Source organism: Camarhynchus parvulus, chromosome 3 (assembly GCF_901933205.1).
Source record: "Camarhynchus parvulus chromosome 3, STF_HiC, whole genome shotgun sequence".
Taxonomy (NCBI): Eukaryota; Metazoa; Chordata; class Aves; order Passeriformes; family Thraupidae; genus Camarhynchus; species Camarhynchus parvulus.
In genome coordinates, this window is record NC_044573.1 from 35,114,262 (window position 1) to 35,186,350 (window position 72,089).

Consider the following 72,089-nt stretch of genomic DNA (forward strand, 5'->3'; position numbering starts at 1 on the left):
AGTGCTAGATGGTGACTGACTTTACAGACAAAAACTTTAATTTCAAAGTTTGCATTTTAAATATCCAACAGTTTTTCAGATAAAAATGACCCCTTATTACTTGTTGGTCAGTGTGTGTGGAAGGATGGGCTCTGTGAGGCCTGAGAGCACCCCCAAACACTCTGGAAGCCTTGTGGGGGGTAGATCCACACTCTGACAGGCTGCACATCACAACACAGGTCTTTGACAGAATTACTTTAGAAGGATTTGTCAGCACTTGTTCTGTTTCACAGCTTGGAAGTGTAGTTCCACGCAGAGAGGGCATTACTACTCAGCACGCAATTTCTGCAGGATGTCATGAATCACAGGTTGCAGGACATCCTCCTGAAAGGCTCCATAAATTCTGACTCATTTTTAAAATAAACACAAGACAATAGCAAGCAAGACCAAACAAAGGTAAATATGAAAGCACTGAAATGCAGAAATAGTATCCCACTATGTCTCCTCCCAGCCAATACCTTCCTCCCTTCTCCCAGCCACTGAGTCGCTGAGAGCTCCACACCCCTTCAGGAAGGATTGTCTCTGCATCTCCATGTGCACATCCAACCAAATTGGAGCCTGAGTAAATCTTTGCTCAGGACTTCAGGGTTGGCTGTGAGCAAACGCTGAGTAAGACCACTTCCTTTCTTGATGGAATTCACTAAGGAATTTATTGTAATTAGCTCTGGCATTTTTCTTCAATGATGCATTTTTTAAGCTGGACGTGTCATGAGAGAGTCATCACATGACATTTTTCCCTGGTTCCAAGGTCTTGTTTTCCAAAACTGTATAAAATACACAACTGAGATTTGTACATCAGTTAGTAGTCCAGATAAAAATGGAATAGACTGAGTAGAAAAGTCACCTCTTCAAGGACAGAAATACAAGACAACCACGCATGGCTGGAAATCCAATGCTGAGCACTAATACCCTAGCTTTAAGCTGATGTAGCTCAACCATTAAACCGAAGATTAATGAATCTACTTGAAATATTTGTAAGGAACTCAAAAATGATGGGAAATAAAGACACTCCCACTTCTTAAAAATCAGATCAAACTTGAAGAGAATTACATACTGGAAGTTATTTCATTTTTTTGCTGATTTGTAGCCTTAAACAGACACACAGAAGTCAAATACAATGATTAATGCAATAAATTTTATAAGTATTCAGAGAGACTAAATAAATAAATGGTTGCAGAGCAGTGTGGTTTTCTGTTCTCTATGGAGTGCCAGCTCAGATCTGGGAAGGTTCATTATATTTCATATTGGCTGCATTTACAGGAGGGCTTGTAACAATCTTCTGCACTTTTAAAAAATTCATCAGACGTTATCAATTCAAACCTATAATCTAGTTTGGGTTAATGCATACCTCTGTGTAGCAATCTGAGAGCTGTTTTTGGAGGTTTCAGAGCACTGGCCACTGCAAGTAATGAAAATTTTGTAACAAAAATATTCTGTGTATTTCTAGTAAACTGGCAGATGTTACTAACTGACTATTTGTTCCATTCCCTAAGTTCTGACAGACAGAATTAAGTTTAATACACCTACAGTAAATGACATATAGAAAAAAAAAAGGTCAACATTTAGCATACCAGGTCCCAAATAAAAACCTCTAAGTGTTGTGGTTACTTAAGAAAAACAAACTACGTCATTCAGCAGAAAGACTGTTAATTAAGGTTTGGTACACATCCTCTTCAGTAAAATATGTATTCCAATCATATCAGTTTTCTTAAGAGGTTACTCTTAAGAGCCCAATAATTTAGCTAAAACAGAATGGGATTTAAAATATTAGCTAAGTGACAAAATTCCATTGAAACATAAGCACCTGATTCTGGACTAAGCTAGTGCAGACAAAATTCCTACCTGAATTAAGAGGGTGTTTTCTTATTACACTAACAATGCACCATAGGCATGTAGTTAGTGGCCAGTTTGTAGGCTGTTTCCACATTTAAAAAGATTAGTCCCTTTTCTTCCCAAATGATATTCCAGGATGGCAACATATTTATGTACGTGTGGGATGGCAAGGAAAGGAGAGAAAGAGTTAATGATAGTTAAATTCTTCAGATGAAAGGATTTTTGTCTGAGGATCAAAACCCAACACTATTTATTACCAGCAAATGAATTTTTCCACCACTGTCATATTTTTATTTGATTCAATTTGATTGGTGTTTTAATCACATACAGTGCACTGTTCATTTAGCTAGATGTCAGACCATCTAATTATATAACAGAAGCATTGCAAGAAACATTACCATAATTGATGTGAAGATAAAACACACATACCAGTTGTATTTATTATTAGGTTTCCAGATATTTTTCTGCAAATGCACTAGGTATCTTATGAAGTGGAGGTACCTTTAAAAAAGATATTTCAGATTTTGCCATGATAACCATTTTGAAGCTTTTTTTTTTGTATTTTGATTCTACTAACACTTTTCAATCTAAAATAAATAATGAATCTTTACTGTGTGTAAGAAAAAGGCATGTCCTGGGTTAGCTACTTCCATCTTTCTCCAATTGCAAACTCCTAAAAATTTTCCTGTGCAGATCCATACCTACTGACAATAAGCATTCTTTTCCTAATTGTCATCATAAGACCCTCAGAGCTGAGCACCAGGGGCCTACAGATAACAGGTTCAAAACAAGTGCTTCAAAAGCAAGGTAGCAACTCACTTCTCTTAACCACTTTGGGGACACTGGAGAACAGGAAAAAGGTCAGATCTTTCTGGGGGTCCTGGTGGTTTCAGGCTTGGTTTGTGGATTGTGTAAATTGTGAATTAGAGAATATTTGTGGGACTGTGGAATAGGTAATTTTATTTTGCATTTAAAATGCAGATTTTGATATAGCTAATCCCATTTGTGAGGAGAAATAAGTACAGGCAGACTTGGTTCCAATCTACAAGGCAGGGACAGGAGCTGCACATCTATGGTAACATCAGGACATGCAGAAGTGCACACTGTAGTAAATACACAGAAAAGTCAACCTTATGAAGTGCATTTCTTTAAGTGATAACTGCATATAATTTCACACCAGCATCATGTCACTGATATTAATAGTTATTCTCAATTTACTGTACAATCAACTGAGAATCAATTTCATAGTCCTTAAACAATGTGCAAAAGGCAATGCAAGAAAACATGAATCATTCCCTTGTTTCTGGTAGGAACAGGATCTCAAAAATATATTAATGGCAAAGAAAATGGGTAATTGTTGATTTTTAGTCAGTTCTAAGCACATGAAGAGCAGAACTCTGCCCAAGTATATCTACTCTGGTACTGTATTCAGTTCTGGGCAGACCACAGTGTCTGAGGTTGTGTTTACTGGTTTTAACTGCGTGCTCAATTGCACCATTCTGTGGTGTGCTGTGGGAAAACTGCTCTGGCCTTTGTGAGTACCTGTACAGATGAGACTTTGTCCCATAAACACAGTAAACTACTTTCAGCTTGGCATGCTGCAGTTTTCTCTCTGCAACCTCTGTTCCAATCAGTGGTAAGGCAGGCATCCAACTTGGAGCACTGATCTGTTCCAGCTGTTGGCATTAATGCAACCTTCATTTTGGAACCAAGAGGTAAATGCAAGACATGAGACATATTTGAAAGTGTTTTCTCAGTGACTTCTTTCTCAGCATGCCTGGCTAACAGCATGCAGATGAGGGCAGATGATGCAGATTTTCATAGCTCTGAAATCCCATCCTGCTGATCAGTGATGCTGTGGTAAGGCAGCGAGCAGAAAGCAATGAAACAGCCCTGCACTGCAGACTAGAAAGGGTGTCAGAAGAATCAGATTTACAAGAAGAGGTAAGTTCCATGAAGCTGTTGGAAGAGTTTTCCTCTTTACTTATCTAGTTAAGATGAAACTCCCTACTTCTCTCTGCAATCTCTTCCTTCCAGCACTATAAACCAAAGTAGAGCTCTACTTCTAATCCGCATGAAAATAAGGAATATAACCCAACTTGGGTTGTCCTGCTGGATTTGCAAAGTGTTTATAAAAGAGTTTCATGGAAGTGAAATTTGGGGAGCAATTGTTTAGCTCAATGGGAAGGGTATGAGGAATATGGGATGTGCAAGTGATATCTGGATTTGAGACTGAAATCTACACTGTTACCTTTGCTTTATCCTCTGTGAACTCTCATTTTCAGTAAGTGAAGGTCATGTGACCTTCACTTGTGGGTCAAAATGACCCTTTCCCAGCCCACATCCACACCCAGCCGACTTCAGCATTTCCTAATTAGGTTATATTCATTCTTTATAATGTGCTTGTAATAGATGTGGTACTGTAGTGTAATCTCAACTGATATTATTCACTTCCCAGGAATGTACAGCTGAAGCTGCTCTGCAGGCTCTGACTGAAAACAATGGGTGTGCAGCTGACAAATAGAAGTAGCTATTTTACATGCCCTGGTCTATTTGGATGCCATTGTTTAAGTGATGTCTGCTGAACAGGTATTCACATTAGAAAAACAAGTACCATTACAATTTTCTGATGTGGCAGCTATTTTTGAAACTCATTAAAGCTTGCTAGAGCTTTTCCCATGCAATGAAAAACTGGAATTGCCTGTTGTAATATTGGCTGGCAGTTATGAATGGCTTCAGCTCACATTTTATAATGAAGAAGTGAGCTCATGCTATATAATTGTGGGCTATCCCCAAGAATATTTTTATTCAGCGTTATTGTCAGACTAAATTAAAACCGCCAAAGAGCCCAATTTCTCAAGATGCCAGGTGCTTTCAACTCCCACAGCAGTTAATGGAAGACTACTCAGCAGTTTCAGAATTAGTCCCTAAATGCTGATAGTGATGCTCAGATTTTCATATTAAGCAAGATGATTTGCAGAGCTGTTGTTCTTCTACTCTTCATTTTCTTTGTGAGTATTCATTCCTAAAAGTATTGTTTGTACTATTTATTCTATCCACTTGTTGCATTCATATGAGCTACTGCCATATCCTTTCAAATGACTTGTGGTTTTCTTTTCCCCTTGTAAGTTTAAAACAAGCATTAATGTCCTTTTATTGAAAATTACTTAGTGATGTATTTGAAGCTGCTGATGATCACAGGCAGTGGCACTCGTGCGGCACTAGATACTTGTTTGCATGCCCTCCCGCCAAACACAGCGGAATTTCTGTCCTCATCTCCCTGAGGTGTTTGCAAGGAAAAGTGCTCTGAGCTTAGAGGACAAGAGAGCAGATGAAAAGAGAAAGGAAAAACTCTTTGAGGCAATCAGTGAACTACCACCTTCTTTCACTGGCTGAATCACTCCATGCACTCCTCCAGGCATTACTGGGCAGCTTGGGAAGACTGGGGAGAGGGGGGAAGATTGGTACTTGCACACACCCATCCTTCCACTTGGCATTTTATAATGCAGTAGGAAAATGCACACTAGGAAAGCCAAATCTTGTGCAGGGTTTGAATATCAAAAACAGTTGAAAGTCAAACATCCATCGCTAATGTGTACAAGGTTAGGCAAAGCCCTTGCTCAAACTGTGGGTCAATTAGTCCTTCTTTTCTCCCCTGGGTCCAAAGTGTTATCACCACAGAGGACAATGAGTTAAAGCCAAGTATGGTCCTCTGGAAATCAGAGGTCATGGAACAAGAGTTGAAAAAAAGGGTTTCAAATATTATAACTCTTTCACCACTGTTTTCTAGGTATTCTCTTAAATATCCCACCGGGAGGCTTCTTTTCGTCAAACTAAACCACATTTCTTTGGACTCTCTTCTCTGAGTGATTTCAAATATATCAAGAATTTAGATGAAAACCAGATCTGTATTTTTTCATTGTTTAAAACATGGTAGTAAATGCTCACTTCTCAGAAGAGTGATAGTGATTTTATTTATAGAAATTCCCAAAGTGACAGTTACAGAAATAATCTGTGGCAAACAAGTTGCAGAAGACTTTTTCCCTCAGTCAGATCATATCCTTGCTTTCCAATGCTGTGTAATAATCTCCATGAAAAGAAGCTTTATTATGTAGCACTGATCATTGTTTTCACTTGGTAAGAGCAAACAGTGAGCATAAAGTGGGGGAAAATAACAGCCTCCTAATATGATTGTTATAAAGATCATCTCACTGTTCTCTGGGATCATTGAGAGAAGAAATTAGACTGATTTGCAGCCGAGAAAGATGTAAGTTGTCTATCTGTTGGGAAAACAGAAAAAATACAGATAGCGAAAAAATGAGCCTATGGGTCTACCTCAGGAGGTTGTGGATTTTCTAACAGTGGATCAATTCAGGAACAGAGGATAAATGAAGATGTGTCCTGGGTATGTGGTTGACCAGTTTGCCCACAGTGCCACAGGGATCTGGGAGAGACTGTGAAAAGTGAGATTTGTATACACTATACAGCAGCCCATTTTAGGGAACTCTAAAGGGCCTGCATCTGCCCTGGAAAAGAGCATGGCAATAAGTGCTTGATCCTCCATCAGGGCACAATGTGGAGTAGATGACACCAAAGTCCCTTGAGTTCTGACCCTATAGTTACTCTCTGAAGTAACTTATCAGAAATGTAGTATGCTTGGATATGTGTGCATTGGTAATCCACATGAGTTACTAAAACAGAGCCAAATATTTAGACTATTCCTAGATAGTATTGCTAAATGCTATTTAGCAAGAGTGTTTCAGAATGCATTCTTCAGGAACCCTGGAAATGGAGTTTTTGAAAAAGGTTTTAGTCACATTTTCTTGTTTGTGTTGGTAGTATAAAGATTTTTACATTAAATAATTTAACTTATTAGCTTCCAGAGTTTATGTTAATCATGTGTACTCTAGAGATCATAAAACCTTTTAAACAGATAATTTCAAAGCAGAACAGACTGCTTAACAATCCTCACTAAACTCATGGTCTAGCTCTAGCTGAAAGAAGAGTAAAAGCACCACACACTTGGCATATATAAATAAGCCCAATATTATGACGAATAGAAGTTCTCCTGATTCAGCAAAGCACTTAAACAGATACTTACTTTAAACTCCAGTTTTAATTCCTAATAAAAGAGGTTTGAAATTAAAAGGAGAGAAGGAATAAATCTGTGGTCAAAAGAGACTTAACAACAAAGGATCCCATCATGCCTTTCCGGTGCTCAATTAAAAATCTGCATGTTTTTAATAATTGTGATACTTTAGCTGTTAAGAAGTTGAAGAAATTCATAATTGAAGTTCTCCTAGGAACCTTGGTTCTGCCTCTGACCCCTACATGTGTGCTTCAGTGCTTCCCATAACATGCTTAGCTGGGAAAGGGATTGGTGTTTTATCTGCAGAGAAACTACAACTTCACTCTAAACCATTACTGCCTTCAAACACAAATGCTGTTGATGTGTACACATATCACTTTCCTATTAATATGGCCTTTGCTCCTACCTAAGAGAACAAACCAGTATAATTATGGCCTATGATGGCACACTTGGGTGCAGTGCAGAGGGCTGCAGTTTGGCTTTGATGTCCTCGGGATGGTTAACATGGAACATAAAAAGGTAAGAGCAATGATACAAGATACCAGAAATGGCATGGCTGTGTCTTCAAATTGGCCTTTAGGGCTGGAGTAAAGCAGTGAAAATGTGCATGAATCTCAGATGGGATAAAGACAAGCAGAAAAAAAGGAAGGAAGAATGAAAAGCTGGAACAGGTGCCACAAATGAGAGGTGCAAGAGGTCACAACATGAAAGGGCACAAGAGAGAAACTTGAGTAAAATCAACTGTGGCACAGTACAGTGGCCCACAGGTTTGAAACCCAGCTCTGGAAAGAAGAACCAAGGAAATATTCAGAAGAGGCAGGGATGTGTAACATGACTGGAACAAGCTCTTGACTGAGCTACTGTCAAGTGTTGCCAGCCTGTTATTATAGCAAACGAATCCATGTGTCTGTTTCTTTTGTCCTCAGAAACACTTGTGTGGATTTTCTTCAGCTTCAGCACATGGTGCCACACACATGCATGCCCACACAGATGTCCTTTCTGAACTAAAAGGAAGTAAGAGCAATGTCCCCCGTTCAGTGTCCCTTTTAAAAAGTTTTAAACCACTTAAATTAGGTTCCGAAACGAGAACTTAGTCTCAAGCATAGAGTTGGTAGATGAAAGGTAGCATGGAGTGCATTCACATAGGATAAATAATTGAATAATTGCTAAGTTGGAAATGTATCCAAAGAAGCCAGGAATTATTACAGAATTCTTTTTTCTTTTGCTTACACAAACTTTATAATAGCTGTTTTCTCTGACTGTCCTTTTGCATAAACAAGGAGCAGCCTCTGGGCTGCTCTCAAATTTACTTTGGCTTCTGCAATAGCACTTAAGAATTACTGGAACTGTGCAGTCTCTGGCCATGCCTCCAGAACTGTCAGAGGCCAGGGCACAGAGCCATCCCAATCCCCTGGGCAGCAGCCTGCAGCCACCTGCTGTGTCACTGCCTGCTCCCACCTGAGAGGCCGCACACCGGGCGGGACTGTTTGCACAAAGCCCTTGCTCCCATGGAGCAAGCAACTTCATCCTTGGCTGTTCAACGACATAGGGAGGGCTTGAGGGGTTTTTTATCATTGTGATATGTAAATCAAATGATCAAAAAGATTTTCACAGAATTGAAAATATATCAGCAATGAGAAACTGGGAAAAATGTGAAAGCACACTACTTTCTCCATAAGTTTCATTTCAGATAGCAGGATTGGGCCTTGCATGGCATGATGCTTCCTGCCCAGAGACATCATCCTGTATGCATAAGGGCACGGCAGTCTGTGGGCATGCTGAATATTACAACACCTTGAAAGGAACATGTTCTCTGAATTTGGGTACTGTATTTACAAAAAAAAGAAAATACAATTACCCTGTGGTAAAGTGCTTTAGGGTCAGAGGGCTCCAATGCAAAGAGAGCAAAGGGGAAAATTCTCTCACCCAGATGTGGGTATGTAAACATAATTTAAACTAAGTATACACGTTTACATACAATGCATCCATTGTTTACGCTGATTTTAAAACACCCTACGTAATGAAAATTATGCAAATATTTAGAAAAATATCTTAGCCTGGGTAAGGTATATACCACACTTAATATTTCAATAAGGGCACATGCAGTGCTTGTATGGCAGTGCCAACAGTAACATTTTGAAAAATGACCCTTCGGTAAAACTGTCAGGCACAGAGTGTTGAGTCCAGGTACCCGCCAACAGAAACCTTTGGGAGGATGTCACTGTGAGAGGTGGACCAATACCGGGGTCTCTATCTGGATTAACCAGAGAATTTGTAAAAAATTTAACAGCAGCACAGTATTTTTTTGGCTTCCTAGTCAGTAATCTGCTGGACTGCCAACAGCTATTTTGAGCCCTTTCCCGTCTGGGCAAGGCAGTTTCACTTGTATAAAACAGACGGGCAGGTGCCCTTAAATCTGTCATTAAAGGGCTCTTGGCAGACGCTGAATGGTCCGCGCCCCGCGCTGCACCTCCGCGCTGCTGCCCCGCTCCGGCCCCGCCGCTGGGCGGGAGGAGACGCCCCTGCGCCTCGCCGCTCTCGCAGTATTTGCCGGTTACCTGTAAATCACAGACCGCCGAGTCCTGAAAGCCCGAGCGCTCCTTAACAACGCGTAAATAAGGGAGGACAGGCAGGATGAATGGTGCGGCGGGCGGAGAGCGGGCTGAGCCTCATCCCTGACGGACCGGGGCGCCAAGGAGGTGAGGGGCAAGAGAGTTTGGGTGAAAAACCATTAGCTTTAGAGCACACCTCGGAGCTGACCGTGCTTGGGGGACAGGGGGAAGGGGGGCTGCCCGCCCGAGGGCTTCACTGGGACACTATCAGGGTGTAGGGGGGCCTCCCGGACTGCCTGCAACGCCCCCACCCCAGCAAAAGAGCTCAAAAAAAAAGATGGGGGGGGAGCCTTTTATTGTTACTGTGGTTGATCCCGGCGTCCCCGCCCGCCTCCCTGCCGGCGCTCCGCGGTGCCAGGATTTCCCTGCAGCCCGCCCTCTCCGCCCGCAGCGCCGCCGGCAGCGCCGCCTCCCGCGGCAGCCGCTCGCCGCCCGCGGCCCCGCGCCGCGCCCCCGGCACACGGGGCGCCGACGCCCGCGCACTGACAGACGCTCGCAGGTGCCGCGCTCGGCCCGAGTCGCGGAGGGGCGGCCCCGCTGCCCTCCCGGCTCCGCACCGGCTAGAGGGAGATAGCTTGGGAGGGAGGAGCGGCGCGGGAGCAGCGGCAGCGCCGTAAGTCGGGGAGCGGGGCGCGGAGCGGGAGGGCCGCCGCCGCCGGGCTGTGCGACCGGGACGCGGCGCTGCCCCTCCTGACCTGCGGCGGGGCCGCAGCGCGCCCGCTCGGGGGGCTGCGAGGGAGGCTACGCATTTTGGGATAGCCAGAGAGAGTACGCATTAATGATCTTGCTTGTCTGCTCAGGAGGTTCATACCCGAGCTATCGCTTAGCAGGACTCGGGGTGTTTCTACATCACTGAAATTCCGAGCTGAAATTCGCCCCTATTCGGTTTAAGTTTCCATCGCAGTGTATTTTGGCATACCTGATTTTATGCCCCTGCCTTGGAGGCAGAAGGCACACCAGCCTACACCCGCTGAAACAACAGGCTGCGCCCATTTTTGTGCGGTGTGTCCCCTTGCGCCGCGCCTTCCTCCGTGGGGCTGAGAATAACCGTGCGCTTGAGAGCTCTGCTCCCTGCCCGGCTGGAGCTGTACCGAGGGCAAGCTCTGCGCTGGGGGCAAGTCAGTACCCGGTGTGATGCTGCTTGTCGAGCTACGAGTTCAAGTCGGGAAGTCAAATGTGAGAATTTGGGTTGGGCTGGTGATGAAGAAATGCGGGCTGTAGATTAATAGAAAGGACTTGATTTATTTTCAGTTGAAATTTAAAAGAGACCAAAATAGAGGAAGCAATTAATTTAGGACTTGCGTCATTGTAGATTGTTGCTATGTTTTAAAAATAGGAAGAAGGCTTATTATGAAATGTTTAATGTAACAAATATGATCTTGATCTCTTACTTTCCTTTGAAAAATATCTGGGGGAGAGGCAAGGACTCATGCCTAGACCATTAATTCCAGTCATATATAGGTTGTAAGGATGTAACATTATTCGGGAAAATGTAGATGAAAAAAATCAGAAGGTTTAAGGCATGAAAATCTAAAGCTGAACAATTCTTTAGATACACACTACCAGAAATCTTATAATCCATGTGCCGTGGCTCAGATGTTTAGAGGAATGACAGAGATACCAAAAAAGGCATCATGATACTCAGCGCAATTCTAGAAGCAGAATTTTCTCGTTCCCTACAGAAAAGGAAAGCACATTTCTGGAAGCAAGAAGTGACAGATGTGGCATCTTGGCAGCTGGCTAAACATAAAAGCATGTATCAGCAGGTGATTACTGTTGCAAGGATTTATTTTTAAAGTGTCTTGTACTGAAAGGTTTCAGCCTGCTTTAGCATTAGCAGTAAGATTTAGTTGCACTCTGTGGTGTGTTACAAATAGCCTTTCAGCAGAAGCATTCAGAAAAGCAAGAGAAAACTCCTATGGTCGAGGCACTGCTTGCTTTGAACATTTGTTTTGCATTACAGCATGCGAAGGAGAGGAACTGAGCAGGTTCTTTGGTCGGTAGGAGAGTATGGAAGGGAATGATTTTTCCTGGCCTCAGCATAAGCCAGTGGTATCTGGGAAGGAAACAATAGGGCCTATCTTCTCCTTAGATTAAAGGTAATCACAGTTACTGTTGTCTGGGGAGCACCTTGTACATCCACACAAGTAAAAACCAGGCTGCAGAAACTACCTCTGCCCCTCTTCTGTGATTGGTAAAGCCAGCCTGAATCACCAGGAGGTGGCCTGGGTGACTTTTAGAAAAGAAAGAGATGGATATCACCTAAGAGGCAGCCCAGAGCCACATTTTCCCCGAGGCAGCAGCAGCAGCAGCAGCAGCGTGGGTCCGCACCATCCCTGTTTGACTGCTGTGGCTAGATGTCACATTGACTTGAAAGAGGCATCTAAAACTGTTCCAAACCACTTGTATCAGCTTTGCTGTAACCAACAAAAGCCACGGTTCATGGCAGAACATGCTTTGCTCTCGGCTTTTCATAATTAGGGAGGCTGCTTTGGTTTATAGTCTTCTGACCTAGATGGCTGCTTCTAGAAGAAATTCTGGTCCTCTGCCCAAGTTTTAACAAATAGTTAGGGGAAGAAATAAGAACTTGCATTTAAAAAAATTTCTTTCTGCCATGGAGAATTTGCTGTCAGTTTCTCCTTCTTGCCAGTGAGACCGTCTGTGTTTCAGGGGCTTAGCAATGCTCTCTGACCAGTTCTTCCTCTTCTTCCTCACCCTAGTTAACAGAATTGCTTTGGATCAGGTCACCTGATGCCTGTTTGGCCTTTCATAGTGATGTAAACCACCACAGGCTTTCACCCTCCTCCATGCAAATTTTACATTTTGGAAACAAACAAATAAAACCATCTCTTTTTTTTTTCTTTTCCGCCTCTTATGATCACGTCAGAGTAAATATATTTTCTCAAGATCTGAACCATCTCATGGAAACCCCTCCTTCCTCCAGTGATAAAAATGAACTAATTGGGTGGTCTGTACCTAAAAGCCTCGGTATCTCCATGGGTGCAGTGTTTATAGGGAAGGCAGTTGGCTGAAGGTGTTGTTTGTTTGTTTGTGTGATAGCAAGGTGAATTTCCCTAATAACCTGAAGTCTGAACTTAAACGAGGATGTGGGAAGGATTGTGTTCGGCTGTTGGGTAGAGGACTGTTTTTCAATGGTTTCCTCTCGCTAAGAAGCAGACGGGTTAGTAGGCGATGAAAGCGGCTCGGGGCTGCTAAGGGATGTGTCTGGGTGGAGCAGTGAGAACAGAGTTCTGGCTCTTCTGCCGAGTTCAGTACGTCCTGTGTGAAGCAGGATGGCAGAAAAAGGTGCAACAACTCATGAGCTCAAGTAAAGCTTATGCTGAAGAAGAGACACACTTCCAGTGCCGTGTTAAAATTTCTGGTTGACATTCATGCAGATAAGCATTGCTTACAATATTTTACAATGTTCTGTATTTACACTCATAATTGACATTCCTAATGTTATTGAGCAACGATGTTGATCCAGCATGGTGTCTGCTGGGAAGGTGAGTCTGATGGGAGCAGCTGGAACTGGCTGACACGACTATCTTCCTCATAGTTCAAGGGTTAAATCAAGACCCAGTAAAGCCTCAGGAAGCACACTGCCAAGATAAAATGGGATGATTGCAAGAGGACAAAGTTGGCCAGCGTGACAAGATGTATTTATACCTTTACTTAGTTTAATTTATATTTGTGGAATAAATAGTCAAATATAGAAACAAATATTTGTATTATGATTTTACCACTAGTCAAGTCTGCAAGAGCACAGCTAGTCAATAATCTTTGTAAGCAACTGAGATTTTTCTTTTGAGAGGCTAGTGAACAGCTGAATGCATTTTACTCCTTTTTGTATTGTGCTTTTGTTTTTTGAAGAGGAAAGGTAAGCCATTTGCAGGCCATTTACAGGCTGAGCCTACAGCCAAGTAGCACTTTTAGTGTCTAAAACTCTGAAAATGTGAGAGTCATTTTTGAATGCTCATACTAAATTGTATCGTCATGATCTTAGTAGGTTTTAATGCAAGACCATTTTGCTGAAATGTATATATAGCACAAGTAATTTGAATTACAGTTATTCTTATCTTTGAAATAAGCGAGTGTTGCAATACTCTTAAAACTTGATGACCTAGTATCTCATGAATGCCAGGGAGCCACATTAAGGGTTTCAACCCCCACTATGTGTGGTAAAGCAACAACATACAACTTTACCTATGTAAATGTTGTGTTCATGCTGTTTTTACTTGCATGGAATAGTAGAGAAAAGCTCACCAAATCTGATACACTGCTTTGATTTCTATCATAAAGGTCAACGGGGAGCATGTTAGATAAGAAATTAAATGGACTGATACTGTGAGTTTTTGTGCTGGGTCTCATTCTGAACGAGCTAAGTGAACTTTTCTATGATTACATGTAAACAGCAGCTGACCTTCTGTAGAGATACAAGAGCTGATGACAAGCTGAGACTAGGTATGACTTGCTTGATCAGGTCTGCAAGCTTGTTTAGGTACATTTACATGGCAATTAATTTTTTTAAAGTTATCTGTAAGAACTTTCTAAAAATAAATACTACTTCATATCTTTGCTTGGAAGATCTAAAATGTAGGGCTTGGTGTATTTTTTTTCCATCCCTTTGAAATACCAGGTGTTTCAATTCCATTTCTCACTATTTTGCTGGAGCAACTTTTTATGTATGTGAGAATTTGTGTTGTGCCTAAAACAAAGGAAACAGGTGTTGAGTCTTCATTGCAAATGTGGGGTTTTTTGCTTTATGAATATTAGGCACTAGCATAAAAATACTGAATAAAAGCAAACTGTTAGTCTGAAATTTCCTTTTTTTTCTTCCCTGCTAAGAAATCAATACAGTATAACATTCAAGTCAAGCAAACCCAAAACTCTAAAGCTTGTTTTTCTGGTAAAAGCAAGTATCTGTAATTTGGCAAAAGCCTGTAGAAAATGGTGATACATATATAAGTGCATTAAGGTCATGTTATTTTTCATAGTTCTCTTGCCTTACATAGTATGTGGGGTGAATTAGGTGAGACACAGGACAAAAGGAAGATCTATTTGAAATTCTGGGCTAAAGCTGAAGCCCCTGCTCTATCATAGTTGTTTTGGGTGATGCAGATGATGAAGGAATCAAATGATTCCACAAATAATATAATCTTGGGATTTTCTAGCTTCGTGTTCTTTGAGTTTGTAACCTTTGTGCTCTACATATGATATTTCTAATTATGAGGTTCATAATTCTCAGTGATACTTTGCAAGGAAGATCAAAGGTGCTTTGCTGCTACCACAGTCAGCATCTCTGAAGCCTTTCTGCAGAGAGGTTGTGAAACCAGCTCCCTAGCCAGCAGAGCTCTCAGTCACCATCTTCACCAGGAGAAATCCTAATCCCTGTAAGAGTATGAATAATAAATCTTAATGAAGAAGAGGCTAATGGATCTTATTGCTTTGATAAATACTTTCTCTGTTTCTCTTCTTTAAGTTCCTTAAGCTGTTTATAAGAAGGTGTTATTCTCAAACTATGTGAGTAGGTCTGTTCCTGTGTAGTAGACAGGTTTTTTTGTTGGGGTGTTTTTACTAGCACTTGAGTGATGCACTAGTACCGAGTGATGTACAGGAATACAATGCTGGTGTTGCTGGGGAGTATTGCTCCATATTTATATTCTTGCATTTTTTTGTTTATTTTTCTTATATTTCCTTTATGTTCTCAAGAAATATATGACAGCACTTATGGACTCTTCTCATTCAGAAAGCTTTTAAATTCTACCCAAAAAATCAGTACTTCAATCATTTCAAACCTTAAAAATCCTTTATGATGCCAGAACAATTTTTTAAATGTTCTTTGTTCTACTACTTCCTAAATCTAACTTTTTAAATTTTATCCATCAAGATATTTTGATCAGAAATAAGTTCCATTCTTTATTCTTTCTTATGTGTATCTCCTGTTCTACCTAAGTAAAGCCTGAATTGTGTATGTTTACAGACGTCTTTTTCATGAAGGCCTACATATTTTTTAAGAAACCTCTAACTTTACTTTTCCAGCTCAGTTAATATGGTTCAGTGCATATGTTGATTTAGTTAAATTCTGTTTATTTGTGAGATTGTATAAATTAGATCTGAAAGTGAAGCACAGGTTTGTCCAAGGTGAATGTTTTGCTTTGTTTTTTCTCTCCCCTTTGCTGTGCTGAAGATGCACACCATAAACATCTTGTTCTCATTGTGACAGAATCTTTTTAAGGTACTCTTGCCACTGCTTTTAAGGAAATTCTACAGGGGAATGGCCATCAATATTATTTTCTTGTATTTATTTTTGGATTATTTGATAAACTGTCTTTTGGGAACTAAAGCATCATTTCAGTTTGGTTAAAATTTGTTTCCAGAGGACGGTTAGATCAGTACTCTCATGTTCATATTTCAAATGATAGCCTAATCAATTGAAATTTTATGAGGTCCGTCATTTGAAGCAGTAATGTGACTCATTGGTTCTTTGAGAGTTCACATTTCTGTAACCACAAAGAGTAAAAACAAAAGCATCCTTGAAACTGGAAGTTGCACATGTCACAGTGAGGGTGAAGAGAAAAGAAGGTGCAGATTCTGCCTTTTGTAATGCCATGTAAAGGTCAGCCATGCCATTTCTCCCCAGCACTGTGGTTCTTGCAAAGGCACTTTTCTTTGGCTTTTCCATTATTTGTCTCTATTCATCTGGAGGATGGTTTGTGGCTGTGTAGTCTTTGGCATTTCCCTTTGAAGGATATGTTGCTCCTAGAAATAATGTTTGGGGCTAGCCCAATTTAAGGAAGGTTTGAACAGTAGAAGAACTACATTGTAAGTGAAAGAGGGACAAGGAAGGAGTAGTGCCATAAATTGTTCTGCAGGTCAGATGCAGCTCAGTGTTTCTGCTCTGGATACCATAGATTACTGCTCTTGATCAAGTTAAGGCTTGCTTATGGCTCCTGTAGCAGATGACCTTGGAATAATACCCATGGTTCATGGGAGGGTAAGATGTAATGCATCTGGGGGTCTCTTCTGTTTGACTGTTTGCAAACCAGATGGGAATATAGAAGTGAAGAATTGAGTAGCATGTCCATGCATAGGCTGTATATGTGGCATACAGGACTGTACTTTGCTTCAGTCCAAACAGTTGTAGTGGAAAGGTGAAACAGGAGGAAGGTGATGTTCACAGCAGCTACAGTTTTGTTGGTATTCCTTGCCTCAAAAGACACAACAGCTGAAGAACTGTCTTCTGTGAGATGTTATTGCTGTCATTTTATGTGTGTGTAATTCTTAATATACTACATACCTGGCTTGTGGTTAGGGGAGTGATGCTGGAGTAGTACAAATTTGTAGTAATTCACTGGTCCCTTTGGTCATCCTGCCTAGAAGGCAGGGAGAGCATCTAGTCAGTTTGATGAAAGACTTAAATGCAACGGTTTGCTCATTACTATTAGCATTTCTGCCTAGCTTGTTTCTTATTAGTAACATGCAAAATAATCAGGGCACACAGAAATCCTCAAGACTGAATGGAAAATCTGTTGTTAGGAACAAAGATAGTGGACCGAGCAGACCAGTAATTTGTACGGCTGCTGCTCTGCTTTGCATGTCCCTCCCCACTTGCTTGCTGTGATTTTAGTGGAAAAAGGGGCTGTGTTTCTTCTGGTTTTCTCTTTGTGTACCTTCAGGCAGTATGAATACCCATCTCAGTCTCTGGGGTCTTTCAGATAAGATCCCCTGAGGTCAACACCAAGGACAACAAAGTAATCCATTTGATAGCAGCGAACTGTACAGCTCTCTTCAAAATGCATACTTCTGGTCTCAAAGAAAAAAAGTTACAATAGCAAGAGTCCAAGGTTATTAATCTGTAAGAATTCCTAAAGGAATTTGTGAGGACAAAAATAAAACCTGCCTCTCCAAATGGAAGTGCTGAACAATCATGCAATTTGTGCTGTGGATGGTTTTCACATTTTTGTCTGAGAATTAATTTCACTGTTAGTTGCAGTAGTTATTTTGCCTTGAGAGTGCAACCATGCCTCTACCTTGGCAGAGAAATAAAAATTGTAAATAAGGTATTTTGTGGCATGGTATAACATTTTGATTACTGGGAGATGCTCTGACAGCTGTATAGGAGGAAGTGACAGAATTGTTATCTAATGAAGCAGCAACAGAGAAATTGGAGCCTTTTGACATTGCCTTTGGTATGAACAGTATATCCACCCAAGTGTACATCTTTAAGTGTATCCAAATAATCTCTGAAAATACAAGTATATAATTTGCATATAACTGAAAAATCTGCAAGGAAAGAAGCAGGCTTCAATGGCTGAATGAACAGTCTAAACATGCAAATTACTCCTGTTACTAAATTCCAACCAATTTTCCTGTATCAAGCCTGTGTAAATACCTTTGTTCCTTGCATCTGTGAATAAACCTTAATCCCTTCCCCACATCCACTGTCCTCCATCTCCTGGTTCCACATCCCTGGTTTTTATGCAGAGGTTCCATCACTAATCTGAATTTGGGTTGATGGCTATTCCTGCCAACTAAGTTGTTTGTGGGGATGGAGCAATGTAAGCAATGAGGGATTTCAGAAGATTCTAGGTGTCGGACACTAAAGCTACTGAATCTTGTAAAAAATTATACACTTTAACACCTTGACATTGCCTGTCCTGGTAATTCAGAATGACAGGAAAAGAAACATTTAAAAGTACAGAAGTGCCAGAACTTGTTAGCAATGTTGTGGATTTTGATGGTTTGTATCTGTAGGAGTAAAGGACATTATGATACAGCTGGGGAGTAGAATCAGATCATTTTGTTTTATCTCATTAGAGAAACAGTTTAAAAACTTTGGTTAAAATTCTCCCACCTCCTTCTAGTCCTCCCAATAAACACATACAGATGGCCGCAGAAGAGGATAGAAAATGTTGAATGGCAGTGTCAGATATTGATAAACAGCTCTAAAAATAAGCCTTAAAGGGAAGCTTTCAAGACAGCTGAAGTGTAGGTGGACATGTTAAAAAGGCATCATCTGAGAAATTGTGTGTATTCTTTCTGTAATAAAAGCAGTATCTGCAGAAGTAGGAGCAGCTGTCTGTGTGTGTGTGTGTACATTTAAGATCCATGACTGAAATGGTACCAGATGATTTTTCAGGTGCTCTGATTCAATGTGTTCTTTCAATCCATCTGCTGAGGTAGCTGGTGGTAGTTACTGGGCTTTCCAAATTTCAAAGTTTGTCATTTTGGGATAAGTATCCCGAAAGTACAAATATGGTCCCAAAGTCAAGTTTTGCAGTAGTAATGATGAACAGGAGATGTGATATGAAAAGAAGTTAGAGTTGTATTTTCAAATTCAAGAACTGTGTTTTTTTTTTTTTAGTAAAAGTGAATGAAGCCACATATAATATTTTTTAATTGTGCTTTTCTTCAAAACTGGGTATCTGTAGTTGGACATGGATTCCACTTGATCATGGACCTTAGATACCCCTCTTGAACAGTTGTACTTTAAAATTTTAAGTTTTTCCTCTTTGTTTTGAAGAGGCCTAAGTTACTGTGAAATGGGTGCCCTTCTGCTTGCACAGTGTCAAAGGAGAAACAGCTTTTAAAGCTTGCAAGATCTCAAACTGTTGATGGCAATTTGACAGGACAGAATTTATTTGGTTCTCCATGCAGGATTTGAAGTAATGTCTAAAACAGAGATCTACTATTATTTTTTCTATTCTGTGCTGAAAGATGAGAACTTTACAAACACAACAGTTTTGATGAGAGGTCTATTCTGATAACTACCAGGAGATTTGTCCTTTCAACCTTCATAATCATCTTGATGGCCAAAGAAACAAAATCTGTGGACAGAAAGGCTCTAAAAATTTATTGTGGTGTTATTGAGATAAAAATACTTTTCCAAACACTTAATTCTCAAGAGAAATGCCATGAATTTAGGGGAGAACACTGTTCATATCTTGACTGATAAAAGTCAGACCAGACCATTGGGAACTTGCTTATGACAAGCTGTAGGCCTTTCCTGAATCATTACCCAGTTCTGTGTCAGTATGGCTCCTGGCTCTGCTTGTTTGAATTAAACAATAGTAATTTCTTAAAAAAACAAACAAACAAAAAATTAACAAATATTCAAATAACAGTGAATCTACCATAAGCCTGAGTAAATTGCTCTTGCTGTTCCAAAAATGCATGTTTTCCTTTGTAATTGCTTTGACTAGCTTCAGTCTAGCAAACTGAAGCTAGATAGTTGGACTTTATGATCTTAAAGATCTTTTCCAACCTTAATGTTTCTATGCTTCTATGAAATGTAAGTGATAATGTCAGTCTTGTGGCTCTCCTGGAACTTTCTTTTGTTTTATGAATCCTCTTGGAATTGTGGCTACAGGAACTGGACGTGGTGATGGCCAAATACAGAATTACTGGATCTTTCCTTTCAGTGCCCTTTCATGCAGCAGGGAATTGCAGTAGCCCCTTATGACCACAGTTCAAGAGGATGAGGTTCAGCCTGGTTAACTCTTCTGACCTCTTATTTCTGTTTCTGAGCACAGTCTTCCTTCCTGAAACTGTGGCCTTTGTGATTTAGTCTTCCATTCTAAACTTGAGCGCATGACTTGGGCTGTTGTTAAAACTCAAGTGGCTGGATGGAGTTCAGATACTAGCTTGAGGGGGTTTAACCTGACAGGTAACTGAACAGCACACACCTGCTTGCCCACTCCTTCCCCACCCAATGGGATTTGTAGAGAATTGGGGGAAGAAAAAGGTAAAATTCATAAGTTGAGATAAAGGCAGTTTAATAGGACAGAAAAGGAAGGGATAATTATAAAACAATTCAAATGTACAAAACGAGGGATGCGCAGTGCAATTGCTCGCCACCTGCTGACCAATGCCCAGCCAATTCCTGAGCGGTGGCCCGTGGCCACTTTTCCCCCGGTTTGTATCCTGACCATGAGACCATATGCTGTGGGACATGCCTTTGGACAGTGGGGGTCAGCTGTCCTGGCCATGTCACCTCTCAGCTTCTCCCCAGCCTTCTCACTGCTGGGGTGGGGTGTGAAGCTGAAAAGCCAATGACTTTGTGTAAACACTGCTTAGCAACATCTGAACCATCAGTGTGTTATCAACATTATTATCACCCTAAAACACAGCACAACACTGTACCAGCTACCAGGATAAAAATTAACTCTATCCCAGCTGAAATCAGGACACAGTTGATCAAGGCCTCTCTATCCCTCAATTTCATTATCTACCTACTCATTTTTCCCTTAGATTCTAAGTGTTCCAGTGCAGATCATCTTAGGGTAGTTTTCGAACTGAAATGGATCAATTCAAGGCAAAGAGTTTAAAGAGCGCTCGCTGGTAACGCGGGCTTCAGGTCCTGCTGAGCAGAAAGCCCACACAACTCCAAATGCCCTTAGAAAAAAAGCTACAATTTCTCTTTGTATCATTAGTCTGACTTGGGAGTGGCACTACCTTTTAGGGCCTGCAAATGGAGAGAAACTCCTATGAAATCAGGTATATTAAGCTGCTGTGTAAGAACTCATAATTGATCTGAGATCCTGTGACAGCATAAAAAAGAATATTTGTGGTTTTCAGTGGATGTACTGGGCTAAAAGAAGAGCTGTATATATTGCAAGCTGTCCTTCCACTGAGATGTACCAGTTTTGTATCTTGTAATCTATTTAATAAAGCAAGAGTTTTGATTCTGATCTGGTTTGCAGTATAGCCTCCAATAATTACACTGATTCAATCACTGTTGAAAGACAAAAGATGTAAACTAGTGACTCAAAAAGTTATCTTAGTTGTTTTTAAAGCTCTCAGCAAAGTGTTTGACCCAGGAACACATGGCTATTTCCGGGTACATAGGAAACTACAGAATTTCAGTGGAAAGCTCAAGAAGAGATTTTGGTGTCTGATAAAACAAATGAAAAAACTTTCTGTATCTTCTGCATAAGAAATGTAACTAGCAAGATGTATTAAGGGAGTTTTATTATTTATTAGCCTTAATCAAGTTCTAAAACAGCACTCAGTTTGTCTGTTGGATAATAAGTCTCTGGGAACATAATAGTCCAAATGCAAGTCAGGTTAAGAGTCTCTGGATTTTTCAGGTATTCATAATATTTTGCTTTTAAAGTTGAGATTTTGCTTTAAGATGTAATGCTTTTTCAGCCTCTTGGCGCCCTGAGTGAAATTGCTTGACTTGTTTCAGACAGTTTGAAACACTCTCTTTGGGAGGTGTGAACGCAATCAGAGCCATTAATCTGGGAACCTGGTGACTATAAAAAGTTAACTGTTTTCCTGCAAGCTGCTAATGTGTTGTACTTGGAGAGTTTTAGTTTAGTGACTAGGTGCAGATTTTTTTCTTTTCATTGTTGTTTGTGCCTTTTTCCTTTTCCCATGCTAAATTGTCTCTTCCCATTTTTGTCCTCTCAAGTGAATGGGTTATGGTCTTTCCAGGAATAGCAGAAGTTTAACAGCAGTATATCCGTGGCTGGATTTTTGTTTAAGACATATATTTAATTTGAATTATTGTAGGATGAACCCTATTTCATAGGGTTCTGTGTTCTGAGGGAGCAAACAAAAGAACAATAAAATCCCATTTTACTCAAGGATGTGTTTTAACTTAGGAAGCCTATGACTATAGCAATAGAGGTGTTGCTGATCTACTTTTTACATTGGTCTTAGTAGCTGTTGGTGAAGTATTTAGTAATTTCCTCCAGTAAGGACCTCCTTGGGCTCCAAGGAAGAAGCCCAGGTATGCTGCCCACTGCTTCTGCAGCCAGAAGGAGCATACCTCTGGTGAATCCAGGTTAGCAGGCATGTACAGAGGGAAAGAAACAATGCCCTTTGGGTGATATCTTCCTTTTAGGCGTTACTGTACATGCCTTTTGATGGAACTGTGTTTTGGAGTCTTTTGGTTATGGTATTTCTCTTCCTTCCCAAGGGAGCTACATCCAGAGAGCCTGTTGAACAGGCCCTACATTATCCGATAATTTATTCTGGTCCGGTACTGAAGCAGCAACACTGAGATGTTTATGCCCTACTTGAATGCAAGTTCCCTCTTAAACTTCTTGGGTATAGTGTCTCTGCTGTTGTGTAATTCAGGGAGTTATAGTTTGTTCCTTGCCTTTGTTTCCACAGATGCTATCTCTGTTAAAAGAACCGTATGGACAAGAGAAGAGAGGCCCACACTGTGCCTTAAATTAATGCAATCCTAATGCATTGTTACACTATTATATGTTGTGGGGTTTTTTTGCTGGGTATGGTTTGGATTTGCACTCAGGACAAGGAAATTGACCTCAGTTTCTCTTCCTTTGCCTACAGTAAGAAAATCAGGAATACCTGTCCACTTACTTAGGTGGTTTGTTTTCTGACCATCTTTACATTGTTTTTGTTTTCTGAGTTAGTGTTGTGGTGTTTCTTTTGTTGTTGTTATGTTTTAGTTTGCTTGATTTCCCTTCTCCCCCAGCAGAAGTTTTTGTCAGCACTGTAGCTGTGTGCCCTGGACTCTAAAACATGTCATCTTTTCTTAAATTTTTGAAGGATGGTAAACCACACTAAGAACATAGTGCTTCTCCCATGGCTTGAATTTTGACTCCCTGGAGCTTGCAAGAACCATTAGAAATTTGCTTTAAATAGCCTGCAGTAAAGGTACCATTTCATCTTACCTACTTATTAGAGGATTAAGTAAATAAATATGCCCTATGGGAAAGTAGGTCCCAGAATTATGTTCTTTTATTTTTCTGCCTACACACCACTGCTTTCCATACCATTTGTATGTATTGGTACATGAAGGACTTGCAGCATGTGGTAACAGCTCGTTCTTGGTCAATACTGAGGTGCATCCATGCCCAAAGGGATTGCTACACCTCATTTCTGTGCTGCTAGAGTTGTATGAGCAACATGAACAGAGCTTTAACAGTCCAGCAGCAAGTTTCACAATGCAATAAAGCCTTGGTATAAGTGTGAGTGCTCCATTTCAGAACCAGCTTCTCTCAACTCTGAAGTAATTACTGCAACCTGGATAAAGTATAGACTCAGTACACTTAGCTGGTATCGGTTTAGTCAGAGCTAAACATAATTTTTGCTTTGTGCAACACTTTGCTTCTCTCACCTGTTGTCCCCCAGTGTTCTGTTTAATGTGAGGGGCAAAAGGGTGAGATTGCTAAATGGTGAGCTGAGGCATTACTTAAAAGACAGTTGTTAAATTTGTGTTGAATTTGGCTGTCAGACGCCTGGTAGAGGTCTCTTCAGTATCCTGAGAGTGGAATGCCACTGCTGATCAGTTTTAAATCTATGGACAGTGATTTTGACAACGGATCATGTATGTAATGGTCAACTTCAGAATCTCTCTTCCTTTTGATCACCCTTGTTGGAAGTACGATAAGGAACACAGGAACTGATGCTGAGGAGCATGTTTAGCACTTACTTGGCATTTGCAAAGGAGTGAAAGGGACCTGCAAATTTAGGCTCCTAGCTCTGCTTCTGAGGTAGGAGGGACGGAAAGGAGTTGTCTCGTTGACATAATGATCTGAAAGGTCTTTTCCAGCCTGAATGATTCTATGATTCTATCTGGCCTGTGAGGGCTGCAGAGAGGTGCAGCTGGGTGTTGGCATCTGTTACCTAATGTCTAGCCTAGTTTCTGTTGAAATATCTGATTAATTTTGGGGTTTTCATTAATGTGGGTTTTGGAACAAATTAAATGTGACCGAGGTCCCAACAAGGATCCGAAATCTGTTTTCTGCTGAAGTCTATATACAAATGAAGAGCAATTTGCATCATTAAGCACACGCTTCATTCAGGATGCTTGACAGGGGAACACTGAGACCGAAGTTGCCTCATGCAGTGCTTTTCTTATAAGGTAGGAGACACTTGAGCCAAATTCGTGCTTTGTCCCATCTGTATGTTCTTTTACGGCCTTTTTGGAGACGTGGTAGTTGTTTTACGGCATTCTAAGTTCGGTGAGATCCTCTCCAAAGGTCCTTGCATCTTGCATTTCTTTAGATACTAACTAGCAACTAGACATGCCCCTCCTTCTCCCCAGGCATCCTCCCAAGGATTTACAGTGTCTTAAAGGTGTGTGAGAGGGTTGGTTCGTGTAGGAGAGCTCATCATAAAAGTTGTAACTTGCTTCTCGCAACAAAGACAAGTTGTTTTGCTTGGCGTTACGCCACTGTGTTTGTCAGTGTCGATTTATGTCAGGCTTTAAATAGGATGCTCTGCAATGAGTTTGTTTCTGGTAGTTTGTAATCCTTTCAGGCCAGCTAACATTAACGAGCGGCAGCATTACCGTGGCTGGCTTTCTTTTGATCATGCACAGCCCTAGTCAGGAAATGGGTGAGGAGCATGAGTCATGATTACATTACCCTAATGTGACTGCCCACTAGAAGTTTTCTTTTTGCCGCCAATACGCCTTCCCTTGACACTATTTCTGAAAACAAAACGTCCATTTTGGAGCACTTTGAAATATTGACCTTTGAACAGAGAGATTTATGTTCTCTTGCAGTCTCAAGGCAAAGCTCTAAGCAGGAGCCCCTGCAGAGAGCTGAGAGAAAACGAATGTCTGCAAAATGCTTTTCCAGAAGTTTGCGAAGACAGGACCTAACTTGCAGCACACTGGGTCTGCTTGGATCCAGCATGCTTCCCTGACCCATTTACTTATCCTCTCATGTTGCCTGCACATGCAAGCTCCAAGTCCAGTCTGTACAAGGGCTGTCATCTCATTCACCATTTGGCTTAAGCTTTGTCTTAGATCTGTACTTATCTTTTGAAATATGGCTACAATAATGGGAAGATAGGTGCTGAGTGCTGGCTGATGTAAACCCTGAGTGTTGAGAAGGTGGCTTTAGTGGGATTTGAGACAACAATATTTTGGACAGTTTAATTAAATACATGGGATTTAGAGTTTGAAAGAAATATCAGCTGCTAATCAGTAAACTAGCTTTAGCACTGAATTGCAGCTGTATGCTCTGAATATTCAGACAGTACACCTCTGTACAAGTGCTGAGTATATTAATTTCTTTCAAATTAGACTCATTTGCTCTGACTGGTTTTAAGAGCAGTATGTGAAATATGACTATTGGTACAAAGTGTGAATTCACCCTGATACTACTTGATATATTCCAGAAAAAAGGAAGTCTGATCAGTTGAGTACAAGCAACTCAAGGTATGAGAACAAAATGTCTTGGGAGAAAGTGGGGACTCCTTCACTGCTCTCCAATGTGGTGCATCCCTGTGAGTTGGGGCATGTTGCAGGTGTCACTGACATGCTGCAGAGCAGCCCCAGAATATGACAACTGGAAGCAGTTGTCACTTATTCTTCCAGATTCTTACCTCTGCTCAAATGGTGCCTCCAAATAGTGGAGTTGTTTTGTTAGAAGTAGAGTATAAACTCACTGTGAAGATGTAATTTCTGGATTTTCCCTTTTGTTTCATATAAGGGTGATAAACCTTAGCTGTACTAACAATATACTTGAAACTGCATGTAGATAATAAAATTTTAGAAGCCCTATTTGCTGTGTGATTTCAGCCCATTTTTTAAAGGGGGCATGAGTTGGACCAAAAAAGTAATTCAGTGAGGATTTTTTTAATCTATTGAAGCATTTCCTTTCTCCCATCTACCCCAATACCATCAACTTTGCTCTCATCTTGATGACCATTCAACTCTCTGAAGGAGGCAGAACTGCAACAGAGCACAAGATTCATCCTTCTTTTGTGTAATTAAAAAAATAAGTCCTGTGAAACTTTAGATTTTTTCTGTATCTATATATCTCTACCTCATTGTTATCTTTGCTTATAGAGGGCTCTCTGGCTTTCAAGTTTGTTTTAAAACTAGTTTATCAGCCACTTAGCCATGGTCAATACTTATTTAAACACTCTGAAAGATGAATAATAGAACTGATGATTGTGATACGCCTATGTCACTTGTGTGTTTCAAGGAGATGATAAGGAGCATTTGACTTAGAGACGAAGCATATTTGAGAATTGGAGGTCAGGAGTTCAGGGTAGGGTTTTTTGGGTTTGGTGGTTGGGGTTTTTTTTTTTTCTTGAAACCTTGCAAGATGCTTATATTTTAGATTGCCTTTTGTCAGCAGCTAGCAATTATGGAAATTTTAAACTAAGGGTCTTTTCCAAAAATAGTATGAATATATTAAATAAAGTTAGAAAAACTTAATTTCAGTATGACAACAGTCTTTGGAACCCTAAGGCAGAAACAAGTGGAGCTACAAAGCCATTTTTGCGTCAGGAGTACGTAAAGTCTGGATGTAATTCCATGGACGTTTTTCCTTGCAGGAGAGATGGTTAAGGATTGCCCAGCCCTTCTGCCACAACTCCTTGCTTTCTAAGGGTGGTGTCTCAAGAGACAGCTTAGCTATTGAAAGGACTTTTACAGCAGAGAGAAGCAGTCTCACGCCAAGCCTAGTGATTTTAGATCTCTTTCCTAGTTAGTTTTCACCTTGTTGTATGCTGAACTGGCCTGTAAGGGGTCAAGTGTGTGCACACGGTAGGGGGGAAGGAGAGAATGCCTTTCTGACAACGAGTTATATTGGGCTTGAACTCTCTTGAAGCACTGCCATCGGGCAGCTGCAGCTGTTGCTAAGCCTGTCCTGTAAAGTGAGTCAGTGGAGAGGACTGCGGCTGTGACCAGTTTGAAGTGTGACTGGAAGGTCCGTCTGCCTGTGAAGGGTACAAGGAACTGCGGCGCAGAAGCAGGAACCAGCAATGAGCAGTGAGGAATCCAAGGTGGGAACTTCTTAAACGGGCTTTGTGAACTGAGTTGTGCTGAGGAGCTACACCCTCTGTGTCAAAAGAGAAAGCCATCTATGCTAACTTGCACAGAATCACAAAGGGTGTGGAGTATGGATTCCTAATCCACTTAAACTGATCTGAGTGCTGGCTGACATCGCAGGGGACAGTTGAGATTTCAACCAGAGCAGTTTGCCAGCTTTTAGGTGGCACATCAGCTCGGGTTGTAGGGGTTATTTTTTTGTCCCATTTCACGTTTTTCCCTATGGCTGAAGAGAACCGATGGACAAGTTTTTAAGCCTGTCCATCTGGTGGTTTATGGGTTTATGGTACCCAGCTATTTGCTCATCTGGTGTGTGACTCTGTAAGAGGAGATGTGTGACTGTGCTTCAGCGTGCAGTCAGTCTGTTTGACAGAGCATAACCTCACCGTGGCTGGCTGCATTATTAACATGCTGTGCTGCACCTTGTACTGACATGCACCTCTGCCTAAATCTGCATGGGCTTGTGCTCATCCAGATTTTGGAAGCCAATGAACTATATGGTATTAAATCTGTATGTATGAACGTACCAGCCAACAAAGCTAAGGAGAAGGTAGTGAAGAGGGACCTGTTTCCATCCGTGAAGCTGAACAACAGAAGACTGTGAGCTCATTAAATCCTTGTTTCTGGAGAAGAGGAGAAAAGAAAGGAAGGGTTTTTTTGTTCTAGAAAAGATGCTAACTTTTCAAAGCTGGAAGTAAGCTGTGATTCAAACCTGTTGAAAAGTAAAAAAAAAATTGCTTGATAAAAAAGAGTTATTAATTAATATTCTAATGAGTGGTTGTAAGCACAGTTGCAAAAACAGACTGTGTAAGGCATTTATTTTCTATTGCATCACAACTAGATTTAAAAAATGTTAGTCCTCTACAGTGTAACAAATCATGTATTAAAAATATTTAGAATCTCAGAGTAAATGTCAAAAATAAGTCAACATCAAAGAGGGATGTATTTCTACGGATACAATGCAGAGATTTATTTATACGGTATGGGTTGTGTAGTATTTTTGTGAGCATCTTGCAAATAAGTACAAAAATGTTGCAGTACAAGTTTGCAGGTGATGGATATTGGTGAAGAAGTATATTGGTGAGGGAGATGGAGAAAGCTCAACTGATTTATTGATTTGCAGCTTGAGCACATTGAAATAAAATGTTTCTCTCTCTTTCTGAAGTATGGCATTGCTTTTTATCCTATAGAATGTAAGTCCAGTTTATTTGCTGGAGAATGATAATTTGGAAAGCTTTTTAGCTTTCCTCCCCCCAAGGAAAGGAGTAGAGTCCTACTAGACAAACAAGACAAACAGTATAATAAAAAACTATGAGCACTGCCACTGGCTGTACTGCCAAAATTTGTTGATTAAATTAATCTATTTGTATATTGATCCTAAAAAAAATAAAATGGAGATGCCCACTCTGAACCAATAAAAGGCAAGGATAACAAATTCTACTTTTCCCAGTATAGTTTATTCTGCCTGGAGAACTTGTTTTTATTATACCAGCACAAGAATTCTTAAATGGTTTGTAATATAATTCTACCCTGTAAATACAGGAAAATTCCTGTTGTAAGAGGGTGAGAATAAGAGCAGAAGTATGATCTCGTTTATAAACAAGGCAGTGATGATGGGAAGCAAGAAGTGATTTTTATCTTCATATATGCTGTTAGGGAGAATTATATGGAAATATTGTCACTAATTCTGATCTGCTTGGAAAACAATGTTGAAAAATTGGAGGTTGTTCAAAAGAGAAAGAGGGAGAGACACCAGAAGGCTTAAAATTATTCCCCCACTATCACCACATGAGAAATTCCCCCTTTTCACTTTGTTCAAAAAGGATGACTGAGAAACAACTTGGCTGGTGTTCAAGTATCTTAACAAGGATGAAGGTTTCTGGTTGATAAAGGGCATTTGTAATCTCAGAATGATAAAGAGCAAAATAATAACTAGAGACCGAGGCCAGTTGCTCAAATTAGACCTCTTTTTTCCATCGCCCCAAATCAGGTTTGCTCTCCTTTGTTTCTTTTTCTTACAAGCTAAAATAAAAACTCTTAAATAGATTAAATACTTCATTCATTTCCACATAATATATAAGTCCTTTAATGGTTTAAAATTAGTTGAAAGTGTTCCCTGGTTTGGTTAACATGATTTACACAAGGTTGATCTGTTTGAAAGAGCGCTGAGCAGGGTGGCAAGAGTTAAAGGAGTCAATAATTAAAAATCAAGAACTTGTTTTTCCTTTGTTTGTAAATCTAGGTTTTTAGGGGGGGGGTAAAACAGGAAGGTGCTGGAGAAATGGAAGATGCCTGGGGAGAATGACACTCTATGCAGCCTGTCCCTTCTGTGCTTACACTTAGTGGCAATTAACCCTTCTTCAAGTGGACAACTCACAGCTAGTGTACTATTTGTCTTTGATTTATGTGGAAAAAATTGTTTTATAACAGAGGAAGTCAAATTATATGCTTATGTGATTTTTTTGCCTTTAAAAAATATTTTTTTTATTTCTCCAAAGGTAGAATAGATAAAATAATTTATTATATGAATCAGGACCCAGATTGGAACAGGGAACACTTTAGATGCATATTCTCTGATAGCTGACCTCTGTGAAGTAAATTAATGGATGTAGTCTGCATGTATGGGGAATTTTAAGAGAAGGGTGGACAAATACCTTCACAGCTAGCACATGGCATCTCTGTCTTTTTAGGGCAATGTAGAAATGAATTAACTGCAACATAGAGTCAGGTCCTCTCCTGACCTGTGCTTCTGTAGCTGTGGAAATTATTTGGGATTTTTTTCCTTTATTTTCTAAATAGTGTATGTGGTGGCACAATGAAACAGGTAAGACTTGATCCAGGAGAGGCAGTTGAGAAAATTAGTTGAACTGAAATGTGTTTAGCCTTATTGTTTTTATAAAGTAATTAAATCTGTAGCTTTAATCAGGAAGGTGCCAATTCTTTGATGAAAGGAGAAGCAAAGGAGCCAAGGACTTCTAACCTGATCAAGGGAAGTTGACTTTAATACAGATGAATTCAAAGGCTCTGCCTCTTATAAACAATGTAAATTTAGAGAAACAATCTGGAGGGAGAAGCGTTAGCACCTGATGTGGTTTAAGCTACTTAGAAGGTAGTGGCTTTATAAGTGGAGAGCTGGTGGTCTGGTCTAGAAGTGGACACACTTGTGGCCTCTTGTCTTCAGAGACTGGTGGTTGATAAGGACACCTGAGCCCCCAGAAGCATAAGAAGTAAGCTCTGTGGTGCATCATCTGATGCTTTTCTTGTACCCGAGGACTTGGTTAGCTGGAAGTGTATTTCACTAGCATTCAGGAGTTGTGACTGCATGACTTCAGGCCCCTGTTATAAAACCAGTAAAAATGTGTTTTACACTTGATGCTGTTTTAGACATAGTGAAAGTAATTGACCAGGATGTTCTTAAGAGTTTGTACTGCTGAAAGCTGCTGATAGCTAAAACCTAAAATGAAGCCCTAAAGTCTAATTCTTCTATGCTTGTAGATACTTCATCACGTAGAAAAGTTACAGCTGCTTGTTGCATAGTTTTGTCTGTCTTTTGCTATGTTGCTGTGCTTTCATTTGGCTATTTAGATGATGTACAGACTGTTTTCTCTTATTGACTTGCTCCACAAGGTAATTCAATTGTATTTTAAATTATGCTTTGGAAAGGCCTTTGTCTGAGTTTCACATGCTTCTAGTCAGTGATGTGTAAGGCAGAGCCTTTGCAAGGGATTGCTCTGGAGAAAGCCCAGAGACTTCCCAGCACACACACACTCACTTCAGGCTCTGCTCTGTGGAAATGTGATTTTCTTTCTCTAATTTCTTTGCTAAAGGATCTAGATTTCTTGGGATGTGTGCACAGATAAAAGTTTACACCTTGACCCTTATTTGTCTCTGGCTTTGCAAGCTTAGCTGTTGAGATATTTGCTGATAGTCTGTCTTTTTAAAATGGACTGTGGAATAAGCAAAGGCATCCATGGAAAAGTTTGAGCTGTGTGGAAGGTGATGATTGCTGAGTGGACAGAAGGCAGATTGAGAAGCACCTCTAAAAATATTGGTCTTTGTTACCAAGCAAAATATTTATATGAGAGTGTGAAGTGATAGGAATGAAAATGAGCAGGCGCTACAGCCAAACTAAAACTTTAATTTTCACTGGGCTGAAATTCCTCTGGTTTGGCTCATGCTTGGATCTTGTTAGGAGAGGGGATATCTTTTCAACTGGAATAAAAACCCTTTCATGTTGTTTTTCTCTTAAATTAAGGTCTTCCACTGTAGACTGGCAGTCCAGGATTGCAGACTTCTGGTTTTCTGGTAATTTCTCACTCAGCTTTCCAATTTAGCTATACAATCACTTGGTTACTGAGCTGAAATTAGTCAAAACAAGAGACTTTTAGCAGTAAGATCTGAAAAAGGTCTCATTTTAAGACAAGGAGAAATTTATTGTGTAGCCTGATATCAAGACTGGGTTGTGTTGTGTCCCTTCTCTTAGCCCATGTGCACTTGAGATTCCATTAAATCTTGTTGAGAGGAGGTGTTAAGGTGTTAAGATTCTTGTGAAAATTTTGTGGACTAATTTTTGTCTTCTAGGATTTGAGCTGGAAGCTTAGTCTTGTTAGGTTTTTCTTCATTTGCCAAAGTTTGATTTATAAATTTTTTTCTTACTAAAAGAACTACTATATATGTGTGTGTGTATAGATATGCTATATGTTAATTATTTATATGGATTCTTCCTTATTTAATGCAAATTAAGAATGAATAAAAATAGTATTGTAGATTTAGTGAATATTTCCAGATGTATTTGTTTGAAGTATCTAAAAATCTGCACTCCTTTAGGCAGTAGTTGACAAAGAGGATAGGTATGCAGAAACAAAATACAGTTGCTCTGAAGCAATGTCATGTTGTACATGGAAGGCCTGTCCATTGAGAAGGGAGCCCTTTTCTTTTGTTTAAAAGGTGTAGTTTGCAGATTTCCAATACTGTGGGTACTGAAATCTGCAGTAAGAATAGCCTTTGTTTTCAGCAGAGAAAATGGTGCTTGCACTAAGCATGTAATTGTGAAATTTCTTCTCTTCAAATGTAAAGCCTCTTGCACTGGCCAAATGGAAGGCAAGGCCTTCACAATTAAAGGGACTGCTGCTGTATAGAGAGGGTTTAGAATTCTTGATAGTGGAGTCTCTTGCAGCATCATCTCAGGTAGTGTGGGTTTACACCGCCCCTTACTGGGGCTGCCTCGTAGTGCAAGAACTAAAGGAGATTTGGATATCCAAAGTTTGTGCTGCTTTCAGAGGTTTTGTATTTTTTCCCCTTGAACTATGAGCTAAATAAAATATAGTGCTTTTCTTGTATGTTAAAATGGCCTATTTATACCTAGGAGTTACTTTACATTTTCTTTTTAATATTTCCTGATGTTCAGATGTTTCATTGTGTCCTTCAAGTTTTTTTTTAACCCTCCCTGTGGAATTGGGTGATAATGGTTTTTGATATAGATCCTAAGTTGTGGAAGCCTTGAAAGCTTTGAATGAACTACCATCTAACTTTCATTTTTAAACTAGTAACCAACAGGCATGACTTTGGACCACATTGTCATTACATTGTCATTCATTCAAATTAAAAGACCTTAAAGAATGAGAAATTAAAATCAGAGAGAATTTGGCCTGTTATTTCTAGGAAGTGAGATAGAGCTGAGTCCCCTAGATAACTGTAAAACAACCTCACCATTCATCTTTGTTTGACAATAAAGATGTTGAGGACATTTTGTTTAGTTAAATGGGTTGCTTGGGCAGAGTGATAAATGGGGGGAAACAATGCAGTGAATTTTAGACCTTAAAACTGCACGGTTGATTTGACTGATCAGCTCTGTTCTCATTGCAGGTGGCACATGCAGAGATCTTATTCAGGAGTTACTTTTGTATCTTGCAGTACTGTCATGGAGTTAATGTGAATCTCCTAGTATATTGTAGATCCTAATGAATTACCATTTTGTTGTGTAGAACGAAGCTGTGAAGTGCTTTTAATTGATTGATGCAATCAATTGTCTTTTCAAAATTGATCTTAAAAGTATAAAATGCCCACATAAATTGAAGGCCAGGCAATCATATTTATAAGGCTTTCCTGTTTCATCTTCCCCAACATCAAATTATTGAACTTCTTTTGTATTTCAGCTTTAACCTGTTTACATCTGATATATTTTGTGGGGGAGAGCTCTTCAACATTATCAAAGTGCAGTAGATACCTGGTGGGAATCAAAAAACCAAAGCACTGACCTGGCTAGACTCCCAGCTTCCCTTGTGATGCACAGTTAAGTACCCAACTGTAGGAACTAATTACTGTGGTTAAAGGATTTGTTAAAATGCTTAAATACTTCTTGACAACCTGGGTGTGTAGCCGTACAGTGCTAAGTTTTAAACCTGGTGATTCATACTGGGCTTAATTTGGTGAAGGAAAAACCCTGCCAGTGCATAAGTAAAAGGAAGCAAAAGTAGCCCTTGTTACAGCCAGCTTCCCTCCTCTTATGATAGAGAACAGTCTTGCTGTGTAAAAGCTGTAATCTCCTTGGCACAGTGGGGGTGGTGATGGACAAAGGGTGACGGATTTGTAGCTGAGTATTCTAATGAGAGCAGGGGATCTGTGGTGCATGGATTAATAGAAGAATGTATAAAAATGTTCAGGAGAAAAAATGTGTTAATTCTGTGTGTCTAAGAGTTAGGAACTGATACTATAAGGAAGAAATATACCATTAAAGTAATAAAAAAGAGTGTTTTTCAACGGCTTTTTGACTTAATAGCCTGTTAGCCCTTGTTAGCTCTATCAGACCTTTCAAAGACCACATTCTAGTAGGACAACATGGTTTGCAGAGACTGTTAAAATTGGTTGCACAGAGCAACTCCAAATCACTGTGGCCTCATGGTCTGCATAATTCATGAGCTAGTCTATAACTAGTTGCTATGAAGAATTAATGTAGCTTAAAGAATATAGTCACAAGAATCAGTCTCCTCTAAAGCATGTGAGTTTGGATGTTCCTAACAAATTGTAAAGACCTGGAAGAGCTCTTTTTTCTAGTTCCTAAAGCTATATGTTTAAATGGGCACAGTTGCTGGAAATGTTACAGTTTGTGAGTGTTCCAGCACTAATTGGAAGTATCTGAATGCTAATCTGATTACCCAGTTATCTAAATCAAGGGAGTCTACTCCATATCCAAAACCGTTTTCTGAATGACTGTCAGTCTTCCTGGATCTACCAAAAACTTAATATTGTTGAATGTTATATATGTGTTTCTTCACGTGCTCTTAAAGGTCAGCGTTTTGAATGCCACAATAAGGAGAAGAAAGATTGAGATAGTGATATTTATCAAATGAATTGTTCTCAGCAACTGTGTCTAAGAAGTCTGACTTCAAAAAAAGCTATGGAGTCAGAGAAAGGTTAGGTGACCCTTGTTAATCTGAACTCTTTTATCCTGCCTAATGGAGGGAAGCAACATCATAAAGCTAATCTGTAGGCTGGAACTGTCAGTACCATTACTAATTTTGGGGTTTGGTAAAAACAAGACTGAATGAACCATGAAAAATAAATTAATGATAACCTTATTTTGTATCCCATGCAGGTTTTCTCAAGTTGAGGAAGTAGCAGGGCATTTGGTTGGTACCTGACCCCAAAACCTGTGCTCTACCTTGCTAAGAGCTGATGTGGGAGACGTTTACCTTCACATACTCCACAGTTCTCTGCATCAGAAGAATAAGAGTTTGTGCGCAAGAGTGGTTCAAGATGACGATGTAACATTGCTAACACTGAAGGTCTCCTGAGAAGAACTGGCTTTGTAAGAGGCTTCTCCTTCCCTTTTGTTTTTTTTAAACTACTTCTCTCAGAAACTACAAGCAAGATGCCAGCCAAGACACCCATCTACTTGAAAGCTGCTAACAATAAGAAAGGGAAGAAATTCAAATTAAGGGATATCTTATCTCCTGATATGATCAGTCCTCCACTTGGAGATTTTCGTCACACCATACACATTGGAAAAGAGGGACAGCATGATGTTTTCGGAGACATCTCATTTTTGCAGGGCAACTATGAGCTGTTGCCTGGAAATGAAGGTGAAACCAGAGTTAGCCAGTCTGGTATCCACAATGAATTCTTAAGGGCAAACAGCACTTCTGAATCCATGTTTACAGAAACTCCATCGCCAGTGCTCAAAAATGCTATTTCCCTTCCTGCCATTGGGGGTTCTCAAGCCCTTACACTGCCTTTATTGTCACCAGTGACATTTAATTCAAAGCAAGAATCCATCAGGTCATCCAGAAATCCTAGGCTTAGCTGTGAGCCAGTAATAGAAGAAAAACTGCAGGAGAGAGGTAAAGAGATGGAGGATGAAGAAACATACAAAGATGACATATGGGGACAAAATGGTTCTTCTTCACATTTTACTAACGGTAGCGACAGTCACTCATCCAGCTTTTCTGAACGATGCACGGATTGGCAAACAGTGGATTTACTGGATGACAGTCGGCTTTCATGTGAACTAACCAAGACTAAGTCCGAAGAATCCCTTTCAGATCTTGCAGGCTCTCTTCTCTCATTACAACTTGACTTGGGGCCCTCACTTTTGGATGAGGTGCTCAATGTAATGGACAAGAATAAATCTTAGAACTGGTACTCCCTTGCTTCTTTATAAGTGATTCACTTGAAAACAAATAAAATACCACAGTTCAAAAGCAGATGCTTAAAAATCAGCTGTATTTGCGGTTGTATGATGAATTTTCTAAAAATATTCTTAAAATACTATTTTTTTACCTGTTGTTTTTCACGATTTTTATTACACTAAATTCTCATATCAGGAAGGTAAATTTTAATAATCAGTTTGAGCAAATACAAAATGTTTTTAAGTACCAGTATTAATGATCAGAAACTTAAGAAACAGTGTTTGAGGATGATACTGATTGTGACATTTGCTTAGTTCACTTCTACAGGCTTCTGAATATGTGAGAATCTCTTAATGTCAGAAAGGAGAATGATACTAATTATTCACTTTTATAAGTTATTATAATATCACTTTACATGTAGGCCTCTTTCTAGAACCTTGTGTTTGAGGGTTTTATAGTGTTTTTCTTCATTTTCCATAGTATCATTTCTGTTATAAATTCACCATAACTACTTTCTTGGTCTTATACTACAGCTCTGAATTCAGTTGTGAACAGTTTGAAGGCTTTTTTGGCTTGAATAACCTGGTCCAGAGTCTCAGCTGCTTTAAATGAGTATGCACAAATTTACACAGGTTGAGGCTTGGGCCTGACATTGTATATGAAATGTTATGTTGTAAACAGGTGACACATGCAAGATATTATAGTTAAATTATTTTAAAAGTTGAAATATATTTTCTGTGTGCATATTGGCTTTATACTGCAGAGCCTACACATACAGTATCTCATCAAAATACTTGCTTGGCATTATTGGTGCTCTTCTGAAAATTGTATATTTGTGTGTTTGAAGAGAAATATGTATTAATAGTCCTTGCTTTTTTCTTCATTTACTTCCACAACATGCTTAAACTTGCAAGTGGTTATTTTACTTTTTGAAGAAGGCACTGGTTATTCACAATGCTAGTGATGTGTGCAGCAGCAGCCAATGTTTGCAAAATGTGGATCCTTCAATACAGTACCTACATGGATTGCATAAATACCTTGTGCAATACAATAAAAACCCCTTTAAATTCCTATGTCTCTGTGATTCACTACACAGCCTCACCAAAACACAAAGTTTTGTTTTCTGCTGTAAGGAAACAGACTAGTTGCAGAAATATGAGACCAACGGGCAAATCAATTCTAACTTAATTCAGCTGATTTCTCCAGTTTAGTCCCTGAGGTTTTAAGGGCAAACTCCAAGCAGATAGGACCCTCTGGAATATATATACTGATTTAAAGTAGTGGGAGATAAGAGAGTAATACTTTGGGCCCAGTGAAGGTAGTGGCAGAGTTCCAGTAGCTTTCACTGAAATCTTTAGTTAAAATCCCAACACAGTTTGTAGACTGTTCTTCATTAGATAACTTTATTTATCTGTATCTTCCTATAAGAACATGTACCTCATGGATTATTTAGTACATACTATTTATCCTTAAAATTTCTAGGGGATCAATGCCAAATAATAATGTTCCTTCAGCATGGTTTAGGAACACAATCTTAACCCCTGTTAAACAGATCTGCTGTTGTAGCTGCATGTCTCATTAATGCACAGTCTCCCCCATATTATTCCTATAAGTGAGGAAATGAGATGTAGAATGCCCAGGAACTGTTTATTTTTAAGATAATGTTTAATTGCCTTTAACTTCATATTCTCTGTGTAAGCCTGTATCAAATTTCCCATGTATTCATAATCCAAGAAGAATGGTGGTGACTGTGGTGCTTTTTCTGTTTTAGAAAGCAGATTCAAAGCTCTTCTTGGCCACGTTTCTTATGAGACCTGGGGATTTAGAACCTAAGGAGAATTTAGGCCAAAACTTTCACTGGAAAAATCTGTCACTCATTAGCATAGGGGAAGTTTAGGTGAAATAGGGAATGAGACATTTTCTGTGTAAACCAGCTTCAAATACCATGATTAGAACATTAAAGTATTTGCTGAATGGAAAGTCATTATCTTTTAGGGCTTTCCAAGAAAGTATTCTCTAGAAAGCAAAACCAGATTATATTAGCAGCTGTTGCAGTCATGTAATTTTTGCTCTGTCCTGTTTTATACTTTATTTCCTGGCTTAGCCTGCTGAAAAGTGTCCCACTATTGCAGGATTTTTTGGTCTGTATTATCCTTTCTATGTCATTGCTCTTCTAAATTTGTAAATCCTTAAGTCTTGTGATGAGGGTGGGTGGTCTGAACTAAAATAATAGCCATTGCTCCAGGCAAAAAACCTACTGTGTTGTGGAGGAGAACCTTTCCTCACATCAAGAACAGGACCTTTGTGCTGGCAAAGCAGATTGCATATTTCTTTAAAGCTTTCTTGTTACTTCCCTAAGAAGCTGGATCCCTGAATTGTTCAGACCTCCTCAGTTTTACATGTAAAGACCTAGAAGATGCAAAGTCAAAATGTGCCCAGCTCCTGTTCTTATATGGTCTTCTGTAAAATACTGCTTTGTGTAATCTGATCTGGCATCTCATCTGTCAAAACCTAAATTTGTCAGATCAAAATCTAAATTCCAAAAAAAATTAAAGGTTCTGCCCTCCTGAAGCCTCAATATAGTTCTTAACTGAAATGAGACTTTCAAGTAGGAGCTACATGTCAGTTTTCTGAATATCCTGCTGCAAATTGGCCTTGTGGTTATTGCATCAATTGGATATAAATATATCTATTTATGTATCTATATATATGTATACAGGGAGAAAGAGAGAGATCTCCAAGTTGCCTTGCTATTGCATCAATTTTCTGTGTCCATGGGAAAAGTGTGCTAACGTTACCACTCCACAGAAAGTTCCACAGATGCTTCACAAAGCCTTCTGTTATGTCAGAAAGCTCTTTCCCATCGCTTCTAACTGCAGATGTACAGTGGAGGCCTTGAGATGTAATCTAAAGGTGCCAAAGAAGAAAGCAGAGGCATATGCCTGCTTCCTACATAGGTATTTGCCAAGTTTCACATCTGTGTAGTCCTACAAGCTGAGCTATACACGATACAATAGAAAAATGTACCTGAAAGTCCAATAATCACTCAATTCAAGAGCCTTGGAACTCCTGTCCCTGTTCCCTAGCCAGCCTGAGGTGATCAGTATTGGGCTGAGGGTGTCAGTGGGAGGTAGAGAGCTGGTAAAATGCTGGGAAGTACACAGCCTCACATGGATATCTATCAGTTTCTAAGAAGGACCAAATCCAGACACTGAGAAGCAAAACAAGTCTCAACTGAAGGATGGAAAAGGGTTTGACAAGGAGGCTAGCAGAAAGCCTGAACTTGAATTAATTCTCTTGAAACTTCAATGTACTGAAGGTATCTATCTCATTTCAACTGATTACCCACAACAGTACAGAGTGTGTACAGGACAGCACCATCTGGATTTGCTGCCAAATAGGTGTAAATAACTGTATGTAGGGAGAAAATCTAGAAAAATAAACCCGAAGGCTGTCACAAACAAGTCAAAACCTTGTTTAAGGATGATTTTACTTTTCCATGCTTTTTCCTTTTTGCATTTTTTGGTGTTAACAAGGAGGCTAGTTAAGAAGGTTAGAGCCTGAAGGATGTTACCTGATTTGTGTAGGAAATTCTCAACAACAGGAACAGAATATGGCCAAGTTTCAGGAAAGCATGGGAGATACTAGCTCAATTTTTTTTCCTTCTTGCTAAAATTAGTGAGAGAAGAGACAGTTAGGGTGTCTGCCTTTTTGAAGATGTCATTCATGACCAGAATCAGAAGCAGCTGAGATGTCTAATGTAAATAAGGTCTCGTGAGACCAAATAAAGTTTGAACGATGCAAGAAGCTAAGAGACAGGGTGGACTTCATTCCAAGGAGAGAAAGAAACCATTGCTGTACATTTAATAAATTAGTGACCCAGCTGGTCTGCTTGCATCTATTTGCTTTTCCCTATAAATACAAAGTATGGCAATACATCTGTTTCCTACAACACTTTCATTTTATGTGTTTTTAATGAGGTTTCCTGACTCCAAATATGAGACTGGATCCATCACTAACTGCCTCTCTCTAATTAGCGTTTTACAAGTGCTAGAAAATCAAGGAAGTACCTAATGCTTTCTGTTTACTTTTGAATGTTGTAAGTTGTTTTCTCCCCTATAACAGTTATAAATGGACTGATTGTCTCCTAGTATAAATTAACATTGCTCCAATAAAATCACAGATTCAGATTTATACCAGGGTATTCCCAGAGAGAAATAAATTTCCCAGAATATTTACAGCAGAGATAATGTTTTTTTTCATGGGCGCCTTGTAGTATGACCCTACACATTGTTCAAGCTATTTATCTTCCTCATTGACTAATATATTTCTAGTTTGTGATCAGAGAAACTAGGACTTCAGGTTTCTGGGTGGGTGACTTCTAGCCTGTACTGTTTCCTTTGCTTCTTAAGATAATCACACATCTAGAAATTTTTCTTCTGTTAGAACCTCCTACACGGTGAAACATGAGCCATGGCAGGGGTGGAGACCAGACATCTGTGGGGCGGGGACTGAAGGCCCTGGGCTGAGATGAAATGGGCCTCCTGAGCCAGTGGATGGGTGGGATCTGACTTAAGGACCCTGACATCCTCTGGCAGAATTTCGCGGGTAATCCTTTTGATCCGGAGATAAAGTTTAATTTTATCTTCAGTGAGTCATAGTCACAAAAGCCATCTGACACACAATTAGATTTTGGTTCAGTACAAATGAAAGAGCCTTGGGCCATTTGCTGGTTGCTATGTAGGATAACCATCAGTCAAAAAAAAGTCTTTTGAGCCTTTTGCTCACTTAGCAAATTGCCATTGCTATTCCAGAGCACCGTTCTGCCCTACTAAAAATGCTGCAGCTTTAACAGACAAACCGCTAGATGATAATGCTACTCAAGAAGAAAGTTGCATCCGCATACTGGAAAGGTAAAATTCACACCAACTTAGATACCTACCATATGTCACCACTTAGCCAAGTAGATTTTTTACCAGTCCCTTGTGGCATCCTTCAGCTCTAAGTGCTTTGAGGTCACAGTCCCCAGATATTCCCCAGATATTACACTATAAGATGGTCTCATGCACTTGTGAAAGGCCAGTGGGCCTGGACCTTTCCTTGCTTTTTTGCCAGACTTCTCCATCTGTACTGTCAGCTTGGTTGCACCTAATGAAAGTAAGGCCCAGACCCAACCTAGAGCCACAACCAGCCAGAGTGGGAACTGCTCACCATCATTTGGTCCTCAGGAGCAATCTGTTAGAATATCAGCTGGAATCAGCTAGATCAGTGGGGACTTGTGGGAGGAGACACCAGGGATGAGCCCATCATTTGGAATGGGAAGAACAATGCCATCTATTGTGCCAAGCACATATCCTGAGGATCTAGACCCAATAAGAGCCAGGACAAGTCCTTCAAGATTCACTCTCAGAAAAGTCATCTTTCTTGAGCTTGGAGGAGATGGTCCTTGAAAATAAAACCTCTCTCCTGGATGCCTCTTCTCTCCTAAATTGTATCCCCCGGGCTTCTTCTGAGCATATCCCTGACAGGTTAGAGTCTACTCTTCTGAAGTCTAGGGTTGTGATTTTGCTTTTGCCTGTCTCTCTCCTCTCAAGATCCAGAATTTAACCATCTCTCTTTATGCACTACAAGCAAGGCTGTCCCCTAATCTTCAAATCCCCAACAGGCTGTGATCCACATGGACTAAAAATGCATTCTATATAGGATGAGCTCTAGGTTACTCATTAGCTGCCTACAGATACAGTCCACAGTTAAAAAGGAAAACGTATGTTAAGAATAACGTTATGAAACGTGCTCACTGTCACTATGTTTAGACAATTGGAAGGAAAAAACATTTCCATAACTGAAAACGTTTATGCCAGGCTCCTTAGAAACCAGTCTAAAAGCAGTATCAAAATAAAAGAAATAATTTTAAATGCTTGGAGTCCCAACCAGATATCTCTAACATCTACTTTATAATGTAATAACTGGATGGTTTGTTTCCCAATATTTATTCTCACAGAGTGCTGCCCAGTACTTTCAACTTCTGAGTGATACTGTAGCATGTTATCATTGTCTCTCAGGGCTTCCACCTATTTGTTTTTGCTGAAGCACTGTGCTGCAGTACAGAAGAATTTCTGGGGATATATTCACTGTTTCTCCACTGTTTCTCCTTAATTTCTACTACATTTCATGCGGTGGAAAAATTGTGGGAATATATTTAATCATAATATTTCTATTTCCTCTCCTGGCAGATGCACATATCTGCAGTTCATGGTTCATGTACTTATGGTTAATCATCAAATATTTTCTAAATTTGGAAAAGCTTTACGTCATCTGCTATGTCGTCCAAACTGCTCTGACTAGAAAAATGCAGATGGAGAGAGCAAATTAACAAATCGACTGTAAAAGATGGCCTTCTGCACCCACAGGGTTGTAAGAGCTGGTGTTGCATTTGACATATGAAATTATTTGAATATAAGCCTCAAATATGCTAAATTTCAGCTGGGGTTCTATAGTAAGTCCTATACCCTGTGGCAGAGTTGCGGTGGTCCCAGCCACACTAAAGAAGTGCATACTGAAGAACACTGTTTCTCATACTGACAGTAATGTGCTTTCCAGCACTTTTCCAGCACACTGATAGTTGTGAGTGCACTGGCACAGTGAAGGGAATCTCCAATGGCACTGCAGGCCAGTGGAAAGAACAAAGGAAAAGAGGAAGATTTCTCTGACTACAGCATTAACCTGAACTTCTAGACTCTAGACTCTCTTGGCTCTAGCACAGACTTGGTCTGTGCCATGAATCTGGGCTAATGAATCTCTCAGCTGAGACTGACATAACTAGAATAAGAAAGATAACACTGTTCTTCTAACTGGGTGAAATTCTGTCACATTAGGTGAAAATATTTGCAGGTAAAATGTTTGGAGGGCAATGCTTAGCCTAAGAGCATTAGCTGGGGTTGCTAAGCAGCACTGCTATATGGAACTGCAGTGCTTTACTAGACTATACACAAGATGGTATTATAAATACCTATGTTTAACAGACTGTATACGATTTCAATGATAAACACCTTAAATTCATATTTTCTCTTAACTCCCATGAAAAACTGTACCATTTAAAGTAAAAAAAATCTAGGCTTTGCTCTCAGTTGTAACAACAATCATAAGGCAATATGATTACATAACTTGGGAAAGAGGGCAAAATAAGATAATCATGGCTTCAGTAAATCTAATAGTCAAGAATTACAAGCAAGGCATTTAACTTATTTGTTTGACTATTATTGTTTGTCTTTTTGGAACTGTGGTGGGGAACTAGGACTATCCCATCCTATGTATGGATAGCAGTTAGAATAACCTGGCTGTCATCACAGTTCAAGAAATAATACAGCACATGGCCAGCAACAGAGAGGATATTCACTGCACCATGACGCCTTAGCAGAGGTCAGATTTGTGCAGAATCAGTTAAGTGTGAACAGGTGTTATCAGACCACCATGAAATGGCTCTCTGGTTAAGTTGTTCTAAGTGAGGCATGGGACACTCTACCCTAGTGGTATTTGTAATCCCAAAGTATCCTGGAGCCACAGAGTATCTGACACTATTCCTAAAACAAGCCAGCAAGAGAGAGACATCCTTCTTTACTGCTGCATCATGAAAAATATTTGTCTTGTCAGTATTGTTGATTGCTCCCAGATGTGGGAGCAACCAGAAGGTATTCTCCTTTCCTACAGTTATTGAATGAAAAGAGGAAAACTGTAAGTAGTTTGCATGTGGGGTGGCATCCTTCCGCCAAATCATTTCATCAGGATGAGAGGCAGTCATATAGAAAGGGGATTACTTTGCACTTCACGCAACAAAGAATTGGATCTGACATAGCTATCCTATAACTTGTAGGAGGCTGTGACATTGCTAATGAAGTCTCAGTGTCCTTAACCAACTTAAAACCCCATAGGCTTTTCCACTAACTTTAGAAATTTGTTCAGACTGTAGGCATTGAGCAACAGAGGCAGTGCACATGGAAGTTAAGAGCCCTCAGTGGAACAGCATCACAACAAAGCTAAAACATGCCAAGCTCTCCTCTGCCACATATGTTTGATTTCTTCCACTGAAAACTGAGCATAGGAATGGAAGATGAATGTCAGCTCTGATTTCAAGCAGGATGCTGCACGGTCATACCCCATAGACAGAAGCCCCAGAGCACACAAGTTTGTGCACAGCCCTAAAGCTTTCCCTTGCTGGAATTGTGGGCTTTGCCTCTTTTGCCATGCACTTTGTGAAGTGTTTCAGATGAAAGTGTGCCCACTGTGCCTTGCTTTCTGTGAAACTACACACTTTCCCATTCGTAGGGCTCCTCTTGTAGTTCTAAAAATGGAATATTAAATGGATTTTAAAATGTCCCCTCTTCACTGTGAACTTGTATTTACGAGGCGCCTTCAGAAAGCTCCCTTACTACAATAAATTGCAGCCATTTAGCCCTTGGCGTGTTGGAAGATGCATCATGCCAGTGGGCAGATCTGAGAAAAGATCATGAATTAGTCTGACCCCCTGGATAATGCAGCCTTTCCTGGTATAGAATAAAATCCAACGTGTAACATCATATTCGTTTTAAGACATAAGTATGCACTCTGACACAAATAAACCAACATTGCTAATGCTTTAGGGTTTCTAAGAGCTTTTATATTTTTGTTCCCAAAGAACAGAATCCTGTGTAGATTCTCTCATGTCCTTTTATAATACACCCTTTTCTGCATTGGGAGAGTATAGGCACACTGGAAGGGTCTCTCTCTGTTGTCTAGCTGCTTATTTTCACTCTGACTGAAACAAGCCAATGTTTCTAAAAGTACTCCAGGATCCCATACATATATGAATCCATACTGAGATTTCCAAATTGCATTTCTTTAGAAAGTCAGGCTAATTGTGTACTGTGTTGCAACCCACACAAAAGTCTAGGAATTCAGGCAAAGTGAAAATTGATGCTGATCTTCACTTACTGTTTTGATATTCAGATGTGTGCTAAGTGCAAATAAATTAAAATACTAGAGAGTCCAATTTTGGACTGCTTGTTCATTGTTTCTTAACACATCTTTTAATCTGCTGTGGACAATTCTATCTCTTCCTTTTTTGGAAATGTCTCAAAGAGGTAATTTAAACTATCTCATAAAAAGTTCATCACTGTCAGGCACAGATATGTGCAATTGGGCTTGTGCATGGCTATTTTTTGGATTCTGTGAACTATTTCCTTTTAGGGGTAAATCTGTTGGGATGGCAGACTTCCAATAGTCTTCATTCAAGGGAGGTGAACATATACATTTATTGGCATTCTATACCTGCTTGTTCCATTATACCTTCTACCAGCATTACATTTATATTACAATTTTATTAATTGATAAGTCCCAGCTTTTCAGGTCAGCCAGCTTTGTTCATTTTTGTATGCAAAACATCTGCACATGAAGGAGTCAAAGTAGGGAAGACATCCAATCTGAAATATTGAACTTAGGCATTTTCTTTCTGAAGCTCACCCAATAATCAATTCAAGCACATCTCCTGATTAAATCTACATTTATTTGGCGTGTGCTTTCCTGTCCACTTAGGGTCTCCTAGTTACAAATGTGCAAATGGTGTAGGAGAGTTAAAAAAGATAAGAAGCTTTTTTCACATTTAGAAAGCTGTGTTACTGGGAAACATCCTTAGACATTCTAACTGAATAAAGCAAGAGTTCATAACTTAAGCTGCCAAAGAACACTTTGAAAAGCAAAATATGGCATAGTTTTGCTAGATTTCCTTCTCTCCACAATGTAAGATGTTGTTTTAAATAGCATTTCACATGCATTCTGTAAAACTCAGTGATGTCCAGACTTGATAAAGATAAGGAAAAAAAGAAACAATTAAATATATCAAATTCATCCATAAAGCTGCAAAAATTTACACTTGTGACATATTCTCACAGTACCAGTTAGGCTTGAAGAAATTAGGATTTCTCTACTGTATGTGAATATGTTTGACAAACTGAAAACTGTAGACATGGCCTCAGGATAAGCTACGTCCATGGTACTCTGTGAATTTTCTTTTGACTATCTGTGAACTCATTTTTACAGTGAAATTGCATTTACCTCCTGTGAAATGAAGGAAGAATTCACTTTTCAATATATATTATCTATATGTCTGAGGAACTGTCAGAATGCAATCAGAAATAGAGCTCTCTGTGGGAAGCCATATGAGCCTATAATGCTCCAGTGATTCCGGGTTTGCCCCCTTCCTTTCTCCTCCAGTTCCCTGTATCAAGGCCACAGCAAAGGGCTAAGCATGTATGTCTTCTGGCTACCACCCTTTGAGCAGTCTAGAGCACAAGGAATGGTTGTAGAAATGAACGCTGAGTTGAGAAATCTTCACAGAATTCACAGTTATATTTCCAGTAATACATAGGTGGCTTTTGAAGCTTCCCATTTGGCCCAGTTTAGACTATGGATCTGAAATTTAACCTTGACATGATCCTACTCTGGAGTAACATCATTCAGCATACCTCAGAAAGAATCAGGTATCTCTTGAATGCATAGATAATCACCACTTGTTTTCTCTGGTAACTTATTCCTCATGTTTGTCTTGGGGAAATTTCAAGCTGATCTCATAAGTCTTCATAATCTCATCCATTTATAGGATTGTTTTCCCCTTCTCTTCTATGCACTGCTGGATCCAACTGGCCCAAATCCTTTCTACAGTAAGAGGTTTACACCAGAGATAATTTTTTAATTGTGTTGTATAAATACATAGTTGAGATCTTTGGGTAAGATTACCCGCTAGCTGAATACACTGAAAGAGAACAACTGATATTTTTACTGTCTGCCTACAATCACTTACTGTACCAGATGAATAGTTTCTTCTTTCTGATCAGACAAAATATAACAAGGAATTTAAAACCAGCAAATCTCAACCTGAACATAAAGAGATGTGGCTCTAATGTTTTGTTTCTGTACATTTAAGATTCGTGAAGAGCCGGTCATTTTAAGAAAAGCGACATATCCAAGCAAGGCCTCACTCTGCTGCATGGAAATGTGGCAGACACCTCTGGATCAGCAACAGGACAGGACAAAGACTTTATCTTTAAAGACCATTTTCATCTGTTCTAACTCGAGGGCTGGAAGGAATTTCATCAATAGCATGAGAATACTAGGCCATGAGAGAAGCCTAGATAGAGTCTCTGGGTGTAGAAAAACAGAATGAGTATTCTAGGAACAGCCATGAGCCTGCTCATATATAAAGGCAAAGTCTTTTTGCCAATTTATTTATTAATACAGCACTGCAAAACAATGTAGCTTTGCAATTATTTTTCTATGTTCCAGTGATGTCTAAGAACACATATCCTAGGAGAAACTGCTCTCAGGAAATGATGACAAATCCTTCATAAAAGGCAAATACCTGCTTATGTTTCTCAAAAAAAAAAAATTTAAATTAACATTTTACAGTAGTTATGAAAACCCCAACTACACTTTCCCCCCCACTCTCTCTCTCTTCAGTTGTAGAAATAACAAAAAGGTCATTAAAATCACAATCTGTCTTGTGTCTATAACTCTTAATGTAGGAAATCAAGCAAATGAGTTTTGTATTTAGTTATTAATGCAGTGAGATCCGAAGCTTTTCCTTAGTCCTACAAGTAACGAATTCCAAATGCAGTAAAACCAAGTCCATTTTTCTCTTGCTCACAAGGGAGCCTCGACTCATTTAATTGTTCTTGTGGAATTCATCTGCTGCATGAAGGTTCTGCTCACTGCTGGAGAGGCAGTGGTTGGAGTTACTTCAGTACGTTTGTTTGTAGACTGGTCTTAAAAAGATAAAACTCCAATAAAGTCAAGTCCCATGTTATAGTCCCTTTCATAGCAAGGTCAAACCCCATCTTAAACCCTTTGTTTCCACTGCTGCTGTGATGCAGCTCCAGCATTTCACTCTTGTAGAAGCTTTCTGGTTTTTCTATTCTAAAATCATTAAGGGTCAATTTGTACCCTTGTGCCAGTGTTGTCTTTTACCCTAAATAGCTTTTTCTCCTAGTGTTTACCCCTCTTCACCAGTGTATTTGTCATCAGTTTTCATCTTCTCCCTTGATCTTAGTCTTGCTAGACTAAACAAGCTGCTCTATTTCAATCTCTTAAAAGGCCTTTCATTCCCTAACGATCCTTCCAGCTCTTTTCTGCAAACATTCCGGTTTAAGTTCATCCTTCCTGTACACAGATGACTATGCAATTTCCTAAAAGATATTTCTCCAGTGTTTGAGCTTCCCAGTTTGTGCTGGTAGAGCCTGCTGGGGCCTTGGGCCTTGCTATCCTGTATCTTGCAAGAAGTGAGAAGCCTCTACAGACTGCAAAACTGTGAAGTGTGATGCTACTGCTGACTTTTGTTGCAAAATATAAAGTGTGTCATTTAGTGAACCAGTTAGGGGCTACAATAACTGGTGTGGGGTTTTTTTCCACCTAACTGCTCCGGAACTCCTGAACTTGCAGATTTCTGTGATCAGACCTACTTCTGAAAGGGAAGTCAAGCCTCAGGCCTACAGAGACATTATGTGGAAACCTACTAGCACTGAAATGCTTGAAAGAACTGAAAGGTTGCTGAGCATTTGTGTGAATAAGATTTGTTTCCACAGCACTTCCCTCTCCTTGCTACAAAGCCATGTTTGTGCACACCTCATTTCTAGCTGGCTGTTCCCAAAGCAGTGGTTGATTTTACTTTGATAGAAAGCTGGAGGGCTGTGCATTTGAAAGGAAGACCTTGTAGACCTGGCTGCTATCCACCAGCTATTAGTACAGATGCTGCCCTGCTGCACACCCTTCGGTACCATGACCCAGACTGCAACAGCAAAACAGAAACAGCAGTTGCTTCTCTGCTTGTCCTGTTACGGAAGATGTTGTCTCCTGTAAATCCTTGTGAAGTAAAGGGATGAACCTGAGCTACATCCCACCTGCACATCCATGGGAGCAAGAAATCTCAGGGAGTTTTTATGCAGTTTCCATCTCATGCTTTATTGATAAGGTGTTGTGAGGTCCCACAGAGCTGGAAAGGCTGGAACCTGACACAGCTGAGCCACCACTAAAGGGCCCTCCTCAGGACTGTGGGAAATGGAAATACATCAGAGATGAAGCCTCTCTACAGTGGCTATGAACGTATTGTGTGGGTCTGATTCTCATGTTCTGAGAGATCCTGATTTCATGACAAAATTTCTCATTTTTCATGCCATTGTGAAGGGAGGAAAAAGCCTGTCTTGAGTGTATCTAGGCAGATGAAGTTGCAAAATCTGGTGAAAACTCACTGATATTTACAGTAATGGCCAAACTCCTTTTGATTTTTCTGGGGGCCAGATGATCTCAATGTTAGCCATAAAGTATAGTATCACAGCTTCTATTTGTAATTCTCTTTGGTAAAGCCAAAAATTCTGCATGTAGCTTATTATAATGGATTTTAATAGCTATAATGCAAATATGATCACAGAGAAAGTGAATTATAGCAATATGTGACAACTGAGCAGGAGATCTTCAGCTGCTGAGAACTGCCATGGCTTAGCTGCAATACTATTTTGTCAGCAAAGAATGTTCCACACGCATTTAGGATATATGAATAGTGAAGGTGCTAGGAACTTTAATGTGTGCAAAGCAACCTCATGACTCACTTTGGTTGAGAACTGAGAAGCCCCACTTCATGTATTGCAGAAGTTCTCCAGAGAAACTGAACGATGTTGTCAGGGTATAAAACACATCAGCTTTGAAAGAATTGAAGCCCCCATTGTATATTACTGACTACAAGCTCAGTCCCACAAGCAAAGAAGTAATGCAGAAAAATTACTGGAAACTCCTATTTAAAACATGACACCTTCCAAAATAATTTCTACAGGCAGTGAGAATTAATGCACTGTGAACAAAGCAGTGTTTTCTCTATAAACCTTTAAAAAGGAAAAAAAGGTTCAGCACAAAATGTCTGCAGTTAAATCTCTGATGATTTAGGCATTTTCTTTTTTAAGTGTTAATAATTTATCAAGAGCTAAAAGTGTTTTCAGAAGAATAACTCCAGGCTCACTCATTTTGAAGCAACTTTGGGTTTTTTCTTTTGTTTTCAATTTGTTCTAGTTGCATTCCTTCTGAGTGGGAAAAATAAACCAAGTATTTCTAAGATATAAATAGTTGAGGATGAGATGAGTAATTATGTGAGAAGAAACCAGAGCTGGTTAGTGATAGATCTACGTGACATTACAATGAAATCCATTCTTTCCTACGAGCTCAGCATCAAGGAGGTGATGATTTTATGAAACAATGTTCCATAAAAATACAATGCATTGCAGAACATTATTATATCTCCCCCCCCAAAAAAGTAACAACAATAACAACCACAAAATTACCTTTTATTTTACAAAAGACATGTAAATTCTGGCATATTAGGCCATTTGAAGAGTTTTTCCAGGTGTTCTTTCTTCAGTTTTTAACCACAGGAAAACAGCCAGCACCACACTAAATAATCCTTACTTTTCTCCATCTGTCAAAAGCCCTCACTCACCTGCCTTCTTTGGAACCTACTCCTTCTCAGCAGTAGGAATAGTAGCTGGTACTGACACATTTTTCACAGTTTGACACCCTTCTTAGCACATCTTTAATATTTAGGTTTTCCTCCCTCCAAGCATAAAAGTACAAAGCAAAAGACCATCAAGGAACCAAACAGTTTACGTCTCCTGTGTAATTCAGAGGTAATAATGCTTATATTCTTCTAATATAATCAGTAAATACACGTAAAATGTAAATGTAAGTACATGTAAAATGTATTAATACATGTAAAATATATATATATTTGTATAATTGAATTAATTGGTTATTTAGATAAGTTTTGTTAATCTCTATTAAAAGAATTACAAATAGACACTTATTGAAATGAAACACATTGGGTCTACATGGTCTTGCCATATTCCATTTCTATTTTTACTTCCCTGTAGACTGAGAATCAATGTATGTATTACGGTGAAATAAAGAGCTCAAATGAACTGAAAAGAAATATTAAAGCTCCTTAATCCACTTTTGCCATCTGCCTGCTTCACAGGCTTACATTTTCCTTCAATGTGAAAGATCTGTTCTATTCAAGAGTATATTGTAAGTTACTTTATATTACTGATGGAGATAATATTTTAAAGGTTAAAACCAAAAAGTGTCTCCAGATTTAAAGGACCAAAGCCAAATTAAGGAAATAACACACCATTATTACTGGGGAAGAGAGTCTCACGTCACATGGTAGGAGAATGAAACTCATTGATAAAACCTGCATGCCCTTCCTCAATATTTTACAACTCCTTTGTAAAGTTAGGCTCAGGGAACAGGGGAAGGGCTGATGGTTTATTATTCCTAGACGAGGCATAGATTGCTAGGGGAGCCTTATCTATGCTAGTTTTACTGCTACAAGCTTTGACAGAATTTCCTTAGTGCAGATGAACATGCTTATTCAAGTAGAACTTATTTGAGAAGCTGTGTTAGGTATCTCAGCATTTACATACAGGCTGTATGTAATAGCTGAGATATCAACAGCCCAACAGCTTTTCCTGCATCTATTTTGGTGGAACAGTCCTCTTCTAATCAGAACAGTAAGAATAGTAAAACTTTAAAAGTATATCAGATTTGAATGACCTTTTAATTCTCAATAGTGCTGCAGTGGAAACTCCTCTGTTTTCCTTTTTAGGAAATGTTCATCTAGATTAATTTATCTCATAGAAAGATCATCACAGGGAAAAAATAGATTGGACAATGGACGTCCTGCAACCTCAGTCATACAACTGATGTGAATGTCAAATCTATTGATACAAATGTCAACATGAAACAATAAAATCAAGACTGAGAATGCCAGAAGGTTAAATGTAAAAATAGGAATTTTAAGCTCTAAACCAATCCAAATACTTCTGTTACTTAAAAGCACTGTTGAAACTATTCAGTAAGACAGGAGCACTATCTGGGTGAAGCAAGCTCATGCTCATGTTTCCTCTCCTGTCATTGTAAAAGCATACTATTGATAGAGAGTATACAGATGGAACTAAATTTGGAATGATTACCTGCTGAACTAGTAAAGGAAGGACTGTGCCTATCTAGAGAGCTGGACCCTGGGAAAGTTTGTTCTTACCTTGGATTTCTGCTGGTAGTAAGGTCTCATCTTGCCTTTCACAGCAACACTTTCCTTCTCATCTGAAATGAAGTTGACTGCAAAGAAAAGGAGACAAATAGTAAAGTTACTGACAAATAGTAAACTTTTGTCAGTAGGAACAAGTACAGCAGTTAAAAAGACCCTTGTAAGTGGCTTTCTGTCCTCTATCCCAATAAGGACTTCACAGCTTGTGCTTCTTTTTTTCTTAGTAGCAGAAATATTGCATATATGTCAACCAGTCCATCTCACAGCCTTATTGAAGCAAAACTGGTCTCCTTAGCAACAACCTTTTAGACACAAAAAGGAAATTTCTCCATCTGTCTGACCTGGAGGCTGGAACCCTCCCTCTGGGGACCAGCTGCCCTCTTTTGTCTCTAGCTTAATTTGTAAAACATTTTAGCCTTGATCTGTGTTTATATTGACAAAAAGAATATGTATAAAATGAATGAGGAAAGCTCAGCTGTATAAACCTGCCGGCTGCCTCTGCAAGAGCCAGACGCAACAACGCTGAAGACAGAAATCTTCATCATTTTCCTTTGATGTATAGAGACGAGTAAACTGGCGTTATTGCTTGTCTTCAGGAGCTGTCATAAACAAGATGAAGTAGGTACTTCCACATGGACAGACAGAAAAGGCCACTTACATTCTCTCTTCTTGGAAGACTTATAATTTTATTGCACCTGACTTCAAGACCAGTCCTGAAAATATTAACTATTGATACTAGGTGACATTTGTAAAACATTGCAAGATCAGGGTACCTAGCATATCTGCCTGTTACATCCACACCAGCCTACTGCAACATGAGGAACTAGGTCAATATGCCAGTTCTGGTACTGGCTTTTATGTGGAAAAATTTACTAGGTCATTGAATTTCCACCTTTTTTTCCTTTTTTTTTTTTTTTTGCAGCTGCAGTGTAAAAAGAGCTTGAGAAAGCAAGTGTAAATCAAAATAGTCACACTGTCATGCTCTGGGAAAGCCTTTTAAGGAGCAGGACAGAATCTCACCTGTATCTATTTGGTTAGCTTCCGGATGATAAAAATAAAAAGTAGCACTAAAAGCAGTTGAAGATGCTGCTCATAGAAAAGCTCTAGTCCAAGGAATGCTGACAGGGTTACAGTCCTGGCTGAGTGACCGAACAGGCTGAAGGTACCTCCTAACAAGGTGTCAGTAGAAGTTTAGAAGAGGGGTCCTTGCTGATGCCTTTTGCTAGGATTTCCCTCAATGTTGGAGTGTCTGCTGCTAATAAATGGGTATTTCAGAAAAGGAATGGCACAATATGCTGTCTCCAGTTTTGATGATGCATTGCACTGGCTGGTTTACATGGCAATGAGGAAGTCTGATCCAATGCCAGGCTTGATGGAAAGCTCTTGTGCATATAGATGTTTGTACTCTGGTTTGCTTTCTGCCCCATCAAGTGACTGAGGGAGCCAATGGCTAGGATCAAGTTTGTTTCCCTTGGTGGGAGCACAGCAGTAACATTCAATGTGCTTCTTGTCTCAATATGCTGTTGCTTCACAGCCTGAGAAGACCAACAGAGCAGTCTAGTTTATGGACCTGCTTTCACCTCCATTTCTGCCTACACTGTTATTCATGAGGTGGGAACACAAGGCAGCTTACGCAAATCTTCCACAGTGTAAATAATTCTGGCCCTAAAACTGCATGCTAAAATGTACCTTGTAAGTTAGAACAGCTAAAACTGATATTGCGGTGGAATCACTGCTCTGCTAAAATGGTTTTGTTAAGAATGCAAACAAGCCAATACTGACTTGAGTAATTTTCATCTGTTACTTTATTTGAAGAAAAAGAAAACATGCTAATAGGGCTAACAAACATCAGAGCTAAGCAATTTCATAGGGTGATTATACAGCAGAGTTCTGGAAACCTTCTGTCTACTGCAGCTCCTAGATATTAACACGAGCAGCAGACTAAACATTTGTACCTTGTTTGTACTGCCAGCTGACAAATGAAGGTAATTAATGGGAACCTATAAGGTGGAAGAGTCTGGAAAATAGCAAAACTTATAGTCCTGAAATACATAGTGCTGATGACAGAATATTGATTTAATTCCATTACCGTTGCTAGGTGATCTTGTATAGTTTTACATTATATATTGATGTTTATAGCTTATTATATTTTCTTATTTCTGTTTTATCAAATTTTCCCTTTGAACATTTATTTCTAGCTGGACATTAGACAAAAAGAAATATCCCATATCAGGTGCAGCTATTCAAGTCAACTGGTAACAGGACTTGACACTTGTCAGGTCTTTTTAATTTAGGTTTCAATTCTCTTTTTTTGGGTAACATTGACTCTGACAGTGGATAATTACAATGAATACACTTAATGAAATTAAAATCAATGTCATCTCTGTCTTTGCTCTTTGGGGAAATTGCCAACAGAGGCAAAACAAGATTTTCCAAATACTCTTTTGGAAGTGGCCAATACTAAATGAAACTGGAAAGCAAAAGATTTATAACTGTGTAGCGCTTGCATTACTGTGGGCTGATTACTTTCTGCAAAATCCATGGTCATATAAGGTGAACTAAATGTATTTGGCCTCAGCTGCAGAATTTTTTCCAAATTCACAGTTTTCTGCAGGCTGCTTCAGGCCTTCTGCTCTTCAGTGGAATCAGGGAATGCACCCTCCAGCTTCAGTTTTCAAGTCAGCTTGTTAGAAAACATATGGGTTTTCACAGTCATCCAAGGCAATCAGCCTATGGCTTGTTAGGTACAGAGGACAGTTTGTGGTATAAAGGGATGGCTATAATGGTTTGGCCTGACTTGACCTCCTGCCTAACCTATCTGGCCATTTCCATGGTTACTCCAAAAACTTCAGAGGAAAATATTTTTTATGGAAACAACCAGCTGAAATTTAAGGAGTGCAAAACATGCTGAGTTTTACATGCCTGTGGTTAACTGCTCCAGTAGTTACATACCTCAGTGTTAAAAATGTATTTTATTTCCTGTTGTAAATTTGCTGATTTAAACTTCAACCACTGCATTTTGCTATCCCTATGCCTTTAGGGATAGCAAACTAGAAACTCTTCAATCTGCCTTTAGCACTGATAAAACCTACTCTGTCTGTGGGGTGGGAAGAAGGATAAGAGCAATGCTAAAAGGCAATGTATTTGCTCTCTCCAATTTTCCAGGAAAGGCACAAAAAGATAGGCTGAATTAGTTGCTAAATTTTATCACACCCAAAAGAGCTTTCTGATACTATACCAATATGAAGAGTCCATTAGATTAATCCATATGCAGGTTATAATGCTTTCTCCTGCACAACATTTCCCTCATGGTTTTTGAGTGATTTGAAAGAAAAATATTCACATTCTACCTTAAAAAAGTTACAGACATTTCAATCAGTGTGTTGCCTTGTACAGGGGAAGCTAACATTCCTCTCCAGAAGGATGTTTCTTGGAAGAAAACCTTGGGGATGTACACATCTAGGCCCTGTGGCAGGTTCTAGTTTTCATTCACAAAAGAGGCTGAGGCTGCATTTAAGCCATTGTAGCATAATGGTAAAATCAGTTCCTAAATTTTATTAAAGCAATTCCTGTCCTAGGAACTTTTTTTTTTGTCTTATAGAGGAGAAAGCTCATTGTTGGTAGCCCTTGTGAGAAGGGAGAGGCACAGTGATGGATGCTTGAGCCAGGTTCCAAATGCCAGCAGTACTTGGTTGGCACACAGTAGGGACTGAGGGGAAAGGCCTGACAGTGCCAGGCTGACATGGCAGGGTTTCAGAGTTAAAGTAGAACAAAGATTGAAATTCAATAAACTGAGAGGAGACAATCTCTTCACCCTCTTCCCACTTGTCCTGTTGCTGGCTGCACACCTCCTTTCTTACACCTGCTCTGGCACACTTTGGGCCCTGCTGTGGTCTAATTTAATTCTAGAATGGCAGAGAACTATTTAATTTTTCATTGTGTGTTTTTATGGTGGGATTTTTTTGCCATTTTAGCTAATGGAGTTGGCCCATAAGAAGAGCTCTGGCAATTGCCAGCACCAGCGTGTTGGTGAGGAGGGGGGAGGAGGCAGAGGAACACACAGCTCGCCTTGGCAGAACTGAGTGATAGTGTGCTTTTGAAACCGCATTCTTCAGTTTTAATCAGAATGTAAAAAATACATGTAATACCTTGAAATGGGAGGACTTGTCATGATCCAGAAGACAGCAGGATGGTGGGAGCCCGGAGAAGCCGGGGCTGTGTGAAGTGAGGAGTTAGGGAGACCTGAGGGCGCCCCTCAGGGTTCCCGCTCTTTCTGTGAGGGCCCGGCTGTAGCACTCACCTCTTCCCAAGGCAAAGCAGAGGCAGCTCCAGAGCAGCCCCACACACAGCGGTAAGAATATTGTAATGGTTTGGGGGTTTGGGGCTTTTTTTACTTATTAATTTGAATTTCCATTATTTCCTTTATTTGCTTTTGAGTGCTATCTGCCCACATCTCGGTGCATGGCTGCCACGGCACAGCTGCTAATGGCTCACAGGGCTGAAGCACCAGGTCCCACTGTGGCACCTGGGTGTCCAGGTGGGCTCAGGAACTCTGGCATGGCCTGCATGGCACCAGGAGCTGTGGCATGTCCTGTGTGCCACCAGCAGCTGTGGCATGTCCTGCATGGCATCAGGAGCTGTGGCATGTCCTGTGTGCCACCAGGAGCTCCGTCATGGCCTGTGTGACACCAACACCCCCTCAGCCCAGCTGCATCTGTGGGTGCAGCACCAGGGCCTGGCTGAGCTGTGCCAGCAATGGGAAGCTGTGTTTTACTGTGTGATAAAAAGCCAAAATTCCTGTGCACAGGCACATCAGGTCTGTGAAAGGACACATGAGACGTGAAGGGTGCTCAGGCTCCATGGGTGGTAAAGCTGGCAGCCCTAACATCACACAGGATCCGAGGGACCTGGGCAGTGGGTCTGGATTTAGTGATAGATTCCAGCCACATGAAAAGAAATTTTGGGAATTGATTCAGACTTTAGGTGGTTATGTTTATCTTACATTTATCATGTTGACCTGCTGGGTAAAAAAATAGGAGTTAGTACAAGAAACACATAGTTGTACAATATAAGTGATTCCAAAACCATCCCATGCTATACATGTAGCTGTTACAGAAAGACTGTTGGATTGAAAATTGAAAATATTTACACAAATTGCAGTGTGGAATTCCATGGATCTTGCTTTTGTTCTGTAGCTGTTGCATGCTTAAATTGAAGATGTACATTCCTGGACATTTTTCATTTCTTCCCTGCTCTCTTCTGTGTGCTACTACTTATTTTTTGTCAGTCTGCTGTTTTCACAAACTTGATGATTTTGAGGCAAAAAACCTATATTATCATTCACTGTCACTTGATATTTTCATAAATCACTGGGCATATTAAAAACTGTCTATAACCACAGTTTTGTTGCAGCAGAGGAAAAATCCTAATTATAATATCCTACGTAGATACTTTGATACAGTACAGTAGCTCTAAGTCATGTGTAAAATGGCTGCTATTCAGCTCTGTGGGTCTGGTGGTGAAACAAACCATGAAAATAAAGCTGACTAAAACCAGCAATGAGAGACAATAGAGTTCTCATGCCAGCTGAGATGAGAAAAAGATAGGGTGTTATTTATGGACCAAAGTTTTTACCCTTCCTTGGATCCTAATGTACTCAGTGCCCTTTGCTGCAGAGGACTGCTGCTCTCACAGTGCATGTTCCACTAGTATTTACAAACCACCTCCATATGTTTTGTAATGATTTTTAAAAGTAGAAATACCAGACCATCATACTTGAAATCCAAATCTATCTCTGTTAAATGAAAAATGAACATTATAAACCCAGGAGCAGCTGGCGAGCAAACAGAGATTAACTAACATTTATTTTAAATGCTATTTCAAAGCAATTTTTTATTTTTCTAAATTGAAGAGTGAGAACATGACTACTTTAGGGCATTTTCTGTTTTCCAAGTATGACAGCACCCTTGTCTGGACAGACTGTGAAGGAAAAGGCCAGGTTGATGGAGAGTCAGAGCCCTCTGAGGTGTTGGCAGGCCTGCCTGAGCAAGGCTCACCCAAACTGGATTGGATTGGTAATCATGGGAGCTAAAAATTGGTAATTATTTTCATTTGTGAAGTTCTCAGGCTTTAGTGTATGTGTTTTCAAGGTTTTCTCTGTAGTCATAACAAACATAAACATAAGGGAAAGGAAGGTAAAAGTGCAGTTAATACAATATAGGAAATTACACTGGGACTTAGGGCTGGAAGCACCCTTCATATTTGGAAGGTCTTACAATAAAAGTTATGAGAGTTGGCAGTGCTGGTGAATGGTTTGTTGAATTCCAAATCCTTTGCAGGAAATGCTGTGCAGGTAGTGCTCTTTACCTGGCTGGAGTTCTCAGCTGCTATTGCTATCACCAAGTAGCCAATGTCTATGGTGGGGAAAAGGATTCTAAAGAAATGCAGGTTGTAAATGGCTGCTGTTTCAACCAAATGTTGCTGCAAGAGCAGGACCTATGCACAAAGTCCTGTACATACTTCACTTTATGGGCAGGGGCACAAACTATTTGCTGTGTGTATCCTTAGCCATGTTTTTGTAGCCTTTTCCATGTGCTGAGTATGTCTCTAGGAAACTTCATTTTTTGCAGCCTGACATGAGTCTTAATTCACTTGATCTAGTTATTTGGAAACTAGATGGTGTCTTCAATATAGATATTTTAATGCTATGTACTTTATATTCATTTTGTTGCTTTAAAAGTCTCAGTAAATTATTTGGACCTTTTGAATAGCCTCTGATTCCCATCTTAGATTTGTGTCTGCTTTTTCTTACATGAGGGCAGGTTGTAACCAAACACAGAGACTGTGATTTGTCCTTTGTCATTAATAGAGTAAGTAAAGGATAAAATTATTTTCAAACTTACACACCTGCATTTAAAAACACAGACACCTCTTTTAGTCAAGATAGTTTCTCAGTTGCAGCTTGAAGGAAGCTGGGGAGGGAAGAGGGAAAAGAGCAAAGAAGGGCATTTATCATGTCATGCCTTTCCTGTTTGTGTATTCTTCTGTAGGAGTCTACTACCCTGCGCTGGCAGAGGTGGCTTTCTGTGCTTAGGAGACAGTGGATCTGACCCAAAATGTCCATTCTTGAGCTTAAAGATTGAGGGCACTCTGGCCCTTGATAAGACATTTTTTAATACCAGAATAAATACTGACTGCACAGTTAAAGTGGAAGAGTTAAGTTTAATTTAGCTTCTTTTACAAACTGCTTCTTAAAGGCTTTTCGGTTTGCTCATCTCCACTGGATCTTAAACAGAGACATTTTGTTGCTACGGAAAATAGTAAGCAAGCAATAACAAATGCTTCCTCACATGGAAGCAAAGCACCCTGTTAACCATCAGCCATACAGATATGACTGAGAGTGGAAAAGAAAACATGGGGGAAAATATGAAACCACTTCCAGCTTTCATTCTGTCCTTAAGTGAAATATAACCTCACTTCCTTCTTCCAACATGGCACAGTGGCATTCATGTGATCTTGGAGAAGAGGGTCATTTGCTGATAGCAGTTTCACTGTTTAAGGATACCTGCCACAGTCATGAGTATCTGTCTGAAACAAGAGATTTTGAAAAGCCTCACCAGAGTTAAGCTTCACATATGCACATTTTACACTAAGCCAAAAAGAATAAGGGATTTTTCTTCTATGATCTTAGTTCCAAGAAAATTTCTTCATGAGGCATATGTGGGAAAATAATAACTTAAATCCAGTCAGACTTCATCTTGCCTCCAAACTCTGAAAGGATTGGAGAGATATAAATTAGAAAAATTTGACATTCTCCTTGATCTTTGCTTTGCCACCTAAGATGCTTTCCAGGGTCAGCCTTGAAATTCAACACAACACCATTCTGTCAGAATAAAGCAAAAGTTGCACAGTAGAGCTATTTTAGTTGTTAAAGTATTACTGTTACAGCTTTTTAAAAATAGTCACATAGGACCCAACCTATTTTTAAACAACTGAATCTTTTCATTCCTAAGTCTCTTCTTTTTTTTTTTCCCATCTATCTGGAACTTTCTTTTTATAATGTTCTTGACTAAGCAGTTACAGTCAATACTAATTCATACAGCATACTGAAGCTGACAGTGTAGATCTTTGTTTCAAGGGACCATTTGTGTTGTGACAGGCAAAGAACAGACCAGTTGCACTGTTGTTTTTACTGAAGACAGGCAAAACTAGACCAAATCCTGAAGCACACACTCAAGCAAAACTCCAAGAGAAACTTTGCCTCAATTCATCTAAGTATAATCAGAAATGGACTTTAGCAGTTCCATATTTTTCTCAGTGTACTCTGAAAATCTCAAATCATCCTTTTTGCAGCTGTTATTCATTCATGATTCAAAAATGTCTGATTCATTATAAATGTAAAAACTCAGCAAAAAGTGTACATCAGAAATTCCTTCAATATAAAGCTCCAACGATATGTGAGATGAAACCTAGTAAACTTCAACTTCCCCACTAGCTGAAATTAAGCTATTTTTTTAAACAATTAAGAGTAAATAAGATGGTCTGAAAAGTGCTCAATGCCTTGTGAACTTAATCTGCAGCAGCAGTTGCACCACATCAGTCTCTCTGAATCAGTAACATATCTATTTATCAAAAGAATTAGATAATGAAATCCGGAATATTTTGTTGTGTGTGCTCCCTCAGTGTTTTTCTAGTTCTACATGGTCATGTATATGAGTAGATAATTCCATTAATATCTTTCTTCTGTCAGAAGACATCATTATATTGTAAGGAATGCAATAATCCACCCATGTGCATAAACTACCTTTTGTAATACATCCCCAATTCATCCACATTTTTCAAGGATTTTACTTATTGTAAATACACTTGGCTGGTATATGGGACTCAGCAACCACAATGTATTTTTCCTTCCCTAATTTCTAAGCTGCTTTGCCTGAAGCTGAGGAGGTCTTGGGATATTCTCATGATTCTGGTTTGAGTCAGTATATGAAACACCAGATTAATAAGAGACTTTTACCAACTTAGTCACTACTCTGTATGCAAACAGAAATATTTTCCAGTGAGTGATTTAGACTAAGGTTTATAAGCTTGACTCCTTTAATTCAGTTTCCTGAAGCAGAAATATCAATTACTCATCATTACTTACCAGGAAGGAAGTGTACCTGTAACATAGCAAGATGATCCTGTATAGAAAGTAACGTAGACTTCTTTGGACACTGAAAACATGCAATAATATTTTACTTCTCCCTTGGTAGGGAATCAAAGACAGCCTTGGGTACTCCAGTTCAAACCACATCACAGTTGAAGAGTCCAAAGAGAATCTAAAATTTCAGATTCAGCCACTGCTATGTAAAACAATGCCACAGGAACATTCCCATGTCAAAACCACAATCTTTATAGCCAGCTGAATAGCTCTTTCAGGCAATGAGCAATCAGTTCAAATATATACCTTATTCCAACTAAAACAGAGATCCACTGTATTATCTGTTCATGGAGAATGCTTAGCCTAGACTCTAATCTCTAGAAATTGGCATAATTTGAAGGCACTTGAGAGAACAAACACTCAAATTACAGACTGTTAAAATAGGAAATATGAATGGATTTCTACTGGCACACTTCGTTGGACACTCCTGCAGTTACGCTGCAGCCCAAATAGAAATGCTTTCTGTATTAGCTTGAGAGGCATTAAGGGTTGTGTTTTCTATAGATGAACTGAGATGAAGGCTGAAGATCTAACTTGGAAAAGCAAAGAGGAGGGGAGGCCTTGAGGGTAGGCTTTCTAATCATGTGTACAGAAGGCTCTTCTGTGGGTGTACCATGATGGCTATAGAGACAGAGCTGGCTCTGCATGGGGCAGGGATAGAGGTTGTCTTCTGTTGATGTCTTGAGCAGGACTCTTACCTGGAAGAAGCCTAGTTTCTCACTAGTAAATGTGGTCACATTCTTCAGTACTGTGTGGGGTTTAAAAGAATTTCTCTAGCTGTCTCTTACAGTTTCCAAGGGCTGATTTCACTGTGGGTGAGCACACACCACCAGGACTATCTTAGGAAATGACACCCTATATTTAGATATCCAAATGCTTTAAAATGAAGCTGTTCTGAATAGAGATAGCAAAAGTTGTAAATTTATGCACTTAAGCAAAAAGCTGAAGAATCATCTCCCATCTAAAAATCCTTTATTTTCTCAAATCTTACTCACTTTTGCCACCACCACATACAAGAGCTCCATTTTAAATTTGTCATGCTATCCTTTGCAAGACTGAAAACAAAAGATATTTGTCCCAAGTTTTCTTTACAGAGAGTGAAATTTAGAACACCTTTTCAGGTAGCTGTTCTCAAAATAAATAATACATTAGAAATTGGAAAAAATATGTGTTCAGAAGGCATAAGTTTTGTTTACATCACTTTAAATTCACTTCTCAAGCTTCTTCTGTAGATAGGATCTCCGAACGTAAATATCATGCAATATTTAAATAATATTTTATTTTTAAAACTTCACCATTTGGGGAAATCTTGCTTAAAATTGTGGAGGGCCTTGAACTTCTCTGAATTTCACTAGCACTGTCTGTAGTTTCTGGTGGAATTCCCATGGAAGGAAATAAAAGTGTCCATGTCCTTTGGTTACCGGGGAGGAATTCAGGGGCTGAATTTCCTTCACTTAAAGCTGTGCTCCCAGTCCTCATGCCAAAACATCTACTGATAGAAAAAAGCTGGCTGAATGGTGTTTCAATAACTTTGAATAATTCAGGCCTCCACATTCTGGACTCCAGAGTGATTTGAGGTTTGAAAGTGTGACATTAAAGCTAAAGTAATATAAATGGAATGACACATGCTCTTTCCAAGATCTGGAAGCCTGCTGCCCTCCAGGTCTCTAGCTTATTCAGGAAATGACCATTTTTTATAATGTTGACATTCCCATATACAAATGAAAATCCATAGTGTTTCCCAGACCTGACACTGAAACACACACAAAAGGGAGAAGCGGGCTCAGAATGAAATAAAGTGCTAAAGGAAACAAGAATAATAATCTTGAACTTCATTTATTGTGCTTCTTTAAATCTTTGTTTGGCAATCTTTCTGTGGAAAGATTGAAGTTAAATTTTTCACATGTTTAACACCTGGTTAAACACCATGTAAACCCATGGCAGTGGCCAAATACATCTCATTAAGGAAAACTTGAGACTACTGTCCTAATGAAGTTTCATATTTTTCTATGCATTATCATAGATTGATTCTTTAGAAGCTTTTTCAATAAGACATCTGTCCTCATTTCAGATCAAATGTGTGTCCAGATCAAATGAAATACATTTTATTGAATAGCCATGTCTGGCTGTGATTCTTTGTATCATTTGAAAATGTGTTTTTAATATTGCTGTTTGTAGGACAGCAGAGGGCAAACGTTTTTACAAAGTAAACCAAGAATATTGACACTGTAAAAGAGAATTCTTCTTGACACCTGTCAGTATTTGGTCCTGTGGCTGACATATCCCTTCCTTTTTTTTGACTTGCTTTGTGTACTAACTATCACCAGCATCTTGGAGATATCCTGGCTTCATATCTGCTGCAAAGGGCCAAGTATCTTTTACCTCCCTGCTATCACCCCCAGAGGTCAGAAGTTCATTTGGAGCACTGAAGCAGCCTGCTTCTGTAACAACTGGTGAAACAAGATTATGTTAAAGAAAGCAGTGTTGATTTTATTAGAAACCAGAGAGAAGAATGAAATGAAAGTAAAGTTGAACAGAGGAAACTTTCCTGTATCTGGCAGCTGCACAAAGTCTAGCTCACCAGGTCACAATCTCATGGTTATTACTGATACATTTAAGCACACTAGAAAAATGTATCAGTGCTTATCTGACCTTTCTTCTCATAATATGCTTCACGGATCTGTTACAACAGGAACTTCAGCCAGCAGCAGCTTCAGGGAAGAACAGTTCTGGCAGTCATGAGCATCATGAGCAGCAGGGAAATGCTTCACCTTTTGAAGCTCCCTTCAGCTGAGAAAACTCTCCCGTGTTAGGGTAACTGAAATCCAGCTTTTTTTCAGTGGCAGGTTGTGTTAAATTTATTTAAAGGACACAAAACCCAAGCAACTGTTTCTCTAACTGCAGTTTGTGGCTAAATCCACTCAGTGATGACAGCCTTTCCAAGCCTTTGTGTGAACATTCCAGCTTTTTGCTAGTTGTGTTGGAATATGTTGTCCTTATGAACTGATAAAAGGAAATATTCAGCTTAGCCCACACACACACTTGCATTTCTCTTTATGGAAGCTTCACTGATCTGTCACTGGGGAAATACCTTACTCAAAGAAGAGAAACAGAATTATTCTCTCCATACTGTTATTCAGAATTAGGTATATTGTATTTAAGTATGTTGAAGATTGCTGCAACCATAAGGCAGGAAAACACACCGGCTGAGGCTGGCTGATCAGAACAGAATTTGATGTACATGTTGCTACATTGTAGTCTTTAATATAAAATGCAGATTATATAAATCTCTGCCATCAGATTGTCATTGCTTTTAAAATTGGATTGTGATGCTTCACCAAGGGTTCAACATTCCTTGAATTTCTTTAGTTAGCGACTGCAAGAAAAAAAACCTGGTTGTCAGAATTAAGAGTGTAAAATTTGGTCTCATTCTAGAAATCTGTCAAGTTCAGGTTCAAAAGCTTGAAGAAAAATCAGACACACAGAAGCACAAATCATGGATGGGAAGTGTGAGGGCAGCCATTGCAGTGTTTCAGCACAAGGCTCAAACCCGCCTGAAATTTTGCAGGATTGGAGTAAAGTTGGTGGCCTAGGAAGTTCTTTAATCCTGACACATGAATGGAACTGTTCAGGACAAAGAAAACCACCTCTAAGACAGGGATATGTTCATGGGATGTGCTCATATTCATCTCATTAAATCAAACTGTCGCATCTAGCACCACTCTTACCTACTGAAGGAGCTGAGTTGTCTTTCCAGTGCCTGGTCTCAGAACTGAATTGCAGCAATGTCTTCAAAATATCTCGTTTGCCACATTGTGCCAATTGTGAAAACACACAATACCTAAGCAGAACTGACAGGAGATGGCAGCCATGCAGAGAAAAGTGTGACACGCAGAGTTTTGAAAGAGGAATGGGGGCCAGAAGAGACAGTGAGGAAAAGCAGGGAAGAGAAGGTATGACAGCCTTAAGACACATCAAAAGAAGGGAGGAAAGCCATGGAAACAATGATGTCAGCCAAGGAGTATGAAGCTGAAAATAGGGAATAGAAACTATTCACTCTGTTTAGGATGTGAAGGAGGGATTCAAAGACAGTAGAACCTGGAAAAATAAAGACATAGGGGAGTGAGAGGACTATGAAAGCAATGTTAGTAGTAATATAATAGAAAACCACTATAGAGGAAGTGCAGGCAGCTTTGAGAGATTAGAGACTGAGGCAAACATCACTAAGTATGAGGAATGGGCAAGGGAGGAATACTTTACTGGAGACTCAAATTAACTATTGATGAAAAGAAAATAGAAACACAGAATGAGGAAAACATTTGGGGAATGATAAAGAAAACGGGGATGTGAAGACTTTACGACATAGGGAAGAAGAGTAGATAGGAAAGAATACTCTAAAGCAGATGAGTAGCGCAAGCAAAAATAAAGGAAAAAACCTTCAGATATGAAATAAGCCAAGAAAAAACCCCAAACAACTTCCTTGTCTTAAGCCATCAAGGTAGGAGAAAGAGATTAAGTTATCCATTGTTGACACAATCTTTTCTTTTGAAAAAGGCTCTACACTGTTTGCAAATTACAGAAACAGCACAGTAACTATAGTTACTACAGTGCATGCTGCTGCAAATATAATCCTCTTCTGGGTGTCCACGTTTATTCCTGCAGAGACGACTTTATAATGCACAGCTGTATCAAAGGATCAATAAAAGTGCACAGAAATGCATTAGAAAATTTCCATTTATCCTCCTAGCCAGCCTTACAATAGTACTATAATTGTGGTCACTGACACTTGCTTTGTCAGAACATTTTCACTATAAGCTACTCCAGGAAACTTCTCCCCAAACTTACCTGATCACACACCTGCATTAGCTGGCATGTTCATATGAAGTGACAGAGATATAAACACAACATAATCCTTGCTATGTAATGTAATCCTTGGTGTTACAGAGGAAGAAATTGATTTAGAAAGGCATTTGGGGACAAAGGTATTTAATTGTAGCCTAGAGATTTAAGCAGATGTCTGTATTGTTTCAGATTATGATTTTACCATCCATTGGATTCATTGCCCCAGGAAAGTTACTTTCCATTTCAGGTGAGCCAGTATAGTTTGATTTCTACATATTTCTTAGGAATGCTACAAAATTTTCCTAAATAGTAGCTTCATCCTGGAACAAGATAAGAAAATTCAACTTTTAAGTTAAGTAAGAGCAGTGTTAAAGGGAGAGTTTCTAAGAAGAACTCTCTAACATTTCTGTACATTCACTGTCTATTCAAATCTTTCAAGCTCTCTACATTGACTTTAACAGGCAATGAATTGGACTAAAACTTAAAGCTTGACTGAAGGGTTCACTTAGAAAAATATGATGCTATCTGTGAACCACTGCATCCTGAACATTGTGATCAGGACACAAAAAATGCGGCTTGAAACAGGTGCCAGACATTTTTGTAGGAAATCAGTGCAATTTCAGATAAGTTTAATGAAGCAGCCATTTCATGAAGCAGCTAACAAGCTGCTCACACTCCTGTTTCACTCATCTTAACAAAATTAGTCAGATCTTCAGAGTTTTCTACTGATCATATACAGAACCACACTTACAAATGGCCACGCTTTGTATTTAATCCACTTTTCCTTCAACTGTGCAAACACATGATATTCACTGCAGGATACTTACTATGTAGGGACCCATCAAGTGGGCAGCAAAGTTGTGCGGTACCTAGTTTGTGCAAACATGGTAATATTACCTACTGAAAGTAAGCTGCAAAATGAGAAATGGAAGAAAATTACTATAAACTGAGTGTAAGTATATTAACTATAAATGGGATTAGAGAGAAAACAGGCGCAAAATTTTCCTTCCTTTCCTTAAGAAGCTACACTGAACTCACTGGGGTAACTCAAGGTAGAGTTCCTAACTGAAGAATCATGTCTTATTGTTACACATTCTTTCTCAGCATGGAACCCATTTATTTTTTCCCACTAGACTGTTTAGCAAACCACAATTATTCAGTTAGCCATCAAACCTTAATTAGATTACTTACATGCCAGAACAACCCCAGTCACTTGTGTAACCTACATTAACTTCTAATAATTTAGGAGGAAATCACAGGCACTGAAACCAGCTCCCTCCCTCATGGATGGGAGAGAAGCTGCCTGCAGGATCACGGTCGTGGCAAGGATACTTCATGCTCTGCAGATGGTTCCCTTCTGCCTCAAGTTTGCAGATAGAGATGTGCTGAACAAGCCTTTAGTAACATTCCTGCTGAAAAGTTAGTAGCCAACAAGCAAATCTGAACAAAAAGCCAGGAGTGGAATATTCCTCTGAAATATGAAATCTATCAGTGACCTTTTAGCAATAGCAACTAATTTGGTATTTCCTAAAACAAGGACTTGATTAATGATACTTGGAAGGGATTATGTTTTTAAATGTTAGAACTGGAATGGAATTAAATCACTGTTGATTGTAGTGCATGCCTGCTCACACCAGTTATCATCCTCTGCCTGTCTGAAGATTAATACTCTGTATATATGTTGTGAAGGGAGAAAGATGGAGCAAATTCCTTTCCAGCATTCTTTCAGTTTACTAAGATAATTTGTTTCCCTGGTAAAAAAAATCTATTCCCAACATTTTAAATGAAGCAAACTCCAGGAATGTAAGTTGAAAAAAACATAGTTCACAATGAGTAGCACCTTTAGTCACAAAGATGGGAGCAGTGAAAGCCTGATCACATGCAGCAGAAATTTTCTGTAGTGCCTGATGAGCAGGACTGCGCTCTCTTGTGGAGGTGTCAGACTGCACCACTGCAGCAAGTTTGGTGTACACTCCATGTGGCTGGAATCTTTAGTGATGGTATGTAAGAGTGATGAAGAGGCCTGACAACAGGATGACCTTTCCCTGAGAAAGTGAAAATAATCACCTCCTGAAGGCAGAAGTTAATTTTTGTCTTCTTTTCTGATGGCCATTTACAAATAAATGACACTGGGTAGCACCAGTGCTACCTATGGCTTCAGAAAGAAACAGGTTTAATTTTGGTTTTTTTAGCACTGAGAAATTCACCACAATCACAAAATGCTGTTGCAGATCTTGCCAGCAGAAATGGGGAAAGAAGTATTCTTTAGCGTTCTGATTAAACAACTGCCTCTGTAACCTTAATTTGTACTTTAAATCACTATTAGCTTTAAACAAATAGGCGGCATGAGTGAAAGGCACAGGACACCTGGTAGGGAGAGAGGCAGAATGGAGTGTGAGGGGACTCCCTGTTTGTAAAAGTTACTCCACAAGAAGTGTGCAAACTCTAAACACTGAAGTCTTCGTGTCAGTACTGTATTTTACACACTGAAGTAGCACCCTGAGGGGTGTTCTTAGTGAGTTAAAATGGGATAATAATTATAATATGAATATAAAGTAGCCTCTGCTCCTCTGCAACATGTAGACCTAACTACTTTGGCACTGGATAGATTCAGTCCATATATAAACAGATACAGATGGCAGGATTCCAATTCTCTGTTCGCTGGTTTTTTCCAGTGTTACTTCTCATGAGGACATTGCCTATGTACTGCAAGCTTTCATCAAATTGCCAGAATTACTTCACTCTTCATTTGAGCCTTTTCCCACTCAATTTAAGCAAGATAAAGGCATTTGCATTCTGATCTGTGTACACGCATAGTGATCTTTTTCATTATTCAAATAAAGAATATTTTTTGGCCTAGCTTTCAAAGAAAACCTCTTTTCTTTCAGACCTTAGGGCAACTACAATTATAGATATCAATTAATAGACACTAACAGTTTGCTTTTTTCCAAGTTAAAGCATAGTAATGCTAAATTTGTAATATATCTTAGGTAACCTCTTAACATTTGTATGTCTCATAATTTTAATAAGTCTGTAAAACCTAGTACCTACTAAGCCTTATGTCATTGATTTTACTCAGTAACTGTGACATACATTCCCTTGAGATAAACATGAACTTCATCTCAGGTAAGAAAGAGGCTCTGCTTTTGAAATTTAACAATATGCAAAGCAATGTTTTGTCATAGTATCTAAAAAATGTATGAAAATCTCTCCCATTCTCCATGCCATGATGTAGGATGTCCTCTCATGTTTCCAAGGTCATAAGAAGAGCTTTTGCTAATAGCCCACAAAAGCAAAAGGGATATGAGAAGCATCATCCTAAATCTGTGAATAAGAACCTCACATATTTTTCACATATTTTACTGAGTAGGCTTCCAAGATAGACATAAATTTTACTTTTTCTTATTATTTGTGATCTAAGGCTGTTGATCCCCCTAGCAGTCTAACTCTCAACAACTGAGTAGCACCTGCTTCTTTAATAGCACCATTTCTTGACCCAAAGTGAAATTTTGGTTTTGCTTGTTTTAAAAGCATTCTGACTTTACACCTGTGGATGTTTCTTTCAAGCAAGCTGTGAGATGTGGTCACTGTATTTAGTGCAATAATGAAATGCATGCCCTGGGCTTTGTAGGCAATTGTTCAGTCATGCAGCTCTCTTAGTTTTCCATTTCCAAAGCCATAAAATCCCATAATACCTGGAGAAGGCAGAAATGGGGGCTGCTCCAGGTTTACACCACTTAGACAAGCTTAGGTTGCTGATGGCTTTATTCTAGACTGTTTCCCCATGTGTAGAACAGCACATATAGGGAGGTTCCTAATAAGTTGCACACTTAGAAGATGAAGTAAAAACATATTTTTTCTTATTTGCAATTTATATTTATGTCTCATTGCTAAAATCACATCTTTAAATGTTATGCAATGGCATATTTCTAGTGTTTGTACTGCTGAATGCTGGGTAGAACACTCACCAAATCAGTCATCTAAAAAGATACTTGGCAATCACTAAAAATCAGAATAGAAGCCCCAGAGGGTGAACATGCTTCAATTTAGATTATTATTTCATACTAAGAAACACATTCTTGTTCTATTTTGGTTTCCAGGATGCCAAAGAACATGTTCTGGGCAGGATTTGTGCTGAAAACCAGAGAAAATTGCACTTTTTCCTATGCCATAAACCATTTATAGATAAGATCATTATAGCAAGCTCAAGTTAGAGTGCAGGATGTAAATCTTTGTGTCATTTGTCAGCCATTTATGAAAATGTTTGTTAAAACTCTGCAATAAATAACAAAGTGTAGCAGTGTGTCTTCTTTTTCTATAATTTTCCCTCTTAAAAAAGTGAAAAGAAAGATTAAGTACAAGTCTGTCATTTATAAGACATCGAACTATTTTACAAACAATGCTTATCAAACAAGAAATATTCAATTAAAATGATTTTATGATAATTATGTAAAAGTCAATTGTTCAGAGCTCCCAGCAATTATCACTCCCAATCTGTGGAACAACAAAAATGATTGAGTAGTTAGAGAAGCTTTGATATAAAAAACATAGCAACTTTTGCCCAAGTAATATAAATGTGCATGCACACACGTGCACAAATACAAGCAAGAAGGAGGAATGTCCAGTATTTGTGGGTTTAGCCTGTGTTGGAGATAGAAATCTTCTATTTAATTTATTTTGAGTACCATCCTCAATTTTTGAAAGTAATAAATAAGCTGAATTCAAGGCACTAAGATGATTCTGGTTTTTAGCTGCAAGTTCAGTTTGCAAATTAAGTTATCAGAGACATCTCTTCAAAGTGCACATATCTAAAATACCTCTGAATCAGGTGTTACAAAATGAGGTCTGTGACTGAAAGTTCTGATGCTGAAAGACCAGATTTTTTGAGATAGAGTAGAAGACAAGTTGTACATTCCCTGCACTTTATACCATTGAGAATTAACAACATACTATTTAATTTTATGAATGGAAACCCAACTGTCATCCAAAATCCAGCTAAAAGGAAAATCTAACTGTAAAAAGTCTTCTACTAGAAGTTCTTACTTCATTCAAAGCTGTTCTTAAAAATAAAAAGGATTCTCTGGAAGATCTCTAGATTAAGAAAAAAGTAGTTTCAAAATTAGTAAATATGCAATTGTCTTTTCTATTATATCTTGTTTTATACACTTTCTTTCCATTAAACAAAATTTATTCTGCACTCTTATTTCCATTCAGCAGCCCAAATCAAAACATAATGAGAGCATACAAATCAAACAATATACAGCAAGTTTCCATTCTTCAGTAAAAAGAAGCCAGACTATTCTCTAGGCTACAATATTCCTGACAGCATGTGGTGGGAAGGCCCAGCCCTATCTGCTGCTGCAAAATAAAATGCTGTTAAGAAAAGTTTTGAACAAAGAGAAACGTTCAGTGTCCTCCAAATACAGTAGAATTAGTGTAGCAGTCAAAGTTAATTTTCACATGGTCCCTGTGTAAAAATCGTGTGCGTTCTGGAGGATTAAAGCCAAGTTCTGATCTCACTGATGTCAGATGAGATACCCCAGTGATGAATGTGGTTCTTGGCTTCCCAAGCAGCCGTCAGACTCAATGTGTTTCTAATAAGATGGAGACTCAGCAGGGGCCAGGTGCTCTATTAGTTTAAATTGTTAGAGAAGCAGGAGCTGTGTAGAAGATGAGTAGATGGAAAATGGTTTTTGTCTCCCCTAAATGCCTACTCCAGGTCCAGAAATCCAGCTGCTGCAGCCCAGCATTGGTACTGGCTGAGCTTCTGACTGAGGCTTAGGCTATAAGCCTTCTGTGTAATAGCAATAAAGCAAACACTTGATGTCGTATATTTGCAAGAGAACTCGGTTTCAGATGTCTAACATCTCATTTTGGTTTGGAACAGAATTCTACATGTTTCCCTCTCAGTAATTATTTTCTTTTTATTTTGAAAAGTACTCTTGTACCTGCTGTTTAAAC

At 39.3% G+C, this 72,089-nt stretch overlaps 1 protein-coding gene across 4 annotated transcripts; it reads left to right on the forward strand.

Moving 5' to 3' along the window:
* The first annotated feature begins 3,706 nt into the window (after positions 1–3,706).
* CDC42EP3 (CDC42 effector protein 3) lies at positions 3,707–37,400 on the forward strand. 4 transcript variants are annotated; one of them, XM_030946397.1, is made up of 3 exons: positions 10,039–10,186; positions 33,502–33,637; positions 34,941–37,400. In XM_030946397.1, the coding sequence occupies exon 3, from the start codon at positions 35,217–35,219 to the stop codon at positions 35,976–35,978; it is 762 nt and encodes a 253-aa protein (XP_030802257.1). In that variant the 5' UTR covers positions 10,039–10,186; positions 33,502–33,637; positions 34,941–35,216; the 3' UTR covers positions 35,979–37,400. The 4 variants fall into 4 exon arrangements, with proteins under 4 accessions (XP_030802258.1, XP_030802256.1, XP_030802257.1 ...); XM_030946398.1 differs by lacking the exons at positions 10,039–10,186; positions 33,502–33,637 and adding an exon at positions 3,707–3,816; XM_030946396.1 differs by lacking the exons at positions 10,039–10,186; positions 33,502–33,637 and adding an exon at positions 9,531–9,660.
* Positions 37,401–72,089: the final 34,689 nt, after the last annotated feature.

Bases quoted from the DNA above. Each gene is read 5' to 3' on its own strand.
- CDC42EP3 (XM_030946398.1), top strand. From the start codon at position 35,217: ATGCCAGCCAAGACACCCATCTACTTGAAAGCTGCTAACAATAAGAAA.